Source organism: Nycticebus coucang, chromosome X, assembly GCF_027406575.1.
Source record: "Nycticebus coucang isolate mNycCou1 chromosome X, mNycCou1.pri, whole genome shotgun sequence".
Classification (NCBI taxonomy): Eukaryota; Metazoa; Chordata; class Mammalia; order Primates; family Lorisidae; genus Nycticebus; species Nycticebus coucang.
Window position 1 is genome coordinate 87,749,190 of NC_069804.1, and position 72,089 is coordinate 87,821,278.

Below are 72,089 nucleotides of genomic sequence, written 5' to 3' on the forward strand. Positions count from 1 at the left end.
TTTCTTAGTTGTTGTGTTAAGACATTTGTATTCTACACTAGTAAATTTCACATGTACCCTTGTAAGATGTACCATAGGTGTGGTCCCACCAATTACATCTTTTGTATTCCTATCGGAAAATAATGTATTGGTATTTTTGTCCAAATACCAATTTTTGTCCAAAAATACAATTTATTATAATTGTATTTATAATCCTCAAAATAATCCTGAAAAAAGAATATTTTATTCCAATTGTAATGTTGAGGAAACTGAAGCTCAGGAAGATTAGTTAAGTCACCTTAGATTATGCAGCTTAAGGTGCATAGGTGAATAGAAGAGGAACTTAAATATAGTAATCATTCAATAAATATCATTATGTGAATAGTTGGTATTTTATACTAGGTCTCATAACTTTTAAACATACTTTTTAAAAATCACTCCACAAACTTTATTAACCAGCTTTGTTTTAGAAGAAGAACTTAAATATAGTAATCATTCAATAAATATCATTATGTGAATAGTTGGTATTTTATACTAGGTCTCATAACTTTTAAACATACTTTTTAAAAATCACTCCACAAACTTGATTAACCAGCTTTGTTTTTTATTTTGCTGCTAATATGCTAATATTTTTTTCTCATATTTGTCCAATAGCATTTTGTACAAAGCCATTTTTAGTTCTTTAGTAACATATCATGGAAGTGCTACATAACTTGAAATTCAAGACAATGTATTGTTACGGTTTAAGCAATTAAATGATTTACTTTTTTATAATGAGCTTTAGGTTTTGAAATACACAGTGAAATAAAATTATTTCTACACAAAAATAAATACCGTCAAGCATGTCAGAGAAGATGAGAGTACATTTGGAACAAGGACGTTTTTGCAGTCAACAGAAGATGCCAGAACTTATACCACTTTCCGCTCAAGCAAGACTTTCCAGAGAAAGCTGGTATCATTAGGGGACTACCATAAATGGGAAAATTGGATATAGTATGGAAAAGAAACCTAGGTGAAATGGCAATGCTATATACAATCCAACTTGAAAGAGAATCTCCAGGTTATGGAAACATGAAGCTGTCTTTGGAGATGATCCCAGATGCTTTAATTCTAGAAGAGTCTTTTCAAATTACCTTCAAGATGAAAACTGCAGTGATAGAAAAATTAAATTTATTTTGAAAATGTGTGATATAGCTTCTATTTGTTGGTGTGGAAATTCAGGAAGGCATCTTGGAAGCTTGCTCCAAGTTCATCTCTCTGTTTTACCCTAACACTACTGTGCTTAATATTTGGCCTGCAAAGTGTCTCTGGTATAGAGATAAGAGACAGATTATTAAAGTAAATGTATAACTATTATAATGTTGCAAATGTCTGTCTAATACCTTACATAGTTAAAATGAAAACCTGAAGAAAACTTCCAATGCTTTGTTTTTCAGGGAGTTTCATAAAAGAGTTTTTCATACATGTGTCAGCAGAAGAATGGTTAACAAATAGAAAATATAAAGGCAAATTATTATTATTATTTTTTTATTTTATTTTTTTTTATTGTTGGGGATTCACTGAGGGTGCAATAAGCCAGGTTACATTGATTGCAATTGTTAGGCAAAGTCCCTCTTGCAATCATGTCTTGTCCCCATAAAGTGTGACACACACCAAGGCCCCACCCCGTCCCTCCTTTGAATGCCTTTGATAATTATATGTTTTCTGATTTCTAAAAAAAAAAAAAAAAACTGTTCATTTTTGTATTACATGAAGTACTTCCTAATTCTGTGCTTGTATATTTCCTAATTTTTATAACTTCTTTAATGGAATCACAGGAAGTCATTGGACTTTTTCTTTTCCTTAAGAATAAAACCACACATTTAAAGTGATTATACTTGCCTTCCAGAAATCCTTAATATCACTTGACACTTCCTATTTCAGTAAAGCTGGTATAAAGAGAATATAAAATCTCAGAAGTGATTTGATAATTTAGATAATTATTATATTATATTTGGTAAGATTTCAACTTTATACTGTTTAATATTTTCCTCTTTCCCTTCAGCCAACAAGAAGAATAACAGTGCCTATTATAATTGAGGATTATCCTCATTATTCAAACTTGTTGACATTTGCTACTTTGAGAAATACATGACCTTTTCTAATAATATTTCAAATTATTGGGGCTGGAGCAATGCATTTATGTAACATATTGAACTGACTCCTTTTTGTTTACTTCTCCAGTAAAATTCTATGAACTGAGGAGTTCATTTATTTTACCAGTTGTTACTTTTACAAAGACCTTTGTGAAAACTACTTGAATTACTTTATTCTTTTTTTTTTAAGACATACTCTCACTTTGTCACCCTTGGTAGAGTGGTGTGGCATAATAGCTCACAGCAACCTAACACTCTTGGTCTCAAATGATCCTCTTGCTTCAGCCTCCCAAGTAGCTGGGACTACAGGTGTCTGCACAACACTTGGCTATTTTTAGAAATGGGGGTCTCACTATTTTTCAGGCTGATCTCGAACTCTTAAGCTCAGGCATCCACCTAGGTTGGCCTCCCAGAGTGTTAGGATTATAGGCATGAGCCATTACACCCAGCCTTACTCAGTTTATATTAAAACTAGCATAAAATGCCAATATACTTTCCCTTTTATTCAAAGCTAAAATCAATGTCTTTATAAACTTAAAATGTGCCACTTCCTTTTGTAAGATAGATTTAGTGGGTTCATATAGAGTCCAGAAGTCTAAACTAAAACCAAAAATCACATTATAACAAAGATATTTGTACCAGAATGTTTATAGCAGCCCTATTCATAATTGCTAAGTCATGGAAAAAGCCCAAGTGCCCATCGATCCACGAATGGATTAATAAATTGTGGTATATGTACACCGTGGAATATTATGCAGCCTTAAAGAAAGATGGAGACTTTACCTCTTTCATGTTTACATGGATGGAGCTGGAACATATTCTTCTTAGTAAAGTATCTCAAGAATGGAAGAAAAAGTATCCAATGTACTCAGCCCTACTATGAAACTAATTTATGGCTTTCATATGAAAGCTATAACCCAGTTATAACCTAAGAATATGAGGAAGGGGGAGAAAGAGGGGAGGAGGGGGGAGTACGGGCAGAGGGAGGGTGATTGGTGGTATTACACCTGTGGTGCATCTTACAAGGGTACCAATTGTACCCTTGTGAAACTTAGTAAATGTAGAATATAAATGTCTTAACACAATAACTAAGAAAATGCCAGGAAGTCTATGTTAACCAGTGTGATGAAAATGTGTCAAACGGTCTATAAAACCAGTGTATGGTGCCCCATGATCGCATTAATGTACACAGCTATCATTTAATTAAAAAAAATAGTCACCTAGCTAACAAGTGGAAAATTAAGGATTTGCTTGAACCTTTTTCTCCCAGAAAAGTTTGAGTTCCTAATCATGGATGAAGCTGGTATTTGAAGAAAAGTGAACTGCAGTTTGTATCAGTTTTTCAGTTTTTCTTTAGAAAAAGAAAACTATTTCATACATTAACTAATTACTGACTTTTAAGAATGCAAAATACATCATCTTCAATGATGATATTCTCCTTAAGCCTCTACCACTCCACATTGTTTTTCTTTTAATGTTTAGGCATTAATTTCTTTGTGTGGAAGCAATTCATGAATGCATCATCCATGGAAATAACAGAAGTTAGAATCTCCCTTCATTTGCTTCTTTAGGCCTAGAAGTGGTAATGGATTTCCTACTATTATTATATTTAAATTACTGCATTATCCTACCTTCAATCTTACGTGACTCACTGGCCACATATTTGTACATAATTCTATTAACTTTTACCCCATTCTCTATTTTCTATTGAGAAGCTGACTGATAATTATAGGTGTACATGTGTTCACATAGACACACCCCAAACACAAATACATGTTCCCATAACAAACTGTGACATTGAAATTAGTGGCACCAAATTATGAAATAGAATTTTGTACACATGAGGTATAAGAATTTCTGAGATCATTGAAGTAAAAGTGTTAAGAAGTCAAAGACAAGTGATGAGTGAGATGTGAAATGAAAGCAGGATCTAGGTAATAAATGGTGTTCATTTTATTTCATGTTTTTATCTTAATGTAACTTTGTAAATGATCATTGCTATGCTTATAATGAACCTGTGTCTTACCCCAAAATTTATATGTTGGAATCTAAGACCCGATGTGGTAGTATTAAAAGATAGAGCCTTTATGGGGTAATTAAGTCATGATGGTTCTTACTTCATGAATGGGATCAATACCCTTATAAAAGGAGTACGAGGACATAGATAGCCCACTTTCCCTTTCACTTTTCTGCCATGTAAGGACACAGCAACAAGGTGCCATCTTGGAAGGAAAGTGCAAGCCTTCACCTATCACTTGATCATAGACTTATCATCCTCTAGAACTGTGAGAAATAAATTTGTGCCCATGATAAATTACCTAATCTGTTTTGCTGTTGTTGTTGTTATAGCAGTACAAATGAGATAAGATGGTCATACTTAGGAACAATCATCTCATGGTTAAATATTCACTTACACCTCTTCCCACCTGTGTTTGGAATTTAGAGATTTGATAGGAATAGAAGTTGAGCCAGTTGTGATACTTCTGCCTTCGTTCAGGCAATAAACAAGATGATTCAATAGACCAGTGGTAGTATGAATATAAAAGTAGTTGCAGAGAGAACTATATTTTAGGTAATGAAATCAGGATGATTCTAAGAATACATTTTATTGAACAATTGCAGTATTAGGGGCTTGTCCCTTATATATGTTTCCTCTTGTTCATAGACTGTATTGTTCCAAGGAGAGGTTGTTGATATTGTGCTACATATATTTTTCTTTTGTTATACCAGGTAAGTAGTGAATTAACTATTGGCCACTGGTCCCTTTCTCACAGATTTCCCCCCGTCCTCTTATTTTGCCAAATTTTCTAGTATGAGTGACTGTATGGATAGAAGAGATCTTGCCTAACCTGAAGAACATGAGATTATACACAGTTAAAAGTTGGAAGTCATTGAAAAGAATATCATAGAATGGTTAAGAAAACATATCACAGAGTAGTGCAAGCATTGAATTTGAAAAGAAATTTCATCCGAATTGTGTATACTTCATGAATAATATTTGACCTGGCATGTTTAATTAACTTTTTTTGGCCTTTATTTACACACTGCTAAAATGGTGATTAAAAATAATAAGCTATAGGCGGTGCCTGTGGTTCAGTGGGTAGGGTGTTGGCCACATACACTGAGGCTTACAGGTTCACCTAGGCTGACAGGGGCCAGTTAAAGCAACAATGACAATTACAACAACAACAGGAAAATAGCTGGGGGTTGTGGTGGACGCCTATAGTCCCAGATACCTGAGAAGCTGAAGCAAGAGAATAGTTTAAGCTCAGGAGTTTGAGATTGCTGTGATCTGTGATGCCCCAGCACAGGGCAAAAGCTTGAGACTTTGTCTCAAAAAAAAAAAAAAAAGAAGATGAAGAATAAATTATAAAAGTTGTAGTGCCCTTGTTTTACACACAGCCCTTTGTGTGGAACTTAGAATTTAATTTTTCCCATCAATCCTACAAGGTAGATAGTCTATACTGTAAATAATACACTTTTTGTGCTTTCAACTTTACAGTTAGATCCAACTATTAAACACTCTTTGTGTAAATCTTCACATAGAATTCCTCAGACCTTGCCACCCAATACCTCAGAATTTGATTATACTATTCTGTTATGCTATAACTGGGTGAGGATATGGAAACACATAGTAGAAATGTCATTTCTCTATATAAGGCATATTTCCTCCTGAAGGAGAGCAGGAGCCAGAAAAGAGGTAGGAAGTAATCTGGTGAGTTTCCTGTGTTACTGACATGGTGCTTGTTTATGTCATGACTTGATTTCGGCACATCTCAAAGATAATACATGGCTCTGAACCTCAGTATAATTGATAGATTTATTTGAAAGTAGTGGATACTTAAAAAGTGGCTCTCACGGTGTTGGTGACACCAGGTGTCATTTTCCCTGACTAATCCCTTCAATAGAGTCACCTTCAGTGAGAGGAAGACATTAGTTCTATGGAAGTAATGTAAGTCAGGATTTTTAGTCTATTGAAGGGAAATGAGGTCATCCCAGACTTCACCTCACATGCTGGCCTGGTAAAAGGTGCTCAACTTCACTATAGTTTAAGGTTGATCTCAACCTGACATACCCACCACCTATCAGCAGACTTTGATGTTTTGTCATTTTATGCTAGACTTAGCTAAAAAGTTTCTTTCTTGGCTAAGGGCCTACAGAAATCTTGTATCTAGACCACTCACTTGACAGGGAGTACAGAAAAGCAATTTTTTCCAGAAGCTCATGAAATGATATCATTAGAGAATATACAGCTGACTTTTCTTCTCATGTGGACCTATGAGACTCAAACCTAGTGTGAAGTACTGAATGATATAGCTTCAGATTGCATTTGTCCTCCTTATCATAATTTTTCCCTTCTTAATTTCTCCATTTAATAACATGGGGAAATATAACAACTATTCCATGTAATTTATTGGAGGACATGCATTCTTCTTGACCATTTCCTAGAAATGAAAATGTGTGACCCTTTCTGGGAGTTAAAAAGTAATTTTCCTATGGAAGCATATAAGGGAGGAAAAGGAGAGTTTGGTTTGGAGTTTGGAGTCATTTGTTCCTAAACTATTCTTTTTGAAAATAAGTTCACCACTAAAATATGACTATAAGCTTTTCTGTAAACTACTAATGACAGTAATGCCTGAATAGTATTCCATGGTATACATATACCACAGGTTGTTAATCCATTCTTGGGTTGGTGGGCATTTAGACTGTTTTCATATTCTGAAATTGTTAATTGAGCTGTAATAAACAGCCTACTGCAAATGTCCTTATGATAAAGGGACTTATTTTCTTCTGGGTAGATCCCTAGTGATGAGATTGCAGAATCAAATGGGAGGTCTAAGTCTTGAGTACTCTCCATACTTCCTTCCAAAAAGATTGTATTACTCCAAGACATGAAAAGATAAAAATCTTAGAAGAATGTGTGGGGAAAATTCTTCATGATGTTAGACTGGGGAAAGATCTTATGACGAAGACTTCAGTGGTCATCACAACAACAACAAAAATTAACAAATGGGACTTAATTAAGCTAAAAAGCTTCTGCACAGTTGACACAAGTAAAGCAAAAAGACAGCCTTCACAATGGTAAAATATATTTGCAGGGAATCAATCTGGCAAAGGGTTGATAACTAGAATCTACAGAGAACTCAAATTAATCCAAAGACAAAGAGTAAATCATCCCACCTATCTCTGGGCAAGAGATATAAAGAGAACTTTCTCTGATAAAGACAGACAAATGGCTAACAAACATTTGAAAAAATGTTCATCATCCCTGATCATCAGAGAAATGCAAATCAAAACTACCCTGAAATATCCCTTAACCCCAGTGAGCATAGGCCACATCACAGTGTCTCAAAGGTGCAGATGCTGGTGTGGATGTGGAAAGAAGGGAAGACTTTTGCTTCTCATCTTTAAACAAAGTATTGTGTAATTTAAAGTTTTCAATGCAAGTATAAGTGAATTTAACCCATAGGGAGACTCACTGAAATTATACAATTTGTATTTCATACATGCAAATGTATTTCATTCTTACTAAAACAATGGAGATGCTGCATAAATTTAAATCAATTGTTTTAAATTTCACTTTTTGGTACATACACCATTTATCAAGAATCTCCACCTTTGTTTTTTTTTTGTTAAGGAATAGAAAAATACTATAGGTTGCTTTATCTTTCCCTTTACTTCTATATCATCATACTTAGTGGTAATGGTTGACTAATGTGGAAGTAGCATGAGTAAGAAAAAATATGTTAGCAACCCTGTTAGGGTTGTCAGTGTCTCTGCTTAATTATATACATAATTGATTTACCTTGTACTCAGTTTGATCCTTGCTTAACTCCCACACATTTTAGGCCAACTGGATTTCTCTGATCATGGAACATCACAAACACTACAGGATATCCCAAAGTTCACCTGTAAAGTCACTATACATAGGTAAAACAGGAGATTGTAGATAAAGATATCTTTATTTACAAAATATTCATTACAAAAAATTTTAAAATGTTTACAAAATATTCCTTACATGTTGGTCACTTCCTTATAAAAATTTATTTTTCTTTCTTTTTTTTTTATTAAAACATAGCTATGTACATCAATGTGATCATGGGGCACCATATATTGGTTTCATAGACCGTTTGACACATTTTCATCACACTGGTTAACATAGCCTTCCTGGCATTTTCTTAGTTATTGTGCTAAGACATTTACATTTCACATTTACTAAGTTTCACATATACTCTTGTAAGATGCACCGCAGGTGTAATCCCACCAATATCTCTCCCTCGGCCCACCCACCCTCTCCCCTCCCTTTCCCCCTATTCTTAGGTTGTAACTGGGTTATAGCTTTCATGTGAAATCCACAAATTAATTTCATAGTAGGACTGAGTACATTGGATATTTTTCTTCCATTCTTGAAATACTTTACTAAGAAGAATATGTTCCAGGTCCAACCATGTAAACATGAAAGAGGTAAAGTCTCCATCTTTCTTTAAGGCTGCGTAATATTCCATGGTGTACATATACCACAATTTATTAATCCATTCATGGATCAATGGACACTTGGGCTTCTTCCATGAGTTAGCAATTATGAATAGAGCTGCAATAAACATTCTGCTACAAATATCTTTGTTATGATGTGATTTTTTGGTCTTCTGGGTATATGCCGAGTAGAGGAATTATAGGATTGAATGGCAGATCTATTTTTAGATCTCTAAGTGTTCTCCAAACATCTTTCCAAAAGGAATGTTTTAATTTGCATTCCCACCAGCAGTGTAGAAGTGTTCCCTTTTCTCCACATCCACGCCAACAATTCTGATCTTGAGATTGTGTGATATGGGCTAATCTTACTGGAGTTAGATGATATATCAAAGTAGTTTTGATTTGCATTTCTCTGATGATTAAAGACGATGAGCATTTTTTCATATGTCTTATTCAGAGAAGTTTCTCTTCAAGTCCCTTGCACAGCCTGAGATGGGAACACTTGTTCTTTTCTTGCTAATACATTTGAGTTCACTGTGAACTCTGGTTATTAAACTTTTGTAGGAGATATATCCTACAAACATCGTCTCCCATTCTGAGTGCTGTTTGCTTGCTTTACTTACTGTGTTCTTGGCTGTGCAGAAGGTTTTAGTTTGATCAGGTCCCAGTAGTGTATTTTTGAAGCTGCTTCAATTGCCTGAGGGATCCTCCTCATAAAATACTCGTCCAGACCGATTTCTTCAAGGGTTTTCCCTGCACTCTCTTCTAGTATTTTTATAGTTTTGTGACTTAAGATTAAATCTTTAATCAAGTGAGAGTCTATCTTAGTTAATGGTGAAAGGCGTGGGTCCAGTTTCAGTCTTTTACAGGTTACCGGCCAGTTCACCCAGCACCATTTGTTAAATAGGGAATCTTTCCCCCACTGAATGTTTTTAATTGGCTTGTCAAAGATTAAATAACCATAAGTAGCTGGATTCATCTCTTGGTTCTCTATTCTGTTCCAGACATCTACTTCTCTGTTTTTGTTCCAATACCATGCTCTTTTGATCACTATCGATTTGTAGTATAGTCTGAGGTCTAGTAGCATAATTCCTCCTGCTTTGTTTTTATTTTTGAGTAATGTCTTGGCTATTTGAGGTTTTTTTCTGATTCCATATAAAACGAAGTATAGTTTTTTCAAGATCTTTACAGAATGACAGTGGAACTTTAATAGGGATTGCGTTGAAGTTCTATATTGCTTTGGGTACTATGGACATTTTAACAATGTTGATTCTTCCCAGCCATAAGCATGGTATGTTTTTCCATTTATTAACATTATCAGCTATCTCTTTTCTTAGAGTTTCATAGTTCTCTTTATATAGATCTTTCACGTCTTTTTTTAGATAAACTCCCAAATATTTCATCTTCTTTGGCATTACTGTGAATGGTATAGAGTCCTTAACTGTTTTTTTCAGCTTGACTATTGTTAGTATATATAAAGGGTACCAATTTATGAATGTTGATTTTGTAACCTGAGACACTGTTGTATAACTTGATCACTTCTAAGTGTTTTGTAGTAGAATCCCTGGTGTTTTCCAAATATATAATCCTATAATTTGCAAAGAGCAAAAGTTTGATCTCTTCTGACCCTATATGGATATCCTTGATCGCCTTTTCTTCCCTAATTGCAGTGGCTAAAACTTCCATTACAATGTTAAAAAGCAATGGAGACAATGGGCATCATTTTCTGGTTCCTGACCGAGTGGAAATGATTTTAATTTAACTCTGTTCAATATGATATTGGCTGTGGGTTTGCTGTAGATGGCCTCTATCAGTTTAAGAAATGTCCCTTCTATACCAATTTTCTTGAGTGTTCTGATCATGAAGTGATGCTGGATATTATCAAAAGCTTTTTCTGCATCGATTGAGAGAATCATATGGTCTTTGTTTTTTAATTTGTTTATGTGCTGAATTATACTTATAGATTTATGGATATTGAACAAGCCTTGAGACCCTGGGATAAAACCGACTTGGGCATGATGTATAATTTCTTTGATGTGTTGCTGGATTCTGTTAGGATCTTGTTGAATATTTTTGCATCTATATTCATTAGTGATATCAGTCTATAATTTTCTGTTCTTGTTGGGTCTTTTCCTGGTTTGCGGATGAGGGTGATGTTTGCTTCATAGAACATTTTAGGTAGTCTTCCTTCTTTTTCTACCTTTTGGAACAGGTTGAGTAACATAGGTACTAATTCCCCTTTAAAAGTTTGGTAGAATTCTGACGTGAAACCATGTGGTCCCAGGCTTTTCCTTTTAGGGAGGTTTTGTATGGTTGATGCTATTTCCGAACTTGATATGGGCCTGTTCAACATTTCCACTTGATTCTGGCTAAGTCTTGGAAGGAGACGTGCTTCTAAGTATTGGTAAATTTCCTTCAGATTTTCATATTTCTGAGAATAAAGTTTCTTGTAATATTAATTAAGGATTTTTTGAATTTCTGAAGAGTCTGTTGTTATTTTGTCTTTGTCGTTTCTGATTGATGAGATTAGAGATTTTACTCTTTTTTTTTTCCTGATTAGGTTGGCCAAAGGTTTATCTATTTTATTGACCTTTTCCAAAAACCAACTTTTTGATTTATTGATCTGTTGTATAATTCTTTTGTTTTCAATTTCTTTTAATTCTGCTCTAATTTTGGTAATTTTTTTTCTTCTACTGGGTTTAGAGTTGGATGTTCTTCCTTTTCCAGTTGCATGAGATGTCCCATTAAGTTTTTAACTTCCTCTCTTTCTGTTCTATTGAGGAAGGCTTGCAGTGCTATAAATTTCCCTCTTAGGAATCCCTTTGCGTTATCCCAGAGGTTCTGATAATTCGTGTCTTCATTGTCATTTTGTTCCAAGAATTTGGCAATTTCCTTCCTAATCTCATCTCTGACCCAGCTATCATTCAGCAAAAGGTTATTTAACTTTTCTGTTTTTGTATGAGTATGCAGATTCCTGTTTTTACTGAGCTCAACTTTTATTCCATGGTGGTCTGAGAAGATGCAAGAAATAATTTCTATTTCTTTAAATTTACTGAGGTTAGACTTGTGAACTAAGATGTGATCAATTTTGGAGTATGTTCCCTGGGCTGACAAGAAGTATGTGTATTCAGTTTTGTTGGGATGAAATGTTCTGTAGATGTCTGCTAAATCCAAATTTTGGATAGTTAGGTTTAAATCTAAAATTTCTTTGCTCAGCTTTTTATTGGAGGATCGATCCAACACTGCCAAAGGAGTCTTCAAATCTCCGACGATTATGGAGCTGGAGGAAATCAAGTTGCTCATGTCTGTTAGAGTTTCTCTTATAAATTGAGGTGCATTCTGGTTGGATGCATAGATATTAATAATTGAAATCTCGTCATATTTAATATTACCCTTAACAAATATGAAGTGACCATTCTTATCCTTCCTTACTTTTGTTGGTTTAAAGCCTCTTGTATCTGCAAATAAAATTGCAAAGCCTGCTTTTTTCTGATTACCAATTTTTCTGATTACCATTTGCCTGAAATATGGATGACCATCCTTTCCCCTGAGTCTATATTTGTCTTTTAAGGTAAGATGTGACTCTTGTATGCAGCAAATATCTGGCCTGAGGTTTTGTATCCAGTCAGCTAACCTATGTCTCTTTAGAGGACAGTTCACATTAATGAAGAATATTGATAAGTATAGTAACATTTTGGTTATCAAGTTTTTTGAAAGTCCAGTGGACATTTTTAATCCTTTCGCCAGTGTGGAAATTGGAGTTTGATCAAAAGTTTCTGAGTGAGTTTACTTTTGTGTTAGAGGATTGGGTTGGTCATTATGGAGGATAGGTCTGAGAATATCCTGAAGAGCTTGTTTGGTTATGGCAAATTTCTTCATCATATGAATGTCATTAAAGTATTTAATTTCTCCATCATAAATGAAACTCATTTTAGCTGGATACAGGATCCAGGTTTGAAAGTTATTTTGCTTTAGGAGATTAAAAGTCAATGACCACCCTATTTGGGCTTGAAAATTTTCAACACAGTCATCTGAAGTCATTCTAATATTCTTCCCTTTGTAGGTAATGGCTTTCGTACGTCTGGCTGCTTTGAGAATTTTCTTCTTCATATTAACTTTAGTGAAGTTAATTATGATATGCCTGGGGGATGTCTTATTGGGATTGAGTGTGTTGGAGTTCTGAATCTGTCTGCTATCTGAATTTCAGAATCCCTAGGCATGTCTGGAAAATTCTCTTTCATATTTTAATGGAGAAGGGCCTCTGTGCCTAGCGAGGCCACTTCATCAGTTTCAGGGATTCCAATAAGGCAGATATTAGCCTTCTTTGAATTATCCCAGAGTTCTCTGAGAGAATGATCTGTTTTTGCTCTCCATTTCTCTTCCTCTTTGAGAGTTTGGGAGCGTTCAAAGGCTTTGTCTTCAATGTCAGAAATCCTTTCTTCTGCTTGGTCCACTCTGTTACTGAGGGATTCTACTGTATTTTTAAGAACTTTGATGGCTGCAAATTCTTGGTTCAGTGTGTCTAAATCTTTGGTGTTTTTGTCTTTAAATTCGTTAAATTCTTGAGACAACTTTTGAATTTCTCCTCGAATTCTTAATTACAACTTTTGAATTGCTGCTCGAATTTCTAATTCCAAATTTTCCTCCACTTTATTAATCTTGTTTGAAACCCAAATTCTGAATTCAATTTCTGACATCTCAGCCAGTTGTTTATGAATTGGATCTTCAGTTACATCTGCTATATCTTTCCTTGGTGGGGTTGCTCTATTTTGGTTATTCATGTTCCCAGACTTTTTCCACTGTTTCTGCCCCATGACTGTTTTACACCCTTCAATTTTTCCACTGGAGGTTTGTCAAGGACCTGTACAGTGCTATGGCCTGAGAAACTGGGGCCCTGTTTGGTGTGGTGGGGCTGAGTGTTTCTGTGTTGTTGTTAGCTTGTTTCTGTTTGACCCTAGTGAAACAGTTACTCTGGGTTGAAGTCTCAGCTGTGGAGAAATACCAGCAATTAAGTCACCCCAGCCACCACAGGCAACAATTGGAAAAGGAAAATCAAACCTTCCTACAACCACAGCCCCAGGGCACCACCTGAATTGTCCTCAGGAGATTGACTCATTTCAAAATGTCTAAATCAATTGCCTCAGTCAGCACCTGTCTCAGGTGGGAGAGTTTAAGGGGTGTCTGGGAACTGGATCACAGGGATCTGGTTACTACTCTGATATGGCTTGCTCCAGTGCTGTGTGGAGTCAGGAGGAGCCACCCAGAAAATAGATCAGTCTGGGAAGGTTGATGCCTCCTTCCTCAACTTGCACCTCTGTCACACCCAGTCACTGATAGCCCTGCAGTTGGCTGACCCAGTTGCCTGTAGTGAACAGATACTCCAAGAGTTTGCAACTCCCTGAATCACTAGGAAATCTATTTCAGTTCAGTCAGGCTGCTGCTCTCTGCCTCTGCCTAGCAGGAGGATGTGAGGCCTGACAACCTCGGGCACTTGATTTGCGCTCGGGTGTGTTCACTCAGTTCCAGCCCCACCCCTGATTGGTGTTGCTGACAGAACAGAACAGCGCAACCTTGCAGGATTTTGTTTCTGTTCCTGTTAAGTTCCCCTGCAGAAGAGAAGCTATTTTAAGTTTCCGGAGCCTGTGCCTCAGGCCCTATCTTTGCTCCTGCCGGTTTGTATTTGGTTACCTGTCAATTCTATCCTGCTTCCTTCCTTTGTCTATAGGCTGATGATACCCTGAGGGCCAGGTGCATCTTAGGCTCAGTAAAGCAGTCCTCTGGGTCAGCCCCACCCTGGGAACTTCCAGGGTCTGTAAGTGCATTTCTAGTCCCTGTGCTCCACCCAGGTCGGTACCGCCTCAGGCAAATCCTTTACTCACAGGGCCTTCATTTCCATCCCAGATCTGTTCATGGTGGTTGCTGGCCTCCTCTGGTTGCCCAGGGAGACAGGGGGTGTCGCTTCAGAATATCTGGGAGTGAGCTGTATTGTTGCTAAAAGATGGCTGCTGCTCTGTGCCTCAGGGAACAGCTGCTCTGGTGTGGTTCCCTCTTAGCTGAACGTCCTCTACTTGCTCCCATGCCCCAGAGTCAGCACTGAACAGCTGCATTTTAGGCACTGTCCACAACCCTCAAGAAATCACCCAAGAATCTGGACTCCTGGGGGACAGACCTCCAGATTTCAGAGTGAGAGTGGAGGGGAGTACTGGGAGCTCAGAGTTGCAGGTAGAGAATATATACAATTTTATACAGCTTTATGCCTGGCTGTATTGTTGCTAAAAGACGGCTGCTGTTCTGTGTGTCAGGGAACTGCTGCTCTTGTGTGGTTCCCCCTCAGTTGATCATCCTCTCCTCACTCCGTGCCCCAGAGTCAGCACTGACCAGCTGCAGTTTAGGCACTGTCCACACCCCTTGAGAAATTACCCAAGAATCTTGACTTCTGGGGGACAGGCCTCCAGACCTCAGAGTGAGAGTGGAGGGGAGTGCTGGGAGCTCAGAGTTGCAGGTAGAGAATATATACAGTTTTATACAGTTTTATGCCTGGCAGGAGAATGACGTGGACTCTAGTAGGGGAGGTGGGTCCATTTTTTTAAAGGGTGTCTCCCATTGGAGTGTAGTGGGAGGACCTTTGAACTCTGCCTATTTGTTTGTGGGGCACTCCGAGCTGTTCTTATGGGGGAGGGGACTCACGTCCACTTGGTGATGGATTTTGTACTTTTTTTTTGTATCCTTGTGGTTGCAGCTCACCTCAGCGGGGTTGATGAGCGTTCTTCAACCTTCTCTCTTGGTGTAGCTTAAATCCACCAGGTTACTTGCTAAATTTCTGTCCTTTAACTCTCCTTCTGGATGACAGCCTCTGTGGAAAGCTGGCTTCAGTCAGCCATCTTGTTTCTGCCCCCCTTATAAATTTTTTTTTTAAATAAAGGTACAATAAGCTATAATTTTCCATTTTCCCTATGCATAGAAACTTTATGGGTAACCTTTGAGACACCCTATATATACTCATATACATAGAGTGGCAACCAGAAATTCGCACATATTATGTGTATCTATTCTACTTGTGTGCACACTTAATTGTCCTATTAGAATTTAAAGACAAGTTAAGTTATGAAATTATTAAGAATTTCAAAAGAGTGGAAGCAGAGCATTAAAAAAAGCACAGGGCCCTTCTGTCCATGAAGCCCTGTGTCACCACATAGGTCACACACACATGAAGTTGACCTTACATATAGCAAATTAGAAAGAACTTTATAATTAATACCCACATACACACCACATAGCTCCTACTACACTCGATTTATAATGTATCTATCCATATGTCCACTCCTCTATCCATCCATCAACACATCTTATTGTTTTGTTGCATTTCAAAGTAACAGAATCAGTGCACTTCATTACTAAACACAAGTATGCATGTCATTAACTAGAGTTCAATATATATTTGCAGTTGTTTTTATGAGGTAAATGTACATACATTTTTATGGATGAATATTAAGGGAACATTTTCTGAGTTCTGACAAATACATGTACATATGTAATCCAAACCCGTATCAAGATACAGAACCTTACCATCATCCCAGAACTCCCCCTTTAAAGTCAATCCTGACTGCCATAACATCCTCAGAGCAACTACAAAAATAAGGTAAGAATTGGACGTATGAAGACTATGAAAGAGTCAAAGGGAAAGAAGAAAATGGAGGTTTGAGGTAAAAAGATGGAAAAGCTTGTCTGAGGTACACATTTTGTGCAATAATGGTAAGGTACCATTTGTCGAGCACTATTATGCATCAGGCATTGTGCTGATTATGTGAATTAACTTAACTTTTATTATATTTTTACCACAAACAGGTACTATAAAATAAACTAAAATAGATATTATTTGTATCCCCCCTTAACAAGTGAAGAAATGAGTCACCCCTAGACAGCATTGGGATTTAAATGAAGATTTTCTGGCTCCAGAGCCCATGGTCATACTCTCATTGCCTATGGTAGAAAATCAAGGAAGAAAAGATAAATGGTAAAGTAAGGCTTGAGCAGAAAGAGGATTCAATGCCAGAGTGAGGAATTTAGGCTCTATCTTTAAGGTCAAGAGAAACATTCAGAGATTTTTTTAGTTTAGGACACTTTAAGAAAGCAATATTCTCAGGAAAATAAAAAAGTGACCCTGAAATGAAACATCATGTTTTATGCAAATATAAATTCAAATTGGGTCACATATGTAATTATAAAATTTGAAAATATGAAACTTTCAAAAGATAAAATATTTGGGACGTAGATCTTGGTGAAGTATTCTTAGGCATTACACCAAAATATAAGCCATAAAAAATTGATAAATTCTACTAAAATTTAAAATAGCCAGGCATTGTGGCAGGTGCCTATAGTCCCAGCTGCTTGGGAGGCTGAGGCAAGAGAATCACTTTAGCCTAAGAGTTTGAGGTTGCTGTGAGCTGTGACACCACAGCACTCTATTGAGGGCAACACAGTGAGACTCTGTCTCAAAAAACAAACAAAAAACAAAAAAACCCACATCTATTGTTTAAGCAACCCAATATGAGGTATTTTGTTTATGAAGCCCCAGAAAATTAACACAATGTTATACAGCAAAAAATAAATTCGTACATCTAAAAAATGGTAAAATAGAATATGGATGTATTAGTCTTTTTCAGCCCCCATTTAAAAAAAAAAAACATACTTGATAGGGTGGCTTAAACAACATATGTTTATTTTCTCATTTTTTTTCACAGTTCTGGAGGCTAAAAGTCCAAAAGTCAATGTGCTAGGGTTAGTTTCTGGTGGGGCCTCTGTTCCTGGCTTGTAAATTGCCACACTACCATCAAATGTTTCCCCTGTTCTTAGAGAAAGGGAGGCAGTGGGAGAGGGAGAGAGAGCTAGAGATAGAGAGAGTGTTAGAGTTGATCTTCTGTCTGTTTTTACAAAGACAGCAGTTCCATCAGATTAGGACCCAACACTTATGACCTCTTTTACCCCTAATATCCTCACTAAAGGCTCTATCTCCAAATATAGTCACATTGGAAGGTTATAGTTTCCACATAAATTTGGGGTGGAACATAATCAGGCTACAACAAAGGTATATGATTTAATTAATAGTATTGTAACAGTGTCAATTTCCTGATTTTAAAAATGTATCATGGGACTCAGTGCCCGTAGCACAGTGGTTATGGCACCAGCCACATGCACCAAGGCTGGTAGGCTCAAACCATCTCAGGCTAGCTGAACAACAATGACAACTGGTAGGCTCAAACCATCTCAGGCTAGCTGAACAACAATGACAACTGCAACAACAACAATAACAAAAACCCGAGCATTGTGGCAGGCACCTGTAGCCCAAACTACTTGAGAGGCTAAGGCAAAATAATTGCTTAAGCCCAAGAGTTTGAGGTTTCTGTGAGCTGTGATGTCCCGGTACTCTACCAAGGGAGACATAGTAAGACTCTGTCTCAAAAAAGTAAAAATAAGAAAGAAAGTACTATGGTTACATAATATGTTATCATTGATGGAAGCTGGGTGTGGGGTACATGTGAACTTTCTGTATGATTTTTGCAACTTCTTGTGAGTCCAAAATTCTTCAAGATAAAACGTTTAAAGCAAAAATCAAAATAAACAAAAGAATAAAGCTGCATTATAAGAAGTTCTATAGTATGCAAGAATTTGTGTCTTGACTGTTTCCATACTGCAGAGGAACCAAAACAATTTAGACTCTGTCTTCATAACTTACTGGATCTGTAACCTTCACCAATTCACCTAATCTTTTGAGCCTCAGTGTCTACATCCTCAAAATTATGGCATACGGGAAAGAGCACTGTCATGACAAGCCCTGGTCTTAGTCCCATATTTTTTTTCTTCCATTTACTTTAGGTAGTTTTTGATACATTACTTCTCTAGATAAAATGGGGATTATCTCTCACCTGTCCTCCCTTATAAGGCTGTAAGAGGGATCTAAGAGGCAATATCAGGTATTTGGCTAATTGACATTTTCATCTTGCTTTTAGCATTTTCTTCCCTAAGTAGAAAAAATGCAAGATGAGGGTGAGAGATTAGGCAAAATGTAGAAAGGAGGAGGAAAAAAGCTGCATGCTAGATGTTTTTTGAGAAATGAAGAAGTGTGAGGTATGCTGGTGTGGATGTGGAGAGAAGGGAACACTTTTACACTGCTGGTTGGACTGTAAATGAATACAACCTTTTTGGAAGGAAATATGGAGAATTCTCAAAGAACTCAAATCAGACCTCCTATTTGATCCTGCAATCTTATTATTGGGCATCCACCCACAAAAAAATGATAATAATTTTAATCAGGGCATTTGTACTGGATTGTTTATTGCAGCTCAGTTTACAATTGTCAAATTGTAGAAACAACCTAAATGTCCTCCAATCCAGGAATGGATTAACAAGCTGTGGTACCATAAAATACTATTCAACTGTTAAGAGAGATGAAGACTTTACATCTTTGTATTAATGTGGATGGAGGTGGTATGCATTTTTCTTAGTAAAGCATCATAAGAATATAGAAGCAAGAGCCCAATGTATTCAATTCTGATATGAGGACAATTGATGACCTAGTACATGGTAGGAGTGGGGGGATGAGGGAGTGGGAAGACAGAAGAAGGGAGAGGGTGGGGGATCACAGTGTGTGACACATATCTTAGGGGCAGGACACAATTATAAGAAGGAATTTACCTAACAAATACAATCAGTGTAACCTAATTCTTTGTACCCTCAATGAATCCCCAACAATAAAGAAAATGTGTGAGATGAAGTAAACATTTGACAAGAATGCTCAGGAAGAAGATTAATCATCTTTTCAGTGTTCCATGTCCAAACCTCAAACTCTTTGTCTATCTGGCTGTGTTTAATTTCAGAATTAGATAAACCAAGTTTCTTATTAAGGCAGGATAGAATAGGGATGTGAGGACACATCAGAGCTCCTTTAAAGTTGGCACTAACACAGGACAGATGGAAATGACTGAAATGACCTTAAATAAAGCAGAAAGTAGCTGAGAAAAAAATAACACTAATAGAAAGTACATAAACAGTTTGACCACAGACAACCAGGGTCTAACTTGCTAATAGGGGTATAAAACTAACTTGTCAGTTTAGTTTTAAGTGCCGGTCAGTACTGAAGTGACAAGGAAGACCAGGCAACAGAAACAGTCACTCCCACTATTAAAAATCTTTCTGTGGCTTCACATTGCCTACTAGAAAGTCTGAACTCTTCTCTATTGAATGTGAGGCCCAAGTCTGCCTTCCAGCCTTCTCCCTCAATGAGTCTCAGATCCATGAAATCAGATGAATCTGTTGAATACATCCTCGAAACCCATATTGTACCAAACATCAGGAGACCTAGGTTCTAGTCTCTGCATGCTCATTAACTGGCTACATAACCTTGAAAAGGAAAGCACTTAACCTCACTGAGCTTTGCTTTATTCCTCTGCCTAATTATGGTTGGAATCCCCATTCTGATGACCTGAGCTTTTCATGGGAAGGGTAACAATAGATACAAAAGCACATAATAGATCCCAACAGTTCTTAAGCACCAGGTCTCTATCAACCAGGAACACAGCATTCTCATCTTTGAGAGTGACCAGTTTCAAATCTTTCCTACTCAGTAAAGAATACATTTAGAACCAATCATTTCATCATCTGATCCCCTCTAATTTTTTTCATAATATTATGGGGGTTTAAATGTTTTGGTTACATGCATTACTTTTCTACAATTTGAATCAAGGTAATACCAAAGATTTTCTTTTTTCTTTTTTTTTATTTTTATTAACCATAGCTGTGTACATTAGTATGATCGCGGGGCACCATACACTTGGTTCATAGATCATTTGACACATTTTCATCACATTAGTTAACATAGCTTTTGTAGCATTTTCGTAGTTATTTTGCCAAGACCTTTACATTCCACATTTGCTAGGATTCACATATACCCTTGTAAGATGCACCGCAGGTGTAATCCCATTAATCCCCCTCCTTCCGCCTCCCTCCCCCCTCCCTTCCCTCCCTTTCCCCTTTCTCCCTATTCTTAGGTTATAACTGGGATATAGCTTTCATGTGAAGGTCCTACATTAGTTTCATAATAAGGGTGAGTACATTGGGTACCTTTTCTTCCATTCTTGAGACACTTTACTAAGAAGAATATGTTCCAGCTCCATCCATGTAAACATGAAAGAGGTAAAGTCTCCATCTTTCTTTAAGGCTGCATAATATTCCATGGTGTACATAATGTGTTCACATCACTTTTGTCCCACCACCCAAACAGTGTTAATCTCTACCTTTTCTGTGTACTTTACATGACATTCTATGGTTTATATTAGATACACTGTATTTTAATTATCTGTTCACAGGTCTATCTCCCCCTCATAGAGTATGGGATACTCAACAGAAGGAATTATGTCATATTAAATTTAATTTGCTCAACACTGAGTATGCAGTGGGTCTCACCAGAATTCAACCATTGAATTGAATCTCTTCAATATGATGGGTTCCTGTAGAAACCAATGTGGAATTATAATGGTTTGTCATCATGTCAATTATACTTAAATGAATTCATTTAAACTTATATTGACTTAGAACAAACTACACACAGAGAACCACACTAGGCAGCAGGTATTTGCCTACAAATGAAACAGATTCTACTTTGGCATTGGTTCTCAGTCTTGGCTGTAACTTAGAAAGACTTAGGGAAGCATTTTAAAAATACTCATGTCTTGGAGGCAGAAAGCTTTCTGAAGAAAAAAGCCAGCCTGGTCCCCAGCATTTCAGAACAGCAGAGAAGCAGACTGCAGTCATGAGTGAGAATGCCAAGAATTCCCTGGAGAAAACCATTCCACAGTTAAAATGCCATTTCACCTGGAACTTGTTTAAGGGAGAAAGATTAATTTTTTTTTTTTTTTTTGTAGAGACAGAGTTTCACTTTATTGTCCTCGGTAGAGTGCCATGGCATCATGCAGCTCACGCAACCTCCAACTCCTGGGCTTAGGTGATTCTCCTGCCTCAACCTCCCGAGCAGCTGGGACTACAGGCACCCACCACAACACCCAGCTATTTTTTGTTGCAGTTTGGCCGGGGCTGGGTTTGAACCTGCCACCCTCGGCATATGGGGCCAGCGCCCTGCTCACTGAGCCACAGGCGCCACCCAAAAAGATTAAATTTTTAAACACTGAGTTCAAAGATACAATGTGCAACTTGCTGGCCTATGTAAAACACCTAGATGGTCAAAACAAAGCCACCCTGGAATGCTTACAGCAAGCTGAAGACTTCATCCAGCAAGAGTATGCTGACCAGACAGAAATCAGAAGCCTGGTCACCTGGGGAAACTATGCCTGGGTCTACTATCACATAGGCCACTTTTCAGAAGCTCAGATTTACGTGGATAAGGTGAAAAAGACCTGCAAGAAGTTTTTAAATCCTTACAGCATTGAAAGTCCTGAGCTGGACTGTGAGGAAGGATGGACACAGCTAAAATGTGGAAGAAACAAAAGAAAAAGATGTGTTTTGAGAAGTCCCTGGAAAAAAAACCCGGCAACCCAGAATTTGCCTCTGGACTGGCCATTGTGATGACTGTCTGGGTAATAACCCACAGAAACAGTGGTCTGTTGATACTTTCAAGGAGGCTGTTGAGCTGAGTCCTGATAACCAGTATGTCAAAGTTCTCTTGGCCCTCAAACTGCAGATGATGAATAAAGAAGCTGAAAGGGAGCGATTAGTTGAAGAGGCTCTGGAGAAGGATCCTTTCCAAACAGATGTCCTTTGCAGTGTAGCCAAATTTTACAGAAAAAAAATGTGACCTAGACAAAGCTATTGAATTGTTTCTAAAGGCACAGGAATCCAAACCAAACAACGCTGACCTCTGTCATCAGATTGGATGCTGCTACAAGGCAAAAGCCAGAGAAATGCAGAATGCAGCAGAATCTGAAGCTCATGCAAACAGAGAGAAGATTGAAGAGCTACAGCAGTGTGCCTAGGACTATTTGAATAAAGCCAGTGAGAAGGGCCTAAATTCTCTGAACCCAGACTCAGATCTCCCTGAGCTCCTGGAAGCAGAAGAATGTTATCAGACACCGTTCAGTAAGGAGCTGCCTCATGCTGAGAGGCAACAGTTTCCCCAGGGCCACTGCCATGGTCAGGAGCATGGCAGGGGATCTGCAGACACCGCCACCGTGGTACAGCAACATTTAGAGGGTTTGTTCATGAGCAAAACATCAACCAAGAAGGGAGAGATGAAATATCAGTCATAGAACACAGCTGAAAATCTGCTTCCACAAAATGTACCAAATTCTTGGTATCTTCAAGGATTAATTCACAAGCAGAATGGAGATCTGCAGCAAGCAGCCAAATGTTATGAGAAGGAGCTGGGCCGCCTGCTCAGGGACGTCCCTTCAGGCATAGGCAGCTTGCTCCTGTCTGCCTCTGAGCTTGAAGAGGGCAGTGAGGAGACTGGCCAGGGTGTAGTCAAGTACAATCCCTAACTCTTGAACTGAGTCAGAGAGGACAGAAACAGTGTCAGGAGGCCATGAGGAATAGAGGGTAGGAAGACAGGGGACACTGACCTGGGAGTCCTGAGGGGGCTGATCTTGCATGTTGCTCTGAAGTACATTTTTAGAGAATTGTTTTTTTCATATTCTTTCTCCCCTGTTCCTTCCAGCCACATAGTTATCGAATCAGCTGGTCTTACGACTGATCACTAGCAGCAATAATGCTTCAGGCCTATGTGCTGCTGATTACCTCTCAGTCTGCACTCGGTTCATCACATAACCCTCATTTGTGCCCTTCTTGCCAAGGCCAGTAGTGCTGACCTCCCACCCATAAAATCTTCAACCTTCTTTTTTTTTAATTTTATTTATTTTTATTTATTTTTTTATTATTAAATCATAGCTGTGTACATTAATGTGATCATGGGGCATCATACACTAGTTTCATAGACCGTTTGACACATTTTCATCACTCTGGTTAACATAGCCTACCTGGCATTAGAGAACCAAGAGATGAATCCAGCTACTTACCGTTATTTAATCTTTGACAAACCAATTAAAAACATTCAGTGGGGAAAAGATTCCCTATTTAACAAATGGTTCTGGGTGAACTGGCTTGCAACCTGTAGAAGACTGAAACTGGACCCACGCCTTTCACCATTAACTAAGATAGAGTCTCACTGGATTAAAGATTTAAATAAGACACAAAACTATAAAAATACTAGAAGAGAGTGCAGGGAAAACCCTTGAAGAAATCGGTCTTGGCGAGTATTTTATGAGGAGGACCTCCCCCGGCAATTGAAGCAGCTTCAAAAATACACCATTGGGACCTGATCAAACTAAAAAGCTTCAACCTTATTTTTCTCCATCTCAATGCCATCCAGTCTGCTGGGCCTGGAAGATTCACTTTTGACCTTATATCTTTCTATATATGCGTATTCTTGAGAGTGACTTTGATGTATTCTCGATAGCACTGCTACAATGAATCTAAACATTTCAACTAAAAAAAAAATACTCATGTCTGGTTGAATTTGGTGGATCATGCCTGTAATCCTGACACTCTGGGAGGCAGAGGTGGAAGGATCTCTTGAACACAGGAATTTTAGGCCAGCCTGAGCAAGTGGCAGACCCCATCTCTGCTGAAAATAGAAAAATAGCCAGGCCTCATAGCAGGTGCCTGTAGTCCCAGCCACTGAAAAAGCTGAGGCTGGAGGATTGTTTGAGCCCAGGAGTTTGAGGTTGCTGTAAGCTAGGCTGATGCCACTACACACTAGCCCAGACAACACAGTGAGTTTCCATCTCAAAAAAAAACAAACAAAAAAAAAATCCCTCACTTCTGTGCCCCCATCCTAGGGATCTAATTCATCTGGGATACAGCCTGAAATTAAGATTTTTAACATTCAGCTTTTGCCAAAAATAACTGGCCTTTTGATGGAAATAAGCATGACATAAATACTTGTGAGCATGAGTGTTTTGAAAGAGGAAGGATAGGTAATTGTAGAGGACCTTCAGCCATGTGTGATAAGATTGGGGAGAAAGGACTCCAGCCACCTTTGACTGGTGGGCTGTGCCAAGGAACATGACTTTGGGGGCACATAGAGGCAGCAGGAGACTCTTGGAGCCTAAGAAGAAGTCTGGAGCAGTGGACAACTGGAACAAAGGGCAAGTACTTGCATGCCAGCAGAGGCTGGCCAGTTGAGCAGTTTTTAGACACAGAGGGCCTGCACAGCAAGCTTTTTCTTTTCTTTTCTTTTGTTGCCTTGTCTTTCTTTCTTTCTTTCTTTTTTTTTGTGGGAATGTGGTAGAGGTACATTGTAAGAGTTTGGGTGAGCAAGGAGGTGATCTTCAACATCACCCCCTGACCAGATGTTCACTGTCTGTTGTTTCACTGCAGCCAGACACACCCATTGTGGGAGAGCTGCCTTACAATATCATTCCTCAGGGTCCTGGTGTGAGGCCAGTTCTGATGTGCATGATAAGCTGGGAAGCCATCCCTGAGGAGATTTGAATGACACAAGCATTCCTGGGAAAGCTACTACATGGCAAAGTGACATGGTTTGGAAAGGTCCAGATATGTCTATTAAGCAGGATGATGAGGGCTTCAGGGTATCAACCCTTTGTGTATTGAGGACAAAGAAATCAGGAAGACGGGGCCAGTTCTCTTCAGCAAGATAGAGGCTTCCAGCTTCCAACTTATACACCTGTATCGGTGCAATGATTAGCATCTCATACCCCAGAACATCACCTGTTGTCCAGGAAATACATGGTGATATATATTCCATTTTAAAATTCTTTTTATTAAATCATAGCTGTGTACATTAGTGCAATTACGGGGTACAAAGTGATTTTTTTATATACCATTTGAAATATTTTCATCAAACTAGTTAACATAGCCTTCACCGCATTTTCTTAGTTATTGTGTAAGACATTTGTACTCTACACTTTTTGGAGGATGATCCATGGGCTGATGAGAAGAATGTGTATTCAGTTTTGTTAGGATGAAATGTTCTGTGGCTTTCTGTTAAATCCAATTGTTGAATGGTTAAGTTTATGTCTAAAATTTCTTTGCTTAGCTTCTTTTTGGAGGATCTATCCAACACTGGCAAAGGGGTGTTAAAATCATCGACTATTATGCTGCTGGAGGAAATCAAGTTGCTCATGTCTGTTAGATTCTCTATTATAAATTGAGGCACATTCTGGTTGGGTGCATAAATGTTAATTGAAATCTCATTATGTTGAGTGTTGCCCTTAACAAATATGAAGTGACCATCCTTATGTTTCCTTACTTTTTTTTTTTGGTTTAAAGCTTATTGTATCTGTGAATAAAATTGCAACACTTGCTTTTTTCTGATTTCCATTTGCCTGAATTATAGATGACCATCCCTTCATCCTGAGTCTATGTTTGTCTTTTAAGGTAAAGTGAGATTATTGAATGCAGCATATATCTGGCTTGAGTTTTTGTATCCAGTCAGCCAATCTGTGCCTCAAGAGGACAATTTAAGCCATTCTAATTAATTGAGAGTATTGGTAAGCCAGATAGTACTTTGGGTATCGAGTTTTTCAAAAGTCCAGTGGACATATTTAATCCTTTTGCCACTGTGAAAGTTGGTATTTGATCAATAGTTTCTAAGTGAGTTTACTTTGGTGGTGAAGGATTGTGCTGTTCATTATGGAGAATAAGTCTGAGAATATCCTGGAGAGCTGGTTTAGATATGGCAAATTTCTTCAACATGTGCATGTCATTAAAGTATTTAATTTCTTCATCATAGATGAAACTCAGTTTAGCTGGATACAGGATCCTGGGTTGAAAGTTATTTTGTTTAAGCATATTAAATTTGATGACCACACTCTTCTAGCTTTAAAGTTTTCATCAGAGATATCCACAGTCATTCTAATGTTCTTCCCCTAGTAGGTTATGGTTTTCTTATGTCTGGCTGCTTGCAGAATTTTCTCCTTCATATTAACTTTAATGCAACTAATTATAATGTAGCTATGAGAATTTTTATTTGGGTTGAGTTTTGCCAGTGCTCTAAAATGTGTCTATGAGAATTTTTATTTGTGTTCTTAAACTGTCTGCTATCTGTATTTCAGAAATTCTTGGCATGTATGAAAAATTTTCTTTGATTATTTCATGGAGTAAAGCATCTGTACCCTTTGCAGAAACCTCATCACCTACAAGAATTCCTATAAGGTGAATATTATATTTCTTTGAATTATGCCAGAGCTCTCTGAGAGAATGATACATTTTTATTGTCCACTTTTTTCCTTTTTGAGCGTTTGGTAGCATTCAAAAGCTTTGTCCTCAATGTCAAGAGGTCCTTTCTTCTGTCTGCTGTTACTGAGGGATTCTTCTGTATTTCTCAGATCTTTGAGGGCTGCAAGTTCTTGCCTTAATGCTTCAAAATCTTTGGTGATTTTGTCTTTGAATTTGTTGAATTCTTGAGACACCTTTCGAATTACTCCTTGACATTCTAAGTCCATCTTTACCTCCATTCTGTTGATCCTATTTGCAATCCAGATTCTGAACTCGATTACATCTCAGTCATTTGTTTATGAATGGGATCTTGTGCTGTGTCTGCCATGTCGTTACTTGGGGGAGTTTATCTACTCTGATTATTCATGTTGCCAGAGTTTTTCTGCTAATTCTGCCTCATGATTGTTTTTCACCATTGGCTAGATGGACAGGTAAGGTGAAATTGGATTGGGATTTCCTGGAGTTGTGATTAACCAGCCCTTTGTCAAGGACCTGGGACTAATGACTGCAGCTTTTTACCCTATAGCTTTGCAAAGGACCTGTACAGCATTACTGTCTGAGGCTGAGGAAACCTGCTTGCTGTGCTGGGGTTAGATGGCTGTGTCTCATTTTCAGCTGGTTCTTGTCTCATCCTAGTAGATCAGTGACTCTGGTGAAGTCTTAGCTGAGGTTTGCTTTCTTGGAGTTGCAACTTGCCTCAGCAGAGGTGACCTGCAATTCACCATCTAACCCCAGCACAGCAAGCAGGTTTCCTCAGCCTCAGACAGTAATGCTGTACAGGTCCTTTGCAAAGCTATAGGGTAAAAAGCTGCAGTCATTAGTCCCAGGTCCTTGACAAAGGGCTGGTTAATCACAACTCCAGGAAATCCCAGTTGCACTTCTCTCTCAGCTCGGCACCCAGTATTCAGCTTAATTGGGTACTTTCTGGACATTATCCTTCCCACTGGATGGGAGCTTCTATCAGAGGCTGGCTCCAGTTGGCCATCTTGCCCCTCCCCCACCTAAAGAACATTTCATCTCAACAAAACTGAATACACATTCTTCTCTTCAGCCCATGGAACATACTCCAAAATTGATTACATTTTAAGTCACAAGTATAACCTCAGCAAATTTAAAAGAATAGAAATTATTCCTTGCATCTTCTCAGACCATAATGGAATAAAAGTTGAACTCCATAACAACAGAAATCTGCATACCCATACATAAACATGGAAACTAAATAGCCTTATGTTGAATAAGAGCTGTGTCATAGATGAGATTAAGAAGGAAATTACCACATTTTTGGAACAAAATGATAATGAAGACACGAATCATCAGAACCTCTGGGATACCACAAAGGCAGTCCTAAGAGGGAAATTTATAGCACTATGTGTCTTCCTCAAGAGAATGGAAAGAGAGGAAGTTAACAACTTAATGGGGCATCTCAAGCAACTGAAAAAGGAAGAACATTCCAATCCCAAACTGAGCAGAAGAAAAGAAATAACCAAAATTAGAGCAGAATGAAATGAAATTGAAACAAAAGGATTATACAACAGATTAATAAATCAAAAAATTGTTTTTTTGAAAAGGTCAATAAAATAGATAAACCTGGGTGGTGCTTGTTGCTCAAAGGAGGCCATATGCTGGAGGTGGTGGGTTCAGACCCAGCTCAGGCCAAAAACTGCAAAAAAAAAAAAAAGATAAACCTTTGGTTAACCTAACCAGGAAAAAAAGAGTAAAATCTCTAATTCCATCAGTCAGAAATGGTAAAGATGAAATAACAACAGACTCCCCAGAAATTAAAAAAATCCTTAATGAATATTACAAGAAACTCTACTCTCAGAAATATGAAAATTTGAATGAAATAGACCAATACTTGGAAGCACACCACCTTCTTACACTTAGCCAGAATGAAATGGAAATGTTGAACAGGCCTATATCAAGTTCTGAAATAGCATCAACCATACAAAATCTCCCTAAAAAGAAAAGCTCAGGACCAGATGGCCTCACATCAGAATTCAACCAAACCTTTAAAGAGGAACTAGTACCTATATCACGCAACCTTTTTCAAAATACAGAAAAAGAACGAATACTACCCAACACATTCTATGAAGTAAACATCACCTTGATCCCCAAACCAGGAAAAGACCCAACAAGAAAAGAAAATTACAGACCAATATCACTAATGAATTTTGATGCCAAGATCCTAACAAACAGAATCCAGCAACACATCAAACAAATTATACATCACGACCAGGTGGGTTTCATGCCAGGGTCTCAAGCCTGGTTCAATATACATAAATTCATAAATATAATACATCACATAAACAAATTTATAGCACTATGTGTCTTCCTCAAGAGAATGGAAAGAGAGGAAGTTAACAACTTATAAAACAAAGATTATATGATTCTCTCAATTGATGGAGAAAAAGCTTTTGATAATATTCAACATCCTTTCATTATCAGAATGCTTAAGAAAATAGGTATTAAAGGAACATTTATTAAACTGATAGAGTCCATCTACAGCAAACTCACAGCCAATATCATATTGAATGTACTGAAATTGAAATCATTTCCACTCAGATCAGGAACAAGGCAAGATTGCCCATTGTCTCCACTGCTTTTTTAAAATTGTAATGGAAGTCTTAGCCACTGCAATCAGGCAAGAGAAGGCAATTAAAGGGATCAAAATGGGACCAGAGGAGATTAGACTGTCACTCTTCGCAGATGATATGATTATATTTCTGGAAAACCCCAGGGAATCAACTACAAAACTTCTAGAAGTGATCAAGGAACACAGCAATGACTCAGGATACAAAATTAACACTCATAAATCTGTAGCCTTTATATAAACCAACAATAGTCAAGGGGAAAAAACAATCAAGTACTCTATTCCCTTTGAAATAGTGCCAAAGAGGATGAAATATCTGGAAGGGTATCTAACAAAAGACGTGAAAGATCTCCATAAAGAGAAGTATGAAACTCTGAGAAAAGAAATAGCTGAAGATGTTAACAAATCTAAAATATACCATGCTTATGGCTGAGAAGAATCAACATTGTTAAAATGTCTGTAGTACCTAAGCAATCTACAGATTTTATGTGATCCCTATTAAAGAACCTCTGTCATACTTTAAAGACCTGGAAAAATTACAACTTTATTTTATATGGAAACAGAAAGTACCTCAAATAGCAAAGACATTACTCACATATAAAAACAAATCGGGAGGAATCACGCTTCCAGACTTCAGACTATACTATAAATCGATAGTGATCAAACCAGCATGGTACTGGCACAAAAATAGAGAGGTAGATGTATGGAACATAATTGAAGACCAAGAGGTGTACCTAGACACCTATCATTATTTTATTTTTGATAAGCCTATCAAAAATATAAACTGGGGTAAGATTCCGTATTTAACAAATGGTGCTGTTTGAATTGGCTCGTGACCTACAGAAGACTGAAACTGGGCCCACACCTTTCATCATTAGCAAAAATTGACTCTCACTGGTTAAAAGACTTAAACTTAAGACATTAAACTATAAAAATTCTTAGGGAAAGCACAGTGGAAACACTTGAAAAAATCATCCTGGGAGAATACTTTATGAGGAGGACACCTCGAGCAATTGAAGCAACATCAAAAATACATTACTGGGATCTGATCAAATTAAATAGCTTCTGCACTGCCAAGAATACACTAAATAAAGCAAATAGACAGCCCTTAGAATGGGAGAGGATTTTTGCAAGTTATCTTTCTGACAAAGGTCTAATAAGCAGAATCCACAGAGAACTCAAACTTATTACTAAGAAAAAAACAAGTGATCCCATTTCATTGTGAGCAATAGACATGAACAGAAGCATCTCTGAAGAAGACAGGCACATGGTCTACAGACACATGAAAAATGCTAATCATCTTTAATCATCAGAGAAATGCAAACCAAAACCACTCTGAGATACCATCTAACTCCAGTAAGAGTAGCCCACATCACAAAATCCCAAAACTACAGATGTTGGCGTGGATGTGGAGAAAAGGGAACACTTCTTCACTGATGGTAAGAATGCAAGCAGTATGTTCCTTTTGGAAGGAAATTTGTAGAACACTCAGGGATCTAAATGTAGATCTGCCATTCGATCCTGCAATTCCTCTTCCACGTGTATATCCAAAGGACCAAAAATCATTTGCAATAAGGATATTTGTACCATATGGTTCAATGCAGCTCAGTTCATAATTGCCCAGTCATGGAAGAAGTCCAAGTGCCCTTCGACCCATGAATGGATTAATAAATTGTGGTATATGTATATCATGCAGAATTTAAAAAATGGAGACTTTACCTCTTTTATGTTTACATGGATGGAGCTGAAAAATATTCTTCTTAGTAAAGTATCTCAGGAATGTAAAAAAAAAATCCAATGTACTCAGTACTACTGTGAAGCCAATGTATAATCACTCACACTTGCATATGAAAGATGAAACACAACTATAACCTAGGATGAAGGAGGGAAGGGGAAGGGGAAGGAGAGACGGGAGGGGTTGGGTCCATATAGGGAGCGTTGGTAGGGGGTCCACACCTATGGAGCATATTTCAAGTACAAGTTGGTTCTATCAGGTGTAGAACACAAATGTGTTAACGCTGTAATTAGGTAAATGAGGTGAAGGCTATGTTGATTAGTAGGATGTAAGAACTCCAATTTGTACAAATAATCAACACAATGAATCCCATAATGGTATAAATGTATTCATGATCTATGTACAAATGACTTAATAATAAAGGAAAGAAATGTTCTGTAGATGTCTGTCAAATCCAACTTTTAGCCTGGCCAAAAGTATATCAATTTCATTTATCTTTTCAGAGAACTATTTTTTTCTTCTTGCAGTTCTCTCAATGGTTCTTGTGTTTTCAATTTTATATAATTCAGCTTCAATTTCGGTTATTTCTTTACTTCTGCTGGGTTTTAGGTTAAATTATTCTTCCTTTTCCAATTGATTCAGATGGTCCATTTTATGGTTGACGTGCTGTATTTCTGTTTTCATGAGGAAGGCATAAAAATACTATAAAATTGCCTCTTAGGATATTCTATGCAGTATCCCACAGGTTTTGATAGCTGGTGGCTTCATCATCAGCTTCTTCAAGAGATCTAGTGATTTACTTTTTAACCTTATCTTGGACCAAGTTTTCTTTCAGTATAAGGTTATTCAATTTCCATGAATTTATGTGGGCATGAATATTTCTCTAGGTGTTCAGTAGATAATAGAAGGAATAAATTCTATTCTTTTAAATTTGTTTAGGTTAGATTAATGTCCTAATATATGATCAATGTTGGAGGATGATTCATGGGATGATGAGAAGAATGTGTATTTACTTTTCTTAGGATGAAAAATGTTCTGTATATGTTTTTTAAGTCCATTAGTTCTAGGGTTATGTTTAAGTCCATTTCTTCTTGTTTAGTGTCTGCTTAGAGATTCTGTCCAGTACTACTGTCAAAGGGGTGTTAAAATCTTAAGCTATTATGGTGCACATTCTTCAGATAATTTAGGGTTGGTGTTATGTATCTAGGAGTTTTTAGATTGAGTGAATAAATGTAAATCATTGAAATGTCTTCATCTTTTATGCTTCCCTGGACCTGTGTGTAGTGTCCATCTTTGTTTTTCTTATTTTTGTTGGTTCAAATCCACTTGTATCTGCAAATAAAATTGCAAGCCCTGATTTTTTTTTCTGATTTCTATTTGCCTGGATTATTGTTTTTTAATCCTTCAACCCAAGTCTGGTTTTATCCTTTGCATTTAGGTGTATTTTTTGGAGATGGCCTATGTTGGGCTTGAGTTTTTGCATCCAGCCAGATAGCCTGTTATTATTATCCCTTGGATGATTGCAGAAGTTAGGCTTTGTTCTTTAATTTTTTAGTCTGCTTACTTTGTTCATGAATCATCTTGCTTTGTCATTATGATGAATGAGTCTGAATAACTCCTGTAGAGTTCATCTAGTTGTGCCAAATTTCCTCAACAGTTGCATGTCAGTAAAATATTTAATTTCTCCATCACAAATGAAACTCAGTTTAACAGGATATAGTATTCTGGGCTTAAAATTGTTTAGTTTAAGAAGGTTAAAGATTTATGATCATACTCTTCTGGCCTGAAAAGTTTCTCTTAGAAGACATGAGGTTGCTCTGGTACTTTTCCCTTGGAGGTAAGACTTTTCTTACACCTGGCTGTTTGGAGGTTTTTCTCCTTCATATTGACTTTGAAAAACTCATTATAATGTATCTAGAATATGCTTTGTTTAGATTGAGTCATCTGAAACCATGCACTATCTGAATTTCTGTGATTCTTGCAATGCTTGGAAAATTCTCCACATGATGTCTTGAAGTGGAACATTAGTGTCTTTACAATCATTCTGTTCTTAAGGAATTTCTCTAATTTGGATGTTTGGTCCTTTGGAATAATTTTATAACTCTCTCAAGGAATATTCTGGGTTTGTTCTCTTTTTTTTTTTTTCTGCCTGTGAATGATTAGGAGGTTTCAAACATCTTACCTTCAATTTCTGAATTTTTTTCTTCTCCATGTTATACTCTATTACTGAGGTTCTATATGGTATTTTGAAGCTCCTCGAATGCTTCTTTCAATTTCTAAAGCTGTGCTATATCTTTCCTTATTATGTGCAATTCCTTAGGGACTTTGTCTTTAAGTTCACTAATTTTTTGAGACAACTTTTGGACCTTTTTTTTTTTTTGATTTCTATTTCCTTCTTAATTCCATTGATCTTATTTGCCATCCATATTCTGAATTCTATTGCTGTCATTTTGCCAATTTCCCTAAGGATGGTATTTTCTGCTGAATTTTCCTTGTAGTATCTTAGGGTAGTTGATCTTCTCTGATTTTTTATGTTGTCAGAATTCTTCTGCTGGCTCCTCATTAATATTTTCAATCTTTTTGTAGACATTAATTATTAATTTTTAGCTGAAATGTTAGGTTGTCCCCAAGTAATTATTGAGAGATAATCTAATTAGGGACCATTAGGCAGCACCATACAGCTCTATTTAAAAACTAGAACTGGTGGGCTGAGACCAGATATGGAGGCCCCAAGAAATGGAGCTTACTACTTCTTTGTCAGTGAGCTGGAGCTTGTGCTTATGGCAATTCTCTCACAGCTGTAGAGTCTCTGAGGGCCAGCCTTGATTATATAGCACAAACTGATTCTATCTTGCTGTCAGTCTTTCTGCACCCAGTTTAAAGGAGGTGCAGTATTTCACTGAAGTTCCTACTGTCAGATATTAGAACAACTACACCCCCATTCCGGTGATGGCTGGAGGAGGGCAACTCACAGATAGAGCCACTGTTTCTTCCCCTCATGGCACCAACCACCCCTGTGAAAACATTTTCAATTTAGAAACAAGCCTGCAGCCCCAGTCTGTGGAAGCTGGAGAATAAGAATCTATAGGCAGTCCTGACCAAGAGTTCCAACTGAACTCCCTCCAGTGGGGTAAGCACCCCTTATGTAAACAAGTACAGAGAAGCCACAGTATTTCCCCTTTTCTGGAGTCCTGGCTGCATGATGGATAAAATGCAGCCATCACCCATGGGTGAGGAGGGTATTTGATTCCTGTACGTCCCCAGTGTGGGCTGCCTAAGTCTAAACCATATCCTCTAGTTGTTGGGACAGGAACTGTGGGGTTCTGGGTTCTACCATGCACAAGCACCAGTCAGAGGCTACCCAGATGGCAGGGGAAGGTACCTCCTAGCAGGAGTGAGAGCTAGGAGAAACCGTGCCATGTCACACCAAAGTTAGCCATTGTTTCCTCTCACAGCAGGAAGTGTAGTGCACTCAGCTCAGAGACCCACACAATGCAGACGTCCCTCAGAAATCTCACCAAACACACATACTTCTGCAGGGGGCAGTCCATCAGGGATCCAGAAAGTGAGATGAGTGGGCTGTGGGCTCAGGAGTACACAGAGACATTTTTTTCACTTTTTCACCAGGCAGGATGGGGACTCAGAGGTGGAAATGTCCAGGTGCAGGAGAACCAGGAGGACCTCCTGGCTGTCTCCCATGGGGTGAGATGAGAAATCTTTTGTTTCCTGTTTGCTTGGCTTGCAGAAAGCCAGCTGCAGGCCTTCCAGTTGTTTGAAAGATCTCCTTCAACCCCAGGCACCTTCAGTCTAGTCACACTGTATCTGATCTCTGTTACCTTACTTCCTCCTTCTCACCCTCACAACTCTTCTCGTGGAGATAATGTAAATTTTGATTTCTTCTCCCTGTGCTCAACTCTCCAATTTTGACTTCTCCAAGTTCACTTCAGTCCAACTTTTCTTCCCCTGGACAGGAGCTTCTGGTAAAAGCTGCCTCTAGTCATCTATCTTGTCCCTCTCCCCAAGTTTAATAATTTATTAATGGTCCTTGAGACTTATTTCTTTTTTTTTTTTTTTTTTTCTTTTTTTTTTATTGTTGGGGATTCATTGAGGGTACAATAAGCCAGTTACACTGATTGCAATTGTTAGGTAAAGTCCCTCTTGCAATCATGTCTTGCCCCCATAAAGTGTGACACACACTAAGGCCCCACCCCACTCCCTCCCTCTCTCTTTCTGCTTCCCCCCCCATAACCTTAATTGTCATTAATTGTCCTCATATCAAGATTGAGTACATAGGATTCATGCTTCTCCATTCTTGTGATGCTTTACTAAGAATAATGAAGCATCACAAGAATGGAGACTTATTTCTTAACCTGTGAATTGTTTTGAAGTTTGTTTAGTTTCCAAGGCTCTGGAGATTTTCATGTTGTCTTTCTGTTTTTGATTTCTAGTTTGATTCCATGCAGGTGAGAGAACATAGTTGTATGGTTTTAATTCTTTTAAATTTCTAGAAGGTTGTTTTGGCCCAGGTGATGGCCTACCTTTGTATATTTTCTATGGGAAATTGGAATGAATGTGTATTCTCTTGTTATGGAGTGGAGTAGTCTGTAAATGTCAGTTATGACCTCTTAGTTAATGGTGTTTTTGAATCATACAAGTTTTCTATTAGTTCTATTTATTGCTGATAGGTTTGTTTTGAACTCTCTTGAATCTGTAAGTTTATGCCTTTCCCTTCAATTTGGAATTGATTAGCCCTTATTTCTTTGAATACTTTTTCAGCTCTCTTTTCTATTTCCTATCCTTCTGGAACTCCAACAACACAGATAATTGGTTTTGTCATACTCCTACAGGTTTCTGAGGCTCTGTTCATTTTTTTTCCCAGTCTACTTTCCCTTTGTTCATATTGAGTAATTTACATTGGTATCACCTAAAGTTTACTACTTCTTTTCTTTGTCCCTCCTATTATGCTGCTGAACCCATCCATTGTTTTTTATGTTGGTTATTGTATTTCTAAATTTTAACTTTTTCAATTAGTTATTCTGTTTTTTTTTTAATTTAGTTGTTGAGATTTTCTATTTCTCAGCTTAGACTATTTTTCATTTGTTTCTAGCATGTTTGTAATTTCTCACTGAAGCATTTTTACTATGACAGATAATTTTAATATTTTTTTCAACTTGTGTTGGTGTTTGTTTTTGTGTTATTCAAGTTTGTATGTCTGGTTCTTGTTATGAAGGGTTATTTTGTATCTTGTTGTGACACTTTGGATATTATGTTATGAACTCTGGACTTTATTTAAATCATCTGTTTTAGCATGCCTGTTGTTTGGGGAAAGGAAATGCTGCTGTCTCATGACTTCCAGGGGATGGTGGAAGTTTGCATTCCCCACTCAGCCTCCAATGAGACCCCAATGGGAAGTGATGTGCTGTGCCTTCTACACAGGGGTAGAAGTTCAAGCTCTCTCCTAAGCCTCTGCTGATATCACCCTGGATGGAGAGTGGGGTGATTTTCTTATTAGTACTCCAAAGTGGTCATCATTGACATAATAGGAGGATATTCTTTACTAGCAGTTGAACATGCACAGATTAGGTCTATACATAGCCTTCTCTGCCATTATCTAGTGGGAGGGATAAACATGCCTTGTTATAGTGGAACAAGAAGAATTAAAACATAGCCCATCTATATTTTTAAAGAAGGATAAGTACTTCTGGATTAGGTAAAAATAATTTTCTATTTCCAACCTGAATATTGGACCTACATGCATCATTGAAGTCCTTTCTTCATCATTGTTGATGAAAAAATATTTCTTCCTTCAAAATGTGGGTGTGCAATTATGGGGTCCTGTTTCTTTTACAAAGAAAACATAGTTCTATTGTGTAATGTCTCATGTATTCCTTAGGATAGGATTCCTGAAGCTATTTGGAGTTGTGTTGTACTTTTTTTTTTTTTTCTTTTTTTTTGGCCGGGGCTGGGTTTGAACCCGCCACCTCCAGCATATGGGACCGGCGCCCTACTCCTTGAGCCACAGGCGCCGCCCTGGAGTTGTGTTGTACTTTTATGGATGGGAATTTAGTATCAATAGACTAGTGGACTAGATGACATTTGGATGAGTTCTGGGTCATGTTAATGAACCAGAGATTCTTTACTTTAGGAACAATGAGACAAAATACTGCCTGATGTTCTTCAGAGGCAGTTTTATCTGCAATTCTCCAAAAGCAATGTTTGCGGGTACCATTCGTACTTATTCTGACTTCCTATTTGACTACATTACACTTGAAGTGAAATAGATTATGTAAATATGGGGGAAAGACTGATGTTGGTAAGTGTGTGGTGAGAGATGCCTTTTTCTATTTAATAAGATGTATAGCTAATAGTCAAAGGGGTTGTGTTCTTAATCCCAGGCCTCCTTTTCCCAATCTCAGACCACCAAACAAATAGACATACACACTAAAAACAGACAGACAGACAGGCACACAAACATGTACATACAACTCTTCTTGCAGTGTTTAAAATGGCATAGAACCATTTAGTTCAATATTTGAAAGATTTGTTAGCAGAAGAAAGAATCCCTATGGCAGACAAATCTATATGCATAATGGGGTACATTTTCATCATGCTTGGCTTCTAGAAGGAGATCACTAGGGTCTTACCTTTTCCCTGGATGAATGCCAAAACCCAAGAAAAAGTGTAACATAGTAAGCCAATTAAAAGATGAAGGAAAATGTCTGCATTTTTAAGGGACTCTCCTGTTATTGCAGTAGTAATATGGCTTGGGATTTAGAATAAGACTGATTTTGTTGGAAGACTGGCTCAGCTACATATGAGCTTTGTAACCTTAGGAAAGATAAGCCTGGTAGTATTTTGAGTATCAAGTTTTTCAAATGTCCATTGGACATTTTAAATAAAATTTGTATTTGATCAAAAGTTTCTGTCTGAATGAGTTTACTTAGGTGGTAGAGCATTTAGCTGGTCATTGTGGAGGATGAGTCCAAGAATATCCTGGAGAGCTTGTTTGCTTATGGCAAATGAATGTGTCTAAAGTGTTTAATTTCTCCATCATAAATGAAACTCAGTTTAGGTGGATACAGAATCCTGGGTTGTAAGTTGCTTTGTTTTATGATGTTGAAGTTCAATGACCATCCTCTTCTGGCTTTAAAAGTTTCAGCGGAGAGATCTGCAGTCATTCTAATATTCTTTCCCTTATAGGTTATTGTTTTCTTACATCTGGCTGTTTGTAGAATTTTCTCCATATTAACTTTGGCAAAGTTAATCACAATGTGTGTAGGAGATGCCTTATTTGGATTGAGTTATACTGGGGTTCTGAGACTGTCTGCTATCTGAATTTCAGTATCTATTGCCATGCTTGGGAAATTCTCCTCTGTTGTCTCTTGGAGTACGGCATCTGTGCCTTTCCGAACAACTTCTTCTCCTTCAGTAATTCCTAAAACGCAAATAATTGTTCTTTTAGAGTGGTCCCACAACTCTCTCAGAGAATGATCCATTTTTGCTCTCCACTTCTGTTTCTCTTTGAGTGTTTGGGAGCATTTAAAAGCTTTGTCTTCAATGTCAGAGATCCTTTCTTCTGCATGCTCCATTCTGTTACTGAGGGATTCTACTGTACTTCTCAGCTCTTTGAGGCCTGCAAATTCTTTTTCTCAATGTGTCAAAATCTTTGGCGATTTTGTCTTTGAATTCATTGAATTCTTGAGACAATTTTTGAATTATTCCTAGAATTTCTAATTCCAACTTTACTTCCATTCTGTTAGTCTTATTTGTCATCCAAATTCTAAAGTTGGTATCTGATATATCAGCCATTTGTTTATGAATGGGACCTTTTGGTGTGTCCTTCTTTTCATTCCTTAGGGGAGTTGATCTCCTCTGATTATTCATGTTGCCAGAGTTTTTACGCTGATTCCACCCCATGATTATTTTTCACCATTTGGGTCGATGAGCAGGTAAGGTGAAATTGGATTGAGGGATCCTGGAGTTCTAATTAACCAGCCTGTTGCCAAAGAGCTGAGACGGGTGACTGCAGCTTTTTCCCTGCAGCTTTGTGAAGAACCTGTACAGTACTACAACCTGAGACTCTGGGGGCCTGCTTTGTGAGGTTGGGCTATTTGCCTGTGTCTATTATTCAGCTGTTCTCTGTTAAATCCTAGTGAATCAGTGACTCTGGTTTAAAATCTCAGCTGTGGAGAAATACAAGCAACTAAGTCACCCCACCCATCATGGCAACAACTGGAAGAGGAAAATCAAACCTTCCCACTACAACACAACCAGGGTACCACCTTGGAGAGTCCTTGGGTGATTGGCCCAGGTCAAAAGTTCCAAACCAATTGTCCCAGTCAGCACCCACTCTCAACTGGGAGGTTCAAAAGGTCTCCAGCAACTAGACAGCTGGGGTCTACTGGCAGCTCAAGTGTGGCTTGCTCCAGTGCTCTGTGGAGTCAGAAAGGCCTGCCCAGAAAATGAGCAGAGAGGCTGATGTCTATTCCTCCACCTTGCATCTCCATCACACCCAGTCACTGGTAACCCCATGGGGCTGTAGCCAAGTTCACTTCAATGAGCAAATGTGCCAGGGGGTTGTGCCTGCCAGAGTCACAGGGAGATCAATGCCTCCTCAGTCAGGCCTCTACAGTCTGCCACCAGACACCAGGGGGATTTGAAGTCTGACTACCTCAGGTGCTCAGTGGAAGCTGGGGAGTGGCACTCAGTTCCAGCCCCGCCCTGGGCTGATGCTGCTGCCACTTATATTCTCTCAGAATTTGTGATTCTGTTCTGGTTGTGCTCCACCATGAGAGTTCATAGAAGCTGCGACTCAGCCCTGCACTGTGCTGCTGCAACTGTGCCTACTCCTGTAGAGCTGGAGTCTCTTTCTCCACTGCACTCTGTATTGGGGTGGGCACAATTAGAGCTCACAAAGGGCTCTCAGTTCCTGCTCTGCCCTGGGGTTGGGCTGGTGCTGCTGCCATGCACACTCTTGTCTTAGCTATGTTCCACTAGGGGCTGGTTGCATCTTGGGCTCACAAAAGCAACAATTATTATTCAACCCTGCCCAGGGAGTATGCCGCCTCAGTCCCCACTAGGCCACACTTGGGAAGGCACCACCACAGGCATACCCCTTGCTCATGGGGCCTGCATTTCTGTTTCAGATCTGCTCCACCTGTGGCTGCCCCCAGAGTAGAAGTCGGGCTCCCTCTGGTTGCTAAGAGAGATGGGAAGTTTTTCTCCAAAATACCACCTGGGGTGTGAGCCCCGTTGCTTCTGCTACCTCTGCTGCGCTCTGCTGCAGGGTACCATTTTTCCCTTTCCCGCTTGGCTCCCTCACTCCACAGTCCCTGCTTTACACCTGTGCTACTGATTCAGCACAGAGTTGTAGCAGCCCGTGTTATGCCTGTGCTTCTGGAGAAATTGCCCAGGAATCCAGACTCTGTGGGAAGCAGGCTTCCAGACCTTGGGGTGGTGATGGAGGGGAGTGCTGGGAGTTCTGAATTGCAGATAGAATATATGTTCAGTTTTATGTCTGGTGGGAGAATGCCAAGGTATACAGGTGGATTCTCTCTGGAAAAGGAGATCAGGTTTTTAGAGGCTCTCTTCCGTGGGATTAAATAAGAAGAGATCTGTACTCTGCTCACTTCTTTGTAGAAAGTTCACTGCGAGCTGTTCTCAAGGGGGAGGGGACTCCCATCCGCTTGGTGGTGGGTTTTGTACCTATTGTTTATTGCCTTGGGATCATAGCTCACCTCAGCAGGGGTGATGTGCACTCTTCAATCTTTTCTCTTGGCTTAGCTCCAAACTATCAGCTTACTTGAGAAATTTTCTGTCCTTTAACTCTCCTTCTGGACAGGAGCCTCTGTGGAAAGCTAGCTCCAGTTGGCCATGTTGTCCCCTCCTCAAAAGAAGAATTTTTAAAATTCTTTATCAGGCAATTTGTACTTTTTCATTTCTTTAAGGTTAGTTGTTGGAATATTATTGTGTTTCTTTGTTAGTGCCATGTTCCTTAGAGGTTTCATGTTTCTTGAGTCTTGTATTGCTGTCTTAGCATTTGAAAAAGTGACAACTTCTGGTCTTTACTGACTGGCTTCAGGAGAAAAACAGCTTCACCAGAGAGCCTAAGCAGGAATTTTGAGGCTCTTTCATACCTTTTCTATGATTGTGCCTGCCCCACACTTCTTGTTCTCTCTTTGCAGAGGAATTCTTAAGTCTATATATCTTTTTTCAATCCCTCAAAACCAGACCAGTTTCTCAGAGATTCCAGGTTTTTTCCCCTAGGGTGAGGCCCTGAAATGCTCAAGTTTGTGTTTCTACTGTCAATCTTTCAGAGTTGGGTTGACTGTTTATGCTTGTTTATGAACCATCTGCAGAGGCTCCCATTGCAGTTTGTGAGGGTGTCTGTGGGAAGCTGGCTTTGGGTTGGGGGTGAAGCATGGAGAGCATTAGGACTCCCTCCCTATTGGTCAGTTAAGGGGATCTGTAGGCAAGGCATTCAAAGTGACTTGTAGGTGGTCTTCCTGAAGGAGTCCACATTAGTAGGGTCTGTGGCTATTTGCTGAATTCTGAGCTTTTGTTTCTGTGATTACCCACTTTTCTTCTTTGCTCGTAGCATCTCCCAGTCACTTGGCCTTGACAATTACCTGAGTATTCTAGATGTGTAAAGGATGTGGTGGTGAACCTCTTGGGTAGCATTTTCATGGCTGAGAATGTCAAACTATGAGAATGTTCTCATCTTCTTCTGTGGAAGATATTGCAGGCTGAGGGGGTATCTCTTGGTACTGCTATGGTGCCTTGTGGTAGGGGTGATGTGAGTATAAAGAAACTTTTCTTCTTGTTCTTTTCAATGCATCTGTCATCATATTTTTTTGCTCCACCAGTATGCTGGAACTTCTTCATTGGATTCCCCAAATCTCACAAAGGTACTTTCATCTGTCAGTGGTTGTCAAAATTGATGTTTATCTATGGGGATGACAGTGGAAAGCTACTATTCCACCATCTTGCTGACATCATCTCCACACTGCAATATATATTTTTTAATTTTAATTTTATTTTTTACATATAGGTTTCCATTTCTTTTGCCTTCCCAAAATTAAAGAAATTTAAAATTTAATAACAACAATGTTTAAGATAAGGATTAGAAACAAAAACTTTGTAAAGACCAAAGAAACATAAATCCATTCAGAAAAGGAATCAGACACTTGCTACATCAAAATATTAAGCAATAGAGAGGGCGATTGGTGGGATTATACCTGCGGTGCATCTTACAAGGGTATATGTGAAACTTAGTAAATATAGAATGTAATTGTCTTAACACAATAACTAAGAAAATACCAGGAAGGCTATGTTGACCAGTGTGATGAAAATGTGTCAAACGGTCTATAAAACCAGTGTATAGTGTCCCATGATAGCATTAATGTACACAGCTATGATTTAATAAAAAGAAGAAATATTAAGCAATAATAATAATGCAAAGAAAGTAACATTCACATTGTCAAATAAGAGTATGTTTATTATAGAATGCTTTGACTCTGAGATTCAGTATGGAGTCACAAGTTAACTTATTATTTTTTTCTAAGCATCAAAAACTAGACAACAATATTTATAAATAAAAGTAAAAGATAATTTCAAAGAAAAGATCATGCTAAATCTTATAGACAATAGAAAAAGAAGAAATACATCAAAATCATTCTACTTGATCTGGGTACACCTGATATTGAAGTTGGAGAAAATATATTATTATAAAGGAGAAATTACAAACATATGTCCTTATAAATGAGGATACAATATCCTAAACAACATATCAAGATGTTGAGTTAAAAATTAATGTTTAAGTAATATACTTTGGTCAAAATTGAAACCAATTTATGTGAAAATTAGTCACTATTTTCTTTTCTTGTTCTTTTTCTTTCTTATTTTCCTTTCTCTCAGCCCCTCCCTCCTTCTCTATCTGCCCTTTCCTTCCCCCATGGCCCACCATGTCATTAATTGTCTTGAAATCAAAATTGAGTACATAAGATTCATATTTCTCCACTCCTGTGATGCTTCACTAAGAATAATGTGCTCTACCTCCATCAAGGTTAGTACAAATTCTGAAAAAAATCTCCATTTTTTATGGCTGAATAATATTCCATTGTATACATATACCACAGCTTACAGATCCATTGCTGGGTTGAAGGACATTTAGGTTGTTTCCAAATTTTGGCAATTGTAAATTGGGCTGCAATAAACAGTCTAGTACAGGTGTCTTTATAATCAAATTTTTTTTTATTCCTTCTGGGTAGATGCCCAGTAATAGGATTGCAGGATCAAATGGGAGGTCTAGGTTGAGTTCTTTGAGGTTTCTCCATACTTTCTTCCAAAAAGGTTGTATTAGTTTGCAGTCCCACCAGCAGTGTAAAAGTGTTCCTTTCTCTCCACAACCATGCCAGCATTTGCAGTTTTGAGATTTTTTGAGAATAGGGAAAACACTGGAAGATATCTGCCTGGGGAAAGATTTTATGAGGAAGACTGCCATGGCAATAGCAACAACAGCAATAATAAACAAATGGGATTTAATTAAATTGAAAAGCTTCTGTACAGCCAAGGTGACAACAACCAAAGCAAATAGACAACCTACCCAATGGGAAAGGATATTTGCATATTTTGAATCAGACAAACACTTAATAACCAGGATCTATACAGAACTTCAATTAATTCACAAGAAAAAAACAACAATCCCATACATCAATGGGGAAGAGAGATGAATAGAACCTTCTCCAAAGATGACAGACGAATGGACAGCAATCATATGAAAAAATGCTCGTCATCCCTAATTATTAGAGAAATGCAGATTAAAACCACCCTGAGATATCACCTAACACCAGAGAGAATGGCCTATATCACAAAATCTCAAAACTGCAGATGCTGGCACTGTTGTGGAGGGAAAGGCACATTGCAATATTTAGTAGCTCAAATACCATCCTATTGTCACATCAATTCTTTGTGCTTATAGAAAACCTAAGTTCCCAAATATATATAAAATATTACCACTTTACATTTTTTTTTCTTATTCTGCCCTGGTCTGCTACAAATGTTTCATTCAGATGCCTCTAGAGAACCCAAGTGCTCTTAAGTGTTTTCAATGTTTATCCCAACTCATCAGGGTATACACACACACACACACACATACACACACACACACATATATATATATGTATATATATACTGTGGCCAAAGCTTTAGCTAGGTGTATTAGGGGTATATATTTTTTGAAGAAGACTGTGCTTTGTCATATATTCATATATTCTCTTTGGAAACTAAATTTAGCAATATGAGACTGGTCAAGTTTTTAGCATCCACAGAAGACACGACAAACATCATCTTTCCCAACTTTATCTTATTCAAAGCTCTACCCTTTCACTTTAAACTTTAGTCATGTTGAATTTCTTATGGCTTCCCAGTGTGCCCAATGCCAAACTTATGTAGTTTTTACTAACCTGGATTTTTTCACATTTTTCAGGTTTCCTTGGAAACATCTATTCATCTTTTAAGACTGTACTCAAGCATTGTCAATTTTTGACAACTCCTTCCTTTCCTAGGTAGAACTAACTGTTCCCTGCTCCAGGCCTTCGCTGAATTTAGTATATTTACCTCACAGAAAATATATGGGACACTTAGACTTAATATTTGAATGGTTTATTAGCAGCACTATCTATAAAGAGTAGAAAACACACAAAGGATAAATAGTGCAGTACCATTGCAGTACTAGTAGCAGTAGCAGTTAGGTTCCATTGCTATTTTCATTCCTGAAAGCAAGACAGTGAATGATCTGTGCAAAGAACTGACTGATATCTAGGAGCTGACCTTTATGGCCTTTGGTTGAGAGATACGGCCAGCCTGTGGCTTCCTTACAGCAAGAGATCCAGAAGTATCAATCTCCTGACATCATCTTTTTTTGCCCTTCAGTCCCATGCCACTTTACCGTATTTGCTAAATCCATCCAGAAGCTAGAGAGCAAGAGAGGTCATTTGTACATTTATATAGTTTGGTATTCTAGAGTTTAAAGCATTGTGGAGAAGGGTGAAAAGTACATAGGTAGTACTAAATATGTTATATCTGAAAAAACTTATCACACTTTTTTATTTTATTTTTTATTAATTTTTAATTAAAATCATGACTGATACATTTATGTAATGATTTGATATAAAATGTGGAATTCTTTTTTTTTTTTTTTTGGCCGGGGCTGGGTTTGAACCCTCCACCTCTGGCATATGGGACCAGCACCCTACTCCTTGAGCCACAGGTGCTGCCCAAAATGTGGAATTCTTAAATCAAACTGATTAACACAGCCATCACCTCACTTATTTTTTGTGGTAAGACATTAAAAATTTACTGAGTTATTTTGAAATTTACCCTTGCATCGTGCACATCAGGTGATATTTTACAAAATGCCCTCCCTCTGCCCACCAATCACCCTCCGTCTTCCCCTCCTCTGTCCGTCCTCATCCCTCCACCCCTTGCTATATTTTATTTGTGTTTTATCATTCGTATGAGTATGTAAGTGTTTATATATTGGTTTCATAATAGTATTGAGTACATTGGATACTTTCCCCCCTATCCTTGAGATACTTTACTAAGAAGAATGTGTTCCAAATACATTCAGGAAAACATAAAAGATGTAAAGTCTCCATCTTTTTATGGCTGAAAAGTATTCCATGGTATACATATACCACAATTTGTTAATCCATTCATGGGTTCATGGGCATTTGGTTTGCTTCCATGACTTCAGAATTATGAATTGGGCTTCAATAAAAATTCTGGTGCAAATGTCTTTGTGGTAAAATGACTTTTGTTCTTCTTGGTAGATACTGAGGATGGAATTGTGGAATCAAATGGAATGTCAACTTTTATTTCTTTGAGGAGTCTCCATACTTCTTTCCATAAAGGGTATATTAGTTTGCAATCCCACCAGCAGTGTAGAAGTCTTTCCTTCTCTCCACATCCATGCCAGCATCTGCTGTTTTGGGATTTTGTGATGTAGGTTAATCTTACTGGAGTTAGATGATATCTCAAAGTAGTTTTGATTTGCCTTTCTCTGATGATTAAAGATAATGAGAATTTATCATGTGTTTGTTGGCTATTCATCTATTATCTTCAGAGAAGTTTCTGTTCAAGTCTCTTTCCATCAAAGAAATCGATTGTTTGCTCTTTCTTATTGATTAACTTGAGTTCTCTGTGGATTCTAGTCATCAGATCTTTGTTGGAGTCATAACATGAAAAATTTCTTCTCCCAATATGAAGGCTTTTTTTCTTGTATTTTCTCAAGCTTACATTCTAGTTTGGCATTGGAGAGGACTGATAATAAACAAAGAGAAAATGTTACATAATTATTTGTGTTAAGGGAAAAGGTAACAAGGTGATATGGCATGTAGTAACTGGGCAACAGTAAGGTAAAATCTGAATGACAAGAACTCAATTAAGTGAAATCTGGGGAAAAGACATTTATAGATAGATGGAACAACCAGGAGTGTGATATGTAAGTGGGATAGAAAGGTAAGTACAGCTGAAGCATAGTGATACAGAGGGAGTGGTAACTGGGTGTGGTGGCCCACGCCTGTATTCTCAGCTACTTAAGAGGCTGAGGCAGGAGGATCACTTGAACCCAGGAGTTCAAAACCAGCAAGAGAGCAATAATTTGTCTCTAATTTTTGAAAAGAAAGAATGTTATGGGATTAAATGGGATAGGGGAAGAGCATATAGAGTCTATTATTTGTTTTAAAATGTTTTGATCTTATTCTGAGAGAGTAATAGTAAGCTATTGGAGGTCTTTAAGTTGGAAAATGAACTTATAGCAAAGCATCACAGGAATGGAGAAGCAAGAATCCAATGTACTCAATTCTAATATGAAGGCAGTAGATGATCTATTACAAGGTGGGGGTAGGGGAATGAGGGATCTGGGAAAGGGGTGGAGAGAAGGGGATGAGGGTCATGGTGTGTGGTACACCTCTTGGGAGCAGAACACAATTACAAGAGGGACTTTACCTAACAAATACAATCAGTGGAACCTAACTTTTTGTACTCTCAATGAATCCCAAACAATAAAATAAAGAAAAATAATTTAAAAAATGCAAAAAAAAAAAAATTCTGACTGACATTGGAGAATGGACCACAGAGAGAAAGAATGTCTGCAGGGAAACCTGTCAGGAGGCTGCTATGGTAATTCTGGCAAGAGAGATAATTGGAATAAAGTGTTAGCAGTGGCATGGAGGGAAGTGGATAGATTTGGGATATGCACTCAAGGAAGAATTACTAGAAAAATCCACTGGATTAGATGCATGGTAGTAAGAAAAGAAAAGAATCAAGGATGACTCCATTTTTGGTCTTATTTATTGAGATTAGAAAGGCTAAGGGAAGGGCAGGGGTTTTTTTGGTGTGTTTGCGTATATGTGTGTGTGCTAAAGAGTTCTGCTTTAGACATATTATTTTTGAGATGCTGATTAAACACATAAATGGTGAGTTCTCTTAAGTATTTGTATATAAATAATACAAGTCTTGTGTTCATTAATGTAGTTTAAAGATGAGACTCATCCTTATGTAGATGGTCTGTATAAAGCCATGGAGTTAGTAGGATTTTTCTGGGAGAGCAGACAAACATAAAGTACTGGTATCCTGGGACAAAACCCTGTGATATGCCAACATTTAGAGATAGAAGAAAGGAACAGCAGCTAGTAATGGAAAATTAGAATGAGAGGCTAGTGAGGTAGGAGAAGACCAGGTGAATATGGTGTAAAGAACATAAGAGAACAAAATATATCAGTAAGAAGAGGAGAGAACACTTAACCAGGTTGAATGCTACTCAGTGCCTGAATAAGATGAGGACAGATCTACCCTTTAGTACTATGAATGTCATTAATGACCTCAACAAGAGTAGTTTCAGTGGAATTTTAGAAATATAAGCCCAAATTAAGTAGGTCGAATTTAGAAATGGAGTTAAGAAAGTGATGACAGTGACTCTAGACAATACTTTGAGGAAGGTTTTCTGTGATAAAGAGCAGAGAATTTGGGAATTAACAGGAAGTGAGCTGGGACATGGGAGGGCTCTTTTTTTCTTGTTTGTATACTGTTAGAAATTACTCACTAGAGCTGCATAAATTTGTGATCAAGCAGAGAGAGTTCCAGAAGATACTGCACCAGAAAAATATTTGAGAATTTAAGGTAGACAATGGACATTTTCTTTAGAGCTTTCCTGCATTCAATGTGTGTCATGATTTCTTTTGTTCTTCCACTTCTCTTACTTAGACACCTGTAATTTTCATTATTAAAAACAGGGATATCCTGCTCTGTAAATGTCTATAGACCTGCAGTGTAATCACCATTCTTGACTTGTTGATCAACCTTTTACTATTACTGACTTTATAAAACTGGTCTTTTGGGGGCTATTTGTGGACATTTAAGATGACATCTTAAACCAGATACTGGTGCAGTGGAGATAAATTCATGACATGCAGTCTCTATAATGTTCTACATGTCCATTTAAGCCTTATATATTTTGTGACCCAATAAAGAGATAATTATTTAGAGATACTTATAATAGTTACCGTTTATTGTGTGCTTATCATGTGCCAAGTACTATACTAAATGATCTATATACTGTTTTATTTAGTCCCTACAACAAACTTAATAAATTTGCATTATTTTTGTTTCCATTTTACAAATTAGGAAACCGGGGTATACACCAGTTTAGTGGACCACACATTACACTGTGTCATACATAAAGGAAGATTATCTGTTTGACTGTGAAATCTATGCAATTAATCACTGAAATATATTCTTTGATTTATTCTAAGAAATCAACTGAGCCCAGCATACTCATGGCAATTCCAACCCTTGACTACATTTGTAAAATGCAAATTTAATCAGTCCACAATTGAAGTTTTGGTATGTACTATACCCACAACCCCATCATGTATTTTGATGATGAGTCTCATGTAGTTTTGAAAGGATCACCTTACACTTCTTCAACATGACTAACATACTCATCAAAGTGCTATAGAAAACAGGTCTTTAAAGTTATCTTCTGATGTCTGGAAAACTGAAGAACTGGTCCCAATTCAATTTCAATTATTTTTGCTTGGTATCAATCCATTATGCAAACTCTTAGCTGGCATCTCTTGGCAGGGTGGCTCCTAACTGCAGACCTATATGTTTCAAAGTTAAAATTCATTTCAGTCTTACACCACGTGGTATTTTAGCATATCAATTGTTACCTCTAGAATGGGGCAGCTCTCCTTTAGTTAGACCTTTATTTACTTCCTTTAGTTACTTCCTTTAGTTACTTCTCCTTTAGTTACTTCATGTAGTACTGGGAGAGCTGATGAGGCAAATTGTTGGTGAAGAGAAAGAAAAGGAGGGGTTCAGGGGGTCAAGGAGTAAGACATTATTTCTAGAGTTCAAGGGGGAAAAGGGAGATTAGACAAGGATGTAAGTATGAGGGGATAGAAATTGAGGGGAAAAAAAAAACTGAGAAATGAAAATTGCTTTTCCCTCATTGTTGGAATTTACAATGACCTCTGGAATAAGTTAACAACAGTGGGCCATTTGCATAGCTTGACTTCCATGATGTTTTCATTCTCCTTCTTTTGCCCTGGTGGATTTTATCCTCAGCCACCATTGACTGAGTGACCTCTAATCGTCTGTCCCTAGGGTTAAGGGTCTTTGGTGTACATATACCACAATTTGTTAATCCATTCGTGGATCGATGGGCACTTGGGTTTTCTCCATGACTTAGCAACATGTCACAATTTTTAAATCCATTTGTTCACTGATGGACATTTGGGTGGCTTCCACCTTTGGATCTTTTGAATAATACTGCTATAAGTGTTTCTGTACAAGTTTTGAGCCCACAAATGTGGGCATAAGTTGTGATTTCTCTTGGGTATATACCTAGGTCATATGATCAGTCTGTGTTTAATCATCTAAGAAATGGCCAGACTATTTCCCAAAGTGGCTACACCAATGTTTTTCAACTTTTTAAATCTCACAACACACTTGAACCTATAGTTAAACTTCCAAAGCACACTTAAATTATGCTGTTTTAAAAAAAGAGTATAAAAAAAGAATATATGTTCTGTGCTTTGAACTTCTTTGTATATGTACACCATGGAATATTATGCAGCCTTAAAGAAAGTTGGAAACTTTACCTCTTTCATGTTTACATGGATGGAGCTGGAACATATTCTACTTAGTAAAGTATCTCAAGGATGGAGGAAAAAGTATCCAATATACTCAGCCCTACTATGAAACTAATTTATGGCTTTCATATGAAAGCTATAACCCAGTTATAACCTAAGAATATGGGGAAGAGAGAAAGGGAGGGGAGGGAGGGGGGAAGATGGGCAGAGGGAGAGTGATTGGTGGGATTACACCTATGGTGCATCTTACGAGGGTACATGTGAAACTTAGTAAATGTAGAATATAAATGTCTTAATATAATAACTAAGAAAATGCCAGGAAGGCTATGTTAACCAGTGTGATGAAAATATGTCAAATGGTCTATAAAACCAGTGTATGGTGCCCCATGATCTCATTAATGTACACAGCTATGATTTAATAATAAAAATAAATAAATAAAATATATATAAAAAAGGGTCTTTGGGAAGACTCAATGGAACATTCATATGCAATGTCGGTGGTATAAATCAAATGAGAAAAAAATCCATTTTTGATGTGGTCATTGTGTCAACTCTTATCATTTCAGTTCGTAAGGGCCACATGTATACATTTCCCTTAAGGAATCAGAAAAAGGATACATAAAATAACATTTCTGAGAGGCAAGGTCACTTTCTTCTATTAATAATTACTAATTGCAAAGCATGAAAATGCTTAAGATGTTCATATTTTTGAATGATTGACTGGCTTATTTGTTTATACATATAGGGGGAAAAAAGCCAAGAGGGGAGAGGAAATCATCTGTTGCTGTAGAAACATGAAAGTCACATTTTTGGCACCAGTCCATGGTTGATGTCATTCTAGGGAATGTGCTAAAGGCTGTGATTTTCCAGAAGGAACAGAACTTTTTCAATAGCTTGCTGTTTGTGGGTACTTATTGCCCCCTCTGAAGTCAGGCCAAAATCTGGGTGGGCTTTTTTCTTCCTTGTTTGGCAGTATTGGGATAAGCCCACTTTGAAGCAAGAGTCCAAAAATCTTTGCTGTTCACTGTGTGCAGCAACACCTGTGCCCTTTTTGTGCCTTCTGAATTGCCTCTTCAGGGGCCTCTCAGATGCTTGGCTTTGGTATAGGCTGCTTGGAAGGGTGGATTTCCCATGCTGTGTGGAAGCACTAAGGGCTGCTGCCAGGGGTTTGTATGTGTATAAGGGCTGTCCCTGAGCTGACTCCTGAGTTAGACCATAGTACAGTGTGGTTTGGAGCCTGGACTCAGATGTACTTATTCTCTCTTGCTTCCTAAATGGTCCCAAAGTAAAATGGGCTACAGAATTCATTGCTATCTAGGAGTAGTCCCTAATCCCCTCCTTCTTCCCTTGCCTAGTCTGATCTTTGGTGTTTCTATATGGAGCTTCCCAGAGACTATTTAGGAGCTACATACCATTGTCTTTATTTGGGTCCCTCTGCCATAAAATAAAGAACTCTGCATTATAAAATTGGCTGGCAGTTTAGTTTGATCCCCACAATATCACATGCCTGGGGTCTAACTTGTTCTTCCACCACCTTGACACATAGGCATACCCATGAAAATCAGGATCATTCATGCCTCCATGGATTTACTCTCACCATATTTAACACCATATTATTCCTTGCACAAAGGTCATCACTGGCTCCTTATTCTACCTTCATCTGGATCAGGTATCTCTGCTTATCTTTTAAGGCCCTCCAAAACTTGACTTTAACTTTTACCTTCTACTGTTCTTAACAGTCATTCTTATCCCATTTACAGGCATTTATTTATTTAATAAATGAAAGGCTAATTTACAATTATTAGTGCTATAATGAAGCATACTCATGAGCTAAATGAAAATGTTATCCATTCTGCTCCAGGGAATCAAAGAAGTGCTCACAGATGTGATGATACTTAAAGCTGGGTTTTAAAGGTTCCAAAAGAGTCCACCAGAAAAACATGGTTAAATGATGAGGAGAGTAGTTGTTTTCTGAGTGTCTCAGAGCCCTGATCTTTATCTTGGAGGGTGATGACTAGATACTTTCTTATAGCCACATTATTCTTGCATCCTGCCATAAGCTTCTTTGGGATCAATCACATCAGAAGCTTATGCTCACAGAAAGGAGCCTCACTTGGAATTATATTTCATAGAGCATCATCAGTATGAGGTAGTTCCTTAAAGAATCAATTCATAATAGAGGAATCTGCAGCCCTAGAAAGTGATGGGAACTTCCCAAAGCCATGTAGTTAGTTAGTAGCAGAGGTGGAACTAGAGGTAGTAGGACACATGGATTCTCATTCTAGGACTCTTTACTTTAGGTTGTCTTGTGGGCTTGGCATTTCCTTATTGCCCTCATCACCCTCAATTTGCTCAGAGGTGGTTCCATTTTAATTGTGGGCAACAATGTGTGTTGTCACTGGTTCTTTGTGTGACTTCAGAAAAATTACATTCCTTCCCTGGGCCTTAGTTCTTAGTTTCCCTATGTAAAAATGAGTGGGTTGGAGGCTTCTGGGGTGAGATACCATCTAACGCCAGTAAGAGTAGTCCATACAACAAAATCCCAGAACTACAGATGTTGGTGTCGATGTGTAGAAAAGGGAACACTTCTCCACTGCTGTTGGGAATGCAAACTAATACATTCCTTTTGGAAAGAAGTTTGGAGAACACTCAGGGATCTAAAAATTGACCTGCCATTGGATCCTGCAATTCCACTACTAGGAGTATATCCAAAAAAGACAAAAAAGGACCAAAAATCACATTGCAAAAAATATATTTGCTCCAGATTATTCACTGTGATTCAATTCATAATAGCCACATCATGGAAGAAGCCCAAGTGCCCATAGATCCATGAATAGATTAATAAATTCTGGTATATGTATACCATGGAATACTATGCAGCCTTAAAAAAGATGGAGCCTTTACCTTTTTTATGTTTACATGGAGGGACCTGGAAAATATTATCCTGAGTAAAGTATCTCAAGAATGGAGGAAAAAGTATCCAATGTACTCAGTACTTCTATGAAACCTACTTATATTTATTCACACTTTGTTAATGAAAGATAGAACACAACTACAGCCCAGGATGAAGGAGAGAAATGGAGTGAGAAAGGAGGGGAGGAGGGAGTTTGATAGAGGGAGGGTAAAATGTGGGACCACACCTATGGAGCATATTGTAAGGGTACAAGTCTAATCTGTCAAGTGTAGAACATAAATGTCTGAACACAATAATCAAGTAAATGAGGCGAAAGCTATGTTGATTGGTTTGATGTAATAACATCAGATTGTATACAAAAATCAACACATTGTATCACATATTCATATGTATCACATATTGAAATGTATTCATGATCTATGTGTATTTGACTTAATAAAAAAATAAAATAAAAATAATAAACTGTGAAAAAAATTAAAAAAGAGGGGGAGGAGACAAGATCGCTGACTGAAGCCAGCTTTCCACAGAGGCTCCTGTTCAGAAGGAGAGTTAAAGGACAAAAATTCAGCAAGTAACCTGGAGGATTTGAGCTGCACTAAGAGAGAAGGTTGTAGAATGTACATCAACCCCGCTGAGGCGAGCTGCGACCACAAGGATACAAACAAAAGGTACAAAATCCATCACCAAGCAGACGGGAGTCCCCTCCCCCATGAGAACAGCCCACAAACAACCAGGCAGAGTTCAAAGGTCCTCCCACTACACTCCACGGGAGAGACCCTCTAAAAACTGGACCTACCTCCACTACTAGGGTGCCACGGCGTCCTCCTGCCAGGCATAAAACTGTATAAACTATATATAGTCTCTACCTGGAATTCTGAGCTCCCAGTGCTCCCCTTCACTCACACTGGGGTCTGGAGGCCAGTCCCGGTCGGACCGACCGGGACTGGCCGGAGTGGCAGTTCCCTGAGGTACAGTGCAACAGCCGTCTTTTGGTGACAATACGGCCAGGCATAAAACTGTGTAAAGCTGTGTGTGTTCTCTGCCCGCAACCCCAGGTTTCCAGTGTTCCCCGCGCTCCCCTCTGCTCTCGCTCCAAGGTCTGGAGGTCTGTCCCCCAGGGCTCCAGACTCTTGGGCAATTGCTCGAGGGGTGTAGACAGTGCTGGGCTTCAGCTGGTCAGTGCAGACTCTGGGATATGGGAGCAGAGAGAGGACAGTTGGCCGGAGGGGAGCTACACCAGAGCAACGGTTGCCTGAGCCATAAGGCAGCAGCCCTCTTTTGCTAGCAATACGGCTCAATACAGAATATTCTGAAGCCACACCCCCTGTATCCCTGGGCAACCAGAGACTCTGAGTTTGCCTGAGGCAACTCCAACTTGCAAACCTGGGAAACTCCCAGGGCGGGGCTGGGAGGTCCGCTTTACTAAATTTAAGATGCACCTGGCCATCAGGGGATCGTCAGCCTATAGAAAATACAAGAGCAAAGACAAGCTGATTTGGAACTCAATTCAGCTTCTCTTCTGCAGGGGAAATGCAGAGTTGTTCTGTTCTGTTCTGTTCTGTCAGTAACATTAATCAGGGACAAGACTGGACCTGAGTGAAAACCCCTCAACCTTCATCTAGCACCCGAGGTTGTCAGGCCTCACCTCCGCCTGCTGGAGAGAGGCACAGAGCAGTGGCCTGGCAGACTTCCTTGTGATTCAGGCAGGTACAAACTCCTGGAGTACCGATTCACTATAGGCAACTGGGTCAGCCAACTGCCCGGCTATCAGTGACTGGGTGTGAAGTGGTGCAAGGTGGGGAAGGAGGCAGCAACCTTCCCAGACTGATTTATAGACTGGGTGGATTCTCCTGACTCCATGCAGCACTGGAGCAAACCACACCAGACCCCTCTGATCCAGTTCCCAGAGACCTCTAAAAATGTCTCACCCGAGACAGGTGCAGACTGAGACAATTGATTTGGACATTTTTGAACTGAGCCAATCACCTGAGGACAAATCAGGTGGTGCCCTAAGTGCATGGTGGTAGGAAGGTTTGAATTTTCTTTTTCAATTGTTTGCCGGTGGGGGGCGGGGTGACTTAATTGCTGATATTTCCCCACAGCTGAGACTTCAATCCAAATTATCTATTTCACTAGGGTGGAACAGAAAACAGGTGAAAAAAAGGCAGAACCATTTAGCCCCACCACACCAGACAGGGCCCCATTTTCTCAGGCCACAAAACTGTATGGGCCCTCGACAGAGCCCCAGGGGAAAAAATCAGAGGGAGTAAAACAACCATGGGGCGGAATCAGCAGAAAAACTCTGGTAACATGAATAACCAGAATAGATCAACCCCCCCAAGGAAAGATATTGCAGATGCAATTGAAGATCCCATTCATAAACAACTGGCTGAGATGTCAGAAATCAAATTCAGAATTTGGATTGCAGACAAGATGAACAAAATGGAATTAGGAATTCGAGGAGAAATTCAAAAGTTGTCTCAAGAATTTAACGAATTTAAAGACAAAACCACCAAAGACTTAGACACACTGAACCAAGAATTTGCAGCCCTCAAAGATATGAAAAATACAGTAGAATCCCTCAGTAACAGAATGGAGCAAGCAGAAGAAAGGATTTCTGACATCGAAGATAAAGCCTTTGAACGCTCCCAAACTCTCAAAGAGGAAGAGAAATGGAGAGCAAAAATGGATTACTCTGTCAGAGAGCTCTGGGATAATTTGAAGAAGGTGAATATCCAAATCATAGGCGCTCCAGAAACACATGAAGTGGACTAGCTGGGCACAGAGGCCCTTCTGCATGAAATTATGAAAGACAATTTTCCAGACATGCCTAGAGATTCTGAAATTCAGATAGCAGACAGCTTCAGAAGCCCAGCACGACTCAACCCCAATAAGACATCCCCAAGGCATATCATAATTAACTTCACTAAAGTTAATATGAAGGAGAAAATCCTCAAAGCTGCCAGGAGAAAGAAAACGATTACCTTCAAAGGGAAGAATATTAGAATGACTGCAGATCTCTCTGCTGAAACTTTTCAAGCCAGAAGAGGGTGGTCACCGACTTTTAATTTCCTAAAGCAAAATAACTTTCAACCCCGGATGTTCTATCCAGCTAAACTGAGTTTCATTTATGATGGAGAAATTAAATACTTTAATGACATTCATATGTTAAAGAAATTTGCCATAACCAAACCAGCTCTTCGGGATATTCTCAGACCTATCCTCCATAATGACCAACCCAATCCTATACCACAAAAGTAAACTCACTCAGAAACTTTGGATCAAACTCCAATTTCCACACTGGCAAAAGGATTAAAAATGTCCACTGGACTTTTGAAAAACTCGATACCCAAAACTTCACCAGACTTATCAATATTCTCCATTAATGTGAACGGCTTAAACTGTCCTCTAAAGAGGCATAGGTTAGCTGACTGGATACAAAAACTCAGGCCAGATATCTGTTGCATACAAGAGTCACATCTTAACCTAAAAGACAAATACAGACTCAGGGTGAAAGGATGGTCGTCATATTTCAGGCAAATGGTAATCAGAAAAAAGCAGGTGTTGCAATTTTATTTGCAGATACATTAGGCTTTAAACCAACAAACGTAAGGAAGGACAAGAATACTCATTTCATATTTGTTAAGGGTAATACTCACTATGATGAGATCTCAATTATTAATATCTATGCACCCAACCAGAATGCACCTCAATTTATAAGAGAAACTCTAACAGACATGAGTAACTTGATTTCCTCCAGCTCCATAATCATCGGAGATTTCAACACTCCCTTGGCAGTGTTGGATTGATCCTCCTACAAGAAGCTGAGCAAAGAAATCTTAGATTTAAACCTAACCATCCAACATTTGGATTTAGCAGACATCTAAAGAACATTTCATCCCAACAAGACTGAATACACACACTTCTCATCAGCCCATGGAACTTACTCCAAAATCGATCACATCTAGGTCACAAGTCTAACCTCACTAAATTTAAAGGAATAGAAATTATTCCATGCATCTTCTCGGACCACCATGGAATAAAACTTGAGCTGAGTAACAACAGGAATCTGCATACTCATACAAAAACATGGAAGTTAAATAACCTTATGCTGAATGATAGCTGGGTCAGAGATGAGATTAAGAAAGAAATCACCAATTTTTTGGAACAAAACAACAATGAAGACACGAACTATCAGAACCTCTGGTACACCGCAAAGGCAGTTCTAAGAGGGAAATTTATAGCACTGCAAGCCTTCCTCAAGAGAATGGAAAGAGAGGAAGTTAACAACTTAATGAGATATCTCAAGCAACTGGAAAAAGAAGAATATTCCAATCCCAAACCCAGTAGAAGAAAAGAAATAACCAAAATTAGAGCAGAATTTAATGAAATTGAAAACAAAAGAATAATACAACAGATCAATAAATCAAAAAGCTGGTTTTTCGAAAAGGTCAATAAAATAGATAAACCTTTGGCCAACCTAATCAGGAAAAAAAGAGTAAAAGCTCTAATCTCATCAATCAGAAACAACAAAGACGAAATAACAACAGACTCCTCAGAAATAAAAAAAAATCCTTAATGAATATTACAAGAAACTCTATTATCAGAAATATGTAAATCTGAAGGAAATTGACCAATACTTGGAAGCACGTCACCTTCCAAGACTTAGCCAGAATCAAGTGGAAATGTTGAACAGGTCCATATCAAGTTCGGAAATAGCATCAACCATACAAAACCTCCCTAAAAAGAAAAGCCCGGGACCAGATGGTTTCACGTCTGAATTCTACCAAACCTTTAAAGAGGAATTAGTACCTATATTACTTAACCTGTTCCAAAAGGTAGAAAAAGAAGGAAGACTACCCAACATATTCTATGAAGCAAACATCACCCTGATCCCCAAACCCGGGAAAGACCCAACAAGAAAAGAAAATTATAGACCGATATCAGTAATGAATATAGATGCAAAAATATTCAACAAGACCCTAACAAACAGAATCCAGCAACACATCAAGCAAATTATACACCATGACCAAATCGGTTTTATCCCAGGATCTCAAGGCTGGTTCAATATACGTAAATCTATAAATGTAATCCAGCACATAAACAAATTAAAAAACAAAGACCATATGATTCTCTCAATCGATGCAGAAAAAGCTTTTGATAATATCCAGCATCCCTTCATGATCAGAACACTTAAGAAAATCAGTATAGAAGGGACATTTCTTAAACTGATAGAGACCATCTACAGCAAACCCACAGCCAATATAATATTGAATGGAGTCAAACTGGAATCATTTCCACTCACATCAGGAACCAGACGAGGCTGCCCATTGTCTCCCTTGCTTTTCAACATTGTAATGGAAGTTTTAGCCACTGCAATTAGGGAAGAAAAGGCGATCAAAGTATTCATATAGGGTCAGAAGAGATCAAACTTTCACACTTCGCGGATGATATGATAGTATATCTGGAAAACACTAGGGACTCTACTACAAAACTCTTATAAGTGATCAAGGAATACAGCAGAGTCTCAGGTTACAAAATCAACATTCATAAATTGGTAGCCTTTATATATACCAACAACAGTCAAGTTGAAAAAACAGTTAAGGACTCTATCCCATTCACAGTAGTGCCAAAGAAGATGAAATATTTGGGAATTTATCTAACAAAGGACGTGAAAGATCTCTATAAAGAGAACTATGCAACTCTAAGAAAAGAAATAGCTGAAAATATTAACAAATGGAAAAACATACCATGCTCATGGGTGGGAAGAATCAACATAGTTAAAATGTCTATACTACCCAAAGCATTATATAATTTCAATGCAATCCCTATTAAAGCTCCACTGTCATACTTCAAAGATCTTGAAAAAACAATACTTCGTTTTATATGGAATCAGAAAAAACCTCGAATAGCCAAGACATTACTCAGAAATAAAAACAAAGCAGGAGGAATTACACTACCAGACCTCAGACTATACTACAAATCAACAGTGATCAAAACAGCATGGTATTGGCACAAAAACACAGAAGTAAATGTCTGGAACAGAATAGAGAACCAACAGATGAATCCAGCTACTTACCATTATTTAATCTTCGACAAGCAAATTAAAAACATTCAGTGGGGAAAAGATTCCCTATTTAACAAATGGTGCTGGGTGAACTGGCTGGCAGCCTGCAGAAGACTGAAAGTAGACCCACACTTTTCACCATTAACTAAGATAGACTCTCACTGGATCAAAGATTTAAACTTAAGACATGAAACTATAAAAATACTAGAGGAGAGTGCAGGGAAAACCCTTGAAGAAATCGGGATGGGCGAGTATTTTATGATTAGGATCCCCTGGGCAATTGAAGCAGCTTCAAAAATACATTACTGGGACTTGATCAAACTAAAAAGCTTCTGCTCAGCCAAGAACACAGTAAGTAAAGGAAGCAAACAGCCCTCAGAATGGGAGAAGATATTTGCAGGTTATGTCTCCGACAAAGGTTTAATAACCAGAATCCACAGAGAACTCAAATGCATTAGCAAGAATAGAACAAGGGATCCCATCACAGGCTGGGCAAGGGATTTGAAGAGAAACTTCTCTGAAGAAGACAGGCATGCGGCCTTCAGACATATGAAAAAATGCTCATCATCTTTAATCATCAGAGAAATGCAAATCAAAACTACTTTGAAATACCATCTAACTCCAGTGAGACTAGCCTATATCACAAAATCCCAAGACCAGAGATGTTGGCACGGATGTGGAGAAAAGGGAACACTTTTGCACTGCTGGTGGGAATGCAAATTAATACATTCCTTTTGGAAAGGGATATGGAGAACACTTAGAGATCTAAAAATAGATCTGCCATTCAATCCTGTAGTTCCTCTACTGGGCATATACCCAGAAGACCAAAAATCACATCATAACAAAGATATTTGTACCAGAATGTTTATTGCAGCCCAATTCATAATTGCTAAGTCATGGAAGAAGCCCAGGTGCCCATCGATCCACAAATGGATTAATAAATTGTGGTATATGTACAGCATGGAATATTATGCAGCCTTAAACAAAGATGGAGACTTTACCTCTTTCATGTTTACATGGATGGAGCTGGAACATATTCTTCTTAGTAAAGTATCTCAAGAATGGAAGAGAAAGTGCCCAATGTACTCAGCCCTACTATGAGACTAATTTAGGCTTTTCACATGAAAGCTATAACCCAGTTACAACCTAAGAATAGGGGGAAGGGGGAAAGGGAGTGGGGGAGGGAGAGGTGGGTAGAGGGAAGGGTATTGGTGGGATTACACCAGCGGTGCATCTTGCAAGGGTATATGTGAAACTTGGTAAACGGTCTGTGAAGCTAGTGAGTGATGCCCCATGATCATATCAGTGTACACAGCTATGATTTAATAAAAAAATAAAAAATGAGTGGGAATTATTGAACAGGTTTTTATATATAAGCCTTACTGAGAAGGGCACTAAGGCCTATATCTAAAAACCTATTCATTAATCGAGAGGGGCACAAAGCCACTAGTTTTTCCAGGACCTTCGCCTTTTTGTATATTTACTAGAGTGGGGTATAGCGATCTGAATAGGGCTGGAAAGTGGTGATAAACCATCACGAGCACTGAGACTCTGAATGTTTTCTACTTTCTTGTCTTCTTATTTTTAATGCGATAAAACTGAGGCCTGAGCTAGGGGTTGAGTAATTCTCATAGTACGTTAGTCAGGATCTGAGTCATCTGACTCTGAGTCAGGATCTGAGTCATCTGACTCTGAGTACTGTCGGTACTTCCTATGTACCCACACAGCCTGGATGAGATGGTTATGTCTTGGTCGAGGAAGCTCCAAAAATACTAATAGGCCAGAAGTCTGTTACAATTAGAGCTCGGTTTCAATACAGGCTAGAGAATTTGTAGATGGCCATGTGAAGAAGGAGGGTTCAGAGCTTTGAGGGAAGGCAAGGGTGAAGTTTCTTTTTCAGACCCCATTTGTGTGTTTTTGAGATTTCCATGGGCCTGAGCCTTATGATATGTGGGGGATCTTGGACTACTTATCTCTACTTTACTCCCTTCTGATTGTATCCTGATCATACTGTTTCTCCTTCCATCTCTTCTTCTTTCCATTTATAGCCCACGCCCTTCTACTCACAAACATTGTCCTTTATCAGGATGGTTTAAATTCATTTTTCCCACCTCTCATCATAGTCACTTTTAAAGGAGCAACATATTTCATAAACCAGTTGTGCATTTGCTTTTAATTTCATGTTATTTGGGATTAGGCTTTACTTTCTGATCTCACAAAATGCTCTAGTAAAGAAAGAAGACAGCTAAAGGTCAGCTTGTTTTTGGAGGGAAAAGACCTTGGCTTATACCATACAGGCAGCCTTCACTCATCACATCACTATACTTACTAACATCTTTTATTCTTTGGATTGATTCAAGTGGACAACTATTGGTGTTTCTTTCCTGTGAGTGGAGCAGGTGTTCTTTTTGGAAGTTGATGGAGATCAGGCATTTAGTTTTGGACGTGTTGAATTTGAGAGATTATTGAATATCTGTGTGGAAATGTTGAATAGGAAATTGGGTGTTTGAATCTTGAAAATGAGAAATAGTTTTGGCTTCAAAAATAATTTGTGAGTCTTTGGCAAATAAATAAAATTATACACTATCAGGACTGATGAGATAGATTAGAGAATAAGTATATAGAGTAAAGAAAGTTCTAAGAAACTTCTCAGGCCCTATTTTTTTCAAGGAGCTAAGAAGCAGTGGAGACTGGGAGGAAGCAGCTTTGTTATTTCCTCATGTTGGCATTTGATTTCTAAGAGTGAGCAGTATACAGACCTTGGTTCATTATATGCCTTTGGTAAAGTCACCCATGTCTTTGGGTCTCAGTGTTCATACCTGTATAATAAGAGGTTTGGATGGGATGATGTTATGCTCTAAAATGGTTTATCTTACAGAATTTCTATTAATGGATGCAGCAGAGTTATGGTATTCTCTGGCAATGGTAACACTGCCACTTGGTTATAGAATGAGAAGTACGTGAAGGTATTTTTTTTTCTTTTTTAGATTCTTTATTAAATCATAACTGTGTACATTAATGCATTTATGGGGTACAATGGGCTGATTTGATATATAATGTGGAATGCTTACATCTAACTGATTAACATAACAGTCTCCTTACTTACTTATTGTGGCAAAAACATTCACACTCTATTCTTACTAGTATAGAAATGTATCATTGCATTATGAACATTTCCTCTTACCGCCTTCTTTTTGAACTATAGTTATGTTTTACCATTCCTGTGAATGTGTAGGTGATTATATATTGATTTCATAGCAGTATTGAACACATTGGATACTTTTTTTTTTCCATTCTTGAGATACTGTACTAAGAAGAATATGTTCCAGCTCCATCCAAGTAAACACAAAAGATGTGAAGTCTCCATCTTTTTATGGATGCATAGTATTCCATGATGTACATATACCACAATTTGTTAATCCATTCATGGGTCAATGGGCACTTGGGTTGCTTCCATGACTTGGCAATTATGAATTGGGCTGCAATAAACGTTCTGGTACAAATGTCTTTATTGTAAAATGATTTTTGATCATCTAGGTAAATACCTAATAGGGGGATTGCAGGATCAAATGGTAGGTCCACCTTTAGTTCCTAGAGTATTTCTCCAAACTTCTTTCCAAAAAGGTTATATTAGCTTCCATTCCCACCAGCAGTATAGAAGTGTTCCCTTCTCTCCACACCCACGCCAACATCTGTAGTTTTGGGATTTTGTGATGTGGGCTAATCTTACTGGAGTTAGATGATATCTCAAAGTGGTTTTGATTTGCATTTCTCTGATGATTAAAGATAGTGAGCATTTTTTCATGTGTTTGTAAGCCATTCGCCTGTCTTCTTTAGAGAAGTTTCTGTTCAAGTCTCTTGCCCACGTAGAAATGGGGTATTTTGTTTTTTTCTTATTGATTAGTTTGAGTTCTCTGTGGATTCTAGTTATCAGACTTTTGTCAGAAACATAACCTGCAAATATCTTTTCCCATTCTGAAGGCTGCCAGTTGGGAGGATTTTTTATGAAGAAGACCCCCTGGGCAATTGAAGCAACGCTAAAATAAAGCAAACTTACGTACTGCCTTTAAAATTATTTTTAAATAAGCATAATTAACTGGTTTTAATATAGTGGTCAAACTAGTAGTGGCAGTGAATCTATCTGCCATAAAAATAAAAGATGTAGATGATCAGACAATATATGAATAAATCAAGCACCATAATCACAAACAAATGCTAAGTAATCTTTACTAAATTTGTCAAGTTTTTGCCCTGAAGTTCTCTGGTGATATTAAAGATGAACTTAAAGCAACTATTGCATAATGATCTGTGTAGTAAGAATTCATTGCAACATCAGAATACCATGGTTGACATTTCCATGTGCATTATAAATCCTGATATCTTGCTCTTGATAAGACAAGCATGAAGCCATATCAGTACAATATTGTAGCTATTTTGAAAACAGTTCGTTTTTCATTTAATAGAAAATTAAGCAGGCTTAGACACTTTTCAGAGGACTAAATATAAATAAATAAATTGTAAAATGTCACATTATATATTCATCCACTTATTTGGTGACACAGATTTTTTCCCCTTTGTTTTTTCCCAAAGGAAAATGAATTAAAGTATAAGGGAACAATGAAGACATTATTCTATATTAAAGGATTAGATTTAACAATAATGCAAAACATTCCATAATGGCCTCTATAAAGTCAGAAAGGTTATGTGTGTCACCAAGGATGAACTGCAAAGCCTTCATTACACGTACATGTAACAAGACATCGGCATGTGTACTGCCAACACACATACACACACACACTCTAGACATTTGAAACTATTTCACATTTTAAGTAGAAATACTTAGGTTGATGGAAAAGTTGAAATACGGAATTCCCACAATATTATGTCAATTTGTAAACTCAATAGAATATTTTCTTTCAGGCCATAAACATCTTAACCTAAACCATGCCTGACTTAATAAAATAACCATTACACCAAAATGGTATTTTATAAAGTGACAAATCCTCTGCAAGTGATAACTACCATTGTTATGGTGATGTAATATTTTATTTGTGGGATAATGAAGTGTAAAGACCACTGACCTGTGCAGTCAGAAGATTGTAGGTTCCTCCCCTGGATCTCAGTTGAAGTCATTATGTGATCTTGAATATGACCTTTCCCTTTTCTGGTCCTCAGTTTTCACATCTACAAAGTGAGGAAATTTGGGTGTTGCCAGTAATGTTCAATATGATTAAAAGCAAAGAAAACCATTTTTTATATGAAATCAGTTAGATTTCTTTGGTTGAGAAAGCAGGTTGAATGTGTACATGTGGGAGGGGATGGAGGCTCAGGTCACCTCAGAGGCATCCTGTGAGCCACATCTAAAACCCCAGGAAATCAAGGAATGAAGTTTTGTCCTCAATTAACTGAGCACTCGAGGTCATTTCAGTTTTGGCATACTGTAGTTTGAAGATTCCTTGGTATCAATTTGTAGATGAGTTTTTTAAGCCAGGGATCAGCAAAATTTTTCAGTAAAGGGCCACAGAGTAAATATATTAGACCTTGTGGGCCACAGTGGTCTTTTCCACTGATGCTGCCCCTTTATCATTCTTCTTTTTCTTCTAAAATCCTATTCATAATGCAATTTTTTTTTTTTTTTTTAGACAGAGTCTCACTACGTCACCCTTGGTAAAGTGCTGTGGTGCTCACAGCAACCTCTTACTTTTGGGCTTAAGCAATTCTCTTGCCTTAGCCTCCTGAGTATCTGGGACTACAGGTGCCTGGCACAATGCCTGTCTATTTTTTTGATGCAATTGTCATTATTGATTAGCAGGCCTGGGCTGGGTTCGAACACACCTTTCTCAGTGTATATGGCTGGAGCCTTACCCACTGAGCTATGGGTGCCACTTAAAAAAATTCTTATCTCATGGGAAGCACAAAAACAGGCCATGAACAAAATCCAACCTATTGGCCATAGGCTGACAACTCTTAGATAATCTATGGTGTGACCCCAGCACCAAGCCCCCTGCACATGTGAGCAGGCATACAGTGGGGACAATGTAGCCACCCTCATTCCTAACAGGGTCTATGTGTAGCCTGTACTTTCCAAACTGCTCTTGGCTGGGGCTGGAAGTGAGGGTAGGTATAGGTCACAGGTGGAAGCTGAGACTCAGGCTCATCTGGGGCCTTGCTTGAAGCAAGCTATTGTCTCCTTATCCACAATCTCTTTCACTGAGCTGTGCCATTCAATGTACATGCATTCTCAGAGAGGACACAGCTAGTAACAACAGCCAAAAATGGCCCAGGGCCAAGAAGGGTGGTTCTTTTTGCAAACACAGCTGGGAGGAAATGGGGTCAAAGGGGATCATCCAAATATCAGAATCCAGGGAGAGTGGAGATGAGGCCTAATGAGATAAGATGTCTCTGTAGAGCACTAACACTGCCACTTGGTTATGAATATCTTAGTTTCACAGAATCCAAGGGGCTTTTCCAGACAGCATTTAATTCATCTTCACTGCGTGCTTGGGAGGGAATAAAGAAAAGAAGGTGGTTTAGCTATGGTGGTGAAGAAAGAGTTCTGGCTTAGAAGTCTGGAGCCACAGCTTGGTCACTGACTTGTGGAGTAACTTTGGACAAGTGTTTCTCTTTCTAGGTCCCATTTGTCAAGTGGTAAGATTGGACTGGATCAGTGATCAGTGGTTCTTGAAATGTGATCCTTAGAGCAACAGCAGTAATTGGGAACCTGTTAGAAATGAAAATTTTCATGCTCTACCCCTGACTAAGACAACAAACTCTCTGGTTATGGGGCTCGTAACTGTGTGTTTTAACAAGCTTTCTAGGTAAGTAGAACCACTGGACTGAAATCATCTAAGGCCTAGTCAGTTTTGCTTCTCTGAGAGTGTAAGATATTAAATGTAAAGACATTTTACACCATTCCCTACACATTTCAGGGATGATGATGGTGGTGATGATGATGATTACAATGATAAGATGATGCTCCTGTTGCATTTATGCCTCAGCATCTAGGTCTATCACCTGAGGTTTTTACTCTTCATCTGCTAGATCTTCTCTCAAGCTTCGTAAGACAGAGATAGAACCTAGGAACCTTATATACTGCATGAATAGGTAAGTTAAATGAGGAAAGCTGTTCCAGATGGTTGACAGAGAGGAAGTCACAAGATAATCCTTGAAGAGCCAGGGAATAGGCGCACCCAGTGATAGAGGTTCAGAGGGAGGGAAAGCTCACTGTGAGATTTGGGGTTGTGGCATTGGAAAGAGTTTCTAATATTAGTGGTGGCAGTGATAGTGTCTTAAATTGGTTCTTCAAGAGTAAGAATGATTCAAACACTTTCCAGGAAGGTGAGAGAACATTAGAAGGGATGAATCTGAAGGAGAGGCGCAAAGGCAGAAAAAAACATATAGCTTCAGCTTTTCCTGAAGCCCGTCATGTTTCCTTTTTGTCATCATTTCCCTTCACCCTGAGTCACTAGAGCAAACATATAACCAAGGGGATCTCCTTTCTTGGGCTATGCCAAGTGGTTAAGGTCACAGCCCCAGATCTTCCTCGAGCAGTACAAAAAGCAAATCATTGACTGAGAGACCAGGTCAGCACTACACACAGACAGACTTTAAAACATGGATGGCACAAGGTCTTTGGCTGAATTTTCTTTGGCCAGTGCTTTCCAGTGTTAGCCAAAGGCAACACCATCCAGAGTAGCATCAGCCTGGCTCTCAGAGTTCATACAATGTTATGCTGTCTAGATTTTCATCATGAATGTTACTAAGAATCAAATGCAAAGGGAATTGGGTTGATTTCAACTGGAAACTATTCCTGCCATCTCAAAATTATCTGGAATAACCTGCTTGTATTTGTCATAGGGCGAATCCCTCCCTATAGTGCATGGCTTTTCCAGGGCTCAAGCTGCAGACATCTGGAAGAAAATAGGAGGAGGGGACCACATTTTGTACTGCCCTACATGTCTTGCTGGTGTTTACATTATTGAAGCCTGAAATTGGGTCTCTGGGGCTAAGGGTGGGGTTAAGAGAGAGGGTTTCATGGAACAGTCCCTGCTGGATGGATCCCTGCTTAAAGCTGGTTGCATGTATTTAACTGATTGGCTTCCAATAGGGATAGGTCATCTTCTAATGGAGAAACATATCCCCTTGGATGAGACTTTAGCTGGCTGGTGGGCAGGAGATCTGGGTTTAGGCCCCAAATATGCCATGGGTTGTGGCTTTAGGAAAGTCCTCTGTGTACCTCAGCTTCTTCCATTTAAAGTAGAAGTATTCATACCTCCTACTCACATGTATGGAATAAGAACAATATGTGGGGACGTTGATAAGTGTGATAGGGGAAAACAAAGGGTATTAGGAATTTATTCTTATCTCCCTCCAGATCCAGGAAACTAAACAAATTGCTCTTCTTTCTTTCCCATTGTTTCATGGTGTTTATAGAATGGTAGAATATGAGAAAGCTTCCAGGGTTTTAGATGGTCAGAGGAAAAGATTAAAAGTGATAATATAAAGCAGTAATATAATCTGATATGAAAGTTGGATACCTTAAAATATTATCAAGGTGATGTTTACTGCCAAATATGAGCAAAGTCCAATTTTTTGTGTTTGTGACACAGTCTCATTTTGGCATCCTCAGTAGAATGCCATGGTGTCACAGCTAACAGCAACCTCAAAATCCTGAGCTTAAGTGATTCTCTTGTCTCAGACTGCCAAGTAGCTGGGACTACAGGCACCAGCTACAACACCCAGCTATTTTTAGAGACAAGGTCTTGCTCTGGCTCAGGCTTGTCTCGAACTCGTGAGCTCAGGCAATCCACTCGCCTTAGCCTCCCAGAGTGCTAGGATTACAGACATTGAGCTACCATGCCTGGATGCAAAGTCCTATTTTGGTGGGAAATAAAATGTTAGGATCAGGAGTGGTATTTGGGGTGTCAGAAAAGTGGAGAATACCAAGGGACAATTTTATTGCCTCTTATCCTTGTTCCCTGGAATGGTGCTAGTTCTACTCCAGACATTACCTTCATTATTTGCCTGGGTTGCTGAGTCTACCTTGGGAATCTCCAAATTCTTGATTTCTTTTGTATCAGTGTAGTATTTGGGCTGCATATATCTGGGAGTGTCAGAAAGTACAGATAATAAGCATCCTCTGCCTTGGGATAAACAGCTCACTTTGGATCCACCTGTGCTCTAGAATATCTATCTCTGACTCACTAGCCTCCTGAGATCTAGAAATGTGCTATCTATTGTGATAGCCACTAGCTAAATGAATAGCCCTGCATTGCTCATGAGATGCCTGCATAACATCATGGAGAGTTTAGCACAGCAAAGGTCTTCTGTGAGACCTCAGAGCTTATATCCTCCTGAGAATAGAGTAAGGCAATTGTCCTATATAAGAGCTCTATTATGGAGCATTAAATAAAAGAAACAAACCAAAAATACCTTGGAGAGTGTTACTGGACTAGGCTTATTATTATCTCATGAGTGAACATTTTCCTTTGTTCAGTGAGCCTAAACCCATGGTTTAACCCGTGCCCTTTGAACATTCAAAAGAGGATTCACAGTCTTTCACCTGAATCTCTCTAATACAGTGGTGGGAAGCACAATATAAATTATTTTATTTATTTGAAACACAGAGAAACTGAGGCTTATTGAAGTAAAATGATGGATAAGGGTCCTAGTTATTAACTGATACTGTTAGGCTAAGAATGGAAATGGCCTGGGCAACATCCTGATGTCTTTTCCTCTATTTCCAGTCTACTGTTAAGTCTGGATAATTCTCTTTCCTACCTTGTCTTTCATCTGTCCACTTTTCTCTGTGATCATTGTCAGCCCTGTAGCACAAGCCCCTTAATACATTTTATGCAGAGCAGTCAGAGTAGTCTTTCTAACATGTAAAGCTGAATATGTCACCTTCTAATTTAAAACTTTCCCAATTGCTCTTATTATAATGAACAAACTCTTGAATCCAGCACATAGAACTCTGAATGGTCTATTTAGCTTAGCTCTGCACTCTCTGTTAGGTACTCTTTCTCTTAACTGCCATGATACCAAGGACTTGCTTGGTAATATAGCTTTTTTTTTTTTTTTTTTTTTTGAGACAGAGTCTCACTTTGTCATCCTTGTTAGAGTGTCATGGTATGATAGCTCACAGAAACCTCAAACTCCTGGCTCAAGTGATTCTCTGGCCTCAGCCTTCTGAGTAGCTTGGACCACAGGCACTCAGTGTAATGCCCAGCTATTTTGAGACAGGGTCTTGCTCTTTCTCAGGTGGGGCTTGAACTCCTGAGCTCATGCAATCCACCCACCTTGTCCTCCCAGAGTGGTAGGATTTAATATAACTATTTTTATGCTATATTATAACCGTCTCTTGACTTGCCCTTTTCAGTAGATTGTTCCATAAAATCATGAACCATGGGAGCATGCTGTCAGACAGCTTCTCTGTAGCCATGCATAGTGAGACTGGGGAGAAAAGACTCCAGGCATCTTTGGCTTATGAGCTTTCCCCAGAAACTTCTATTCGAGGGCACAGGGAGGCAGCAGAAGACTTCAGGACCACAAGAAGAGGGCGGAAGCAGTGGAGAAGTGGCAAGTACTTGCATAAAGGTAGGGGCTAACTGGTGCAGCTGTGGTGGCAATGGTGGCAGCTGTGACAGTTTTCAGACAGAGAAGCCTGCCCTATGGGTTTTTTTTTTTTTTTTGGACCTGGGCACTTCGTTGAGTTAACTTGGGAGAGCTTGGGCAAGTGAGTTAGTGATTTTGAATAGCACCCAGGGGCTTGGACTAGCCATTGGATGGAGTAGAGCTTTCAATGTTCAACTGCAGGCCAGACACAGCAATTGTGGAAGATTACCTTGCAAGCTCAGCCATCAGGGTTCTACTGTGAAGCTGGTTATGGTGTGCTTGATAAGCATGAGAATTGAATAACACACACTTTTCTGGGAAAACCACTGCATTGCCAAGGAACGTGATTTGGAAAGATCGAGGCATGTCTATTAAGCAGTTTGGGGAGAGCTTCAGAATCCCAACCCTGTGGGGATTGAGGGCAAAGAAGTTAGGAAGATGGGACAAGGTTTTGCAGCAAGACAGAGGCTTCCACTCTCCATCTTATACAGCTGTTTCAGCATTGTGATTAGCATCTGATACCCCAAAATATCACCTGTTGCCCAGCCAATATATAGCAAGACATATATAGATTTTTCTTTTTAAAAAATATTTTTTTCTAGCTGTGTGTTGCAGCAGATACCTGTAGTCCCAGCTACTTGGGAGACTGAGGCTAAAGAATTGCTTGAGCCCAAGAGTTGGAGATTGCTGTGAGCTATGATGCCATGGCACTCTACCAAGGATGACAAAGTGAGACTCTGCCTCAATCAAAAAATATATTTATGACCCTATATTTTTCTTTTTTTCTTCTTCTTCTTCTTTTTTTTTTTTTTTTTTTTTTTTGAGACAGAGTTGCCCTCGGTAAAGTGCCATGGCATCAGCTCACAACAACCTCCAACTCCTGAGCTTAGGTGATTCTCTTGCCTCAGCCTCCTGAGTAGCTGCAACTACAGGCAGCCGCCACAATGCCTGGCTAATTTTTTGTTGCAGTTTAGCCAGGCTGGGTTTGAAACTGTCACCCTCAGTATACAGGGCTAGCGCCCTACCTACTGAGCCACAGGAGCCACCCTTGTTTTTCTTTTTACTCGTGTAATTACAATTTTTTACTGTATCCTTCTTTAATAATAAGGACTTCATTTTTGCTAGTTTTTCTGCCCATGTTATTCCATTTTCTCCCCCAATGTTATTCCTTAGAGTTTTTTGTTTGTTTTGTTTGATTTATAGTATTTTTGTTTTTCTTCTTTATTTGGTGAGGTGGAGTCTTGTGTCTTCTCAGGACAGCAAAGACATCCAGACCTCAAGCAACCCACCCAACCCAGTCCCTCAGACACTGGAACTTGTGGATGTAGGTCAAAGTACCCAACTGTACACCAGCAATACCGCTGTATCTCTCTTTCTGTTCCTATCTTCTTTTTGTCAAACTTCTCCTTTACTCCCACCTTTCCTTTCTCTTTACTCTTTTTGTTCTTTTATCTTTCTTACTATTCACACTTCTCTTCCTTTCAGTCCTTTACCAAAAGGACACTTCAATACCGTAGTTCAGAGGAATGGTAACTTGAAGAACAACAGGAAGTAAAGTAAAAATTAGGACAAGGAAATAGAAAGAAAACACTCATGAGGAAAAAACAGCAGAAAAATCCTGGGCAACATGAAAAATCAGAACAGAGAAACCTCTCCCAAGGGATCATGAGGTAGCCACCACAGAGGATTACACCTATAAATAAATATTAGAAATGACAGAAGAGGAATTTAAAATATGGATGGTAAAACTAATGAAGGAAATTTCTGAGAAAGTGGGAAATAACCAAAAGGAAATCCAAAAACAGAATCAAATAAGAGATGAATGATATGAAGAATATAGGAAGGATATAGTGGAGCTTAAGGAATTGAAGCAGTCAATCAGGAAACTTAAAGATGCAGTAGAAAGTATCAAAAACAGATTAGACCACACAGAAGAAAGAATCTCAGAGGTAGAGGATAGAGCTCTTGAGCCACCTCATGCAATTAAAAAGGTAGAATAAAAGAGAGAGAGAGAAAAAAAAAACATTCACTGAGAGAATTATAGGACTTCATGAAGCATTAAAGCATTTATCTTTCCAAAGTTAAGATTTAAAAAAAAAAAAAATATTCTGCAAGCCACAAGGAGTAAGGGGCAATTGAACTACTTGGGCAAATCCATCAGGATGACTGCGATCTTCTCAA

At 38.5% G+C, this 72,089-nt stretch overlaps 1 pseudogene; it reads left to right on the top strand.

The window, feature by feature from the left end:
• Nucleotides 1-21,393: 21,393 nt before the first annotated feature.
• On the top strand, nt 21,394-23,074 carry LOC128576890 (interferon-induced protein with tetratricopeptide repeats 3-like; annotated as a pseudogene).
• Nucleotides 23,075-72,089: the final 49,015 nt, after the last annotated feature.